We start from the raw sequence: 72,089 nt of genomic DNA on the forward strand, positions 1-72,089 counted from the left end.
GCCTCGCGAAGACATGGCTCGACGATCACTTAGGATATAATTACGCTTTAGTTAAAAGCTGTAAGCAGGTGCACGATCAGATTACTATGAGTGGGCATGCATTCAACGAGGGCGGCGCGTCATTTGACTCGTCTTAAGACCTAACTCCGCTGGTGGTCAAGAACGACGAACTGGTGCACTCGAGGCGACATGCTTCATTGCAAGCAACGAAGCACATCACTCGCTAGCTCCTCGGAACCGCGGACGAGCATTTTACACATCGGCAGCGGACCCCACGGTCAAGCTCGCCAACCTCTTCCCCCCCTCCCCCCTCCTCCACTACCAAAGATTGCTCGAAACAGCGGCTAGCAGTTTCACTTGTCGTCACTCAAAAATGCGATACCAAGTGCGGGCGCGCGCCGATTTTTGTCATCGTAGCTACACATTTCGCGCGTCACCAAACGCCGCCGCTTAGTGCATCACGTGCCGGCTGCATTTTCCATGGGCCGCGCACTTCACAGTCATATGGAGTGCTGTGAACAAACTTTTGTGATGCGATTTAGACTGGCTTGGAGCCATGCTTGGTATTGCCACGTGCGTCTATTAATGTTTTGAGACAATGAAAGACTTGTAGATTGGCGTTTCCATGACTGGCGACTGGCCATATGATGATGCGTTTCACGGCTAGAGTGGCAAAATAGCATGTATGAAGCAGGCGCACGATTTTTTATATGCCCGTTTCGCATCATTAAATAAACTGCAAAAAAAATTTCTGCGCCACCAGTCTTCTGGACACAACTTTGTTATTTGGAAAGAAGGCGTAGGCTGTCATGGTGTGAGCCTTTTTTTTATGCAATAAACCTCTCTTTACAGAAATATTGTTCAGTGATTAATTGTAATCAAGTACTTAATTATGCAAATCACAACTTGAGCACTAAAAAGATGTGTAATCAATTCAGTATATGGTCCTATTCAATTAGAAGCTTTTCTGTCATGCCTATCACACCACTCGTCACTAAAAAGATGTGTAATCAATTCAGTATATAGTCTTATTCAATTAGAAGCTTTTCTGTCATGCCTATCACACCACTCGTTCATACAAAGAACTTAGTCTGAAATCCATAATTGTTTTTGCAAATCAAGAAAAGGAGGTTATTAGAAAAAGGCAACAAAGGCACATTGGGCAGAGGCCACTTGCCTGAGAAGTAGTCAAATATCACAAGATAAACCTTAGATCGTAATTTTTAGGCGTTTTCGAGACGTAAAGAGAACTTGAAACTTTAAACGCAGTTTTCTCAATACTGTTTTTTTGGCATTATGCTCAGCTCGAGCAGCAGATATCACATTACAGATTTCGATTCCGTTTGTTTTGTAACGGTCCTTCAACCGTGCTTCAGGGGGCTGCGATCTTAGTTTTTCGTTTTACTCCCTAAAGAATTTTTCGTAGGGCTTCTTGTTTGTAGTGCAAGTGTGCTCATTGCAGTGTCGCTAACGGAAACGTTAACTACAAGTTTTAGTGTTGCAAAAAAAAAATTATTTTGAGAACACTGCCCCCTTTAGCATATATTTGGCTGTGCATACAGTAATTACCAAATATTTTTGTCATTTTATAAATCATCCAGCCCCTCCATGAGGTTCAATGAAGAAAGAACTTGTCTCTCAATAAGTATTTGTGATATCGCAATTTTCGTGGAACCACTGCGAGGCCATTCTTAGTGTCTATGCCAATTTTCATTAATATCCAATCGGAAACAAGAAAGTTTGTCGAAGAAAGCCTGTCGAAAACTTTGACAGGCTTTTTCTCACAATTGTGTTTTGGACAATGTGCATTGCTCGTGGAAAGTGTAGTACAAGAATGACTGGACTGATTTTGATGCAGTTTTTTTTCCTGAACCTTAAAACATTTCTTGAGGGTCTGACAATCTTTGAATTCTTGTTTTTTTTTCTTTTCTATAAGATGACTTATACATGACACCATTTCTGACTATGTGTGTAGGCAGCCATGATAATCTTTATAAAAAAAAGAGAAGTGATAAAAAAGATTCTGAGATTCTCATACCCAATAGTCTTTTTTCTGAGTAAAGATCAACACTATTGGCAGCTTCCTGCATGTTTTGTTACAATGCTAGTCTTTCCACGAGCAGACCATATAAATCGAACCATGTAGCATGATGTAACTTGAGAACTACTCAAGGATTCATCATGAAACTGCATATTTCCCTATTCAAGACACTGATGAGCATGCATGCCAAATTTCATTGTTTTAGGTCAACAAACAAAACAGCTTTTTTTTTTTTCAATGCCAACTCCCCCCTTAACTTCCACTACCATGCTAGTTGTAAACAATAACTGTATGCTAGTAAGGCTGCCCCGCCAGACGATTCCGCAACTTACGCGAGCTAATTCTGCTATGCTGCTGCTCCCAGCTGCGTTGTCATGGAAAAAGTGGTGTGTCTTGATGAACAACTGAACATAATTCTAGCTCAGTTTGACAAACGCATACCTATTCAATACATCTAACTCCGTTGCAGCGTCACTAGCAGCAAAGATACAAAATTCCTTGTCAGGCGACTGAGCGCAATTCAGTTGTGTGCTGGCAAGTTACACTGCATCGCTGTAATAAAATGCATCTCTTGATCACTGTAACGAAATGTGCCGTTTTTGAGTTCATCCTCGTCATTGTCACACAGGTCCCGTTAATTAGGGAGGTTATCGCCGGGCTAATCCCAAGGGCCGAAGTATCGGCCCCCCGAACCGCACCACGAAAGCATGGACAATTTAGAAGTGGTCCTTTCTGGCGCGCCAGCGGACGCCGGCTGTGGCCCAAAGAACAAGTCAGAGCCGAGAGTTGATAAACAAATTTATATTCTCAATATTGGCAGATCGAAAACAATACACAAGAATGCACACTCCACAATAGTTGCATACAATAGGTCACCAATCAAACAACGTACTACACAGTACAATCAGCCACACTCGAAACAACGGACACAGACAACAATACGCTCTACAATGCAGTCGCATGCATTGAACATCCAAGACACTTAAAGACTAAAGAGATAGAAAACCTATCCAGTCCAAAGTTCTTGGAACAAAAGTCTGAATGATACTCTTCCGAGAATCACTCACTCAAAGTCCAGCGTTGTCGTTCCGCTGCCCCCTGAAGTTTCTCTTCCAGGAAACCTCGCGTCTTCAAATGGCCTCTCTCCAAGCTTCAAACTTCTTCGCCGGAAACACGTCGGCTTCACACACGCAGCTGTTGCCACGCGTCTTTGCTCGATAGCGGTAGACACACGCTCTTGCCTGTAGCTCGAGCCTTCACCCCTCAGGTGGAAATCATCTTCTCCTGCTTTTTCTCTACGGACAAAACCTTCGCCGACTACACGGCGGAATCCCTACGCGCTCTGGCGCTAACTTTCGTCTTCTCCTGACCTCTCATCTCCGCTGCTCGGTCAAAAACTTTCCGCGCGACATTCCAGAAAGTTCTCGTCATTTCGTCGGCGCGATAGGCAGCGAGGCTGGGGAGAAGCGCGAGACTGTACGGGGGCCGTCCTTGACAGATGACTCAACCCGGCATACACGCCCCTTTCCTTCTGGAAATTTCTAGGGCTTGCTCGGCCGCCGATGGGGGGTGAGGAGGTTCGTCGGCGAAGCCACGCTTCCGAGGGGAGAGCGCGCGCCCAGGGAGCCTTGGATGTTTGTTTTTTTTTTTTTTTATTTTGACCTCGCGACGTCTCTCCCGCGCGTTATCGCAAGAATTTGGCAGCGCGCCCATTTTTAGCGCTCGTTCTGTGACAGTCATGAGTTGGTAATCTTCTATGAACCATCCCTGCCTGCGTGTGCCGTCTTCTCCCCGAGAGAGAGCTACGCTTGTTAATGGGAATATTGAGGGTTTTATGACATGGAATGATGATATTGCTACGTGCCAGTGCATGGAGTTGAAGAAGACAAAGCAGATAGACTGGCGCGAGCTAATCTGTGTGGCTGGCGCAGCTCGCCTACCCAGCTGTAAATACATCGGTGACTACCCCTCTGAGTCAGTCTCCTTCTCGTAACATATTTGGTGGTGTTGTGCGATCCCCGTCCTCGCCACGGAACTCCGAAGCAGACGCTCCCTCGCGGCTTACAACATGACTACTCAAGACTCGGCTACATCCTCTCCGGTCGCCCGCCCTTCTGCCCGACCTGTCAACCCAGAGCCCGCAACACCTTTCGTGACGCTTCCCGCGCTCAAAGACCCCGGCGTGTTCTCGGGCAGCGAGGGTTCCGACGTCGACCAGTGGCTATGTCTCTATGAACGCGTCAGCGCTACTTACAGGTGGGATCCCATTCTTATGCTCGCAAACGTCATCTTTTATCTCGACGGAACCCCTCGTGTTTAATTTGATAACCACGAGCATGACATAACAAGCTGGGACAGCTTCAAGGCAAAGATCCGTGAGCTTTTTGGCAACATCTCTGGTCGTCGTGAAGCTGCGAAAAATGAGTTGTCGACTCGCGCACAATCTTCCACGGAGCCCTACATCGGTTACATTCAGGCTGTCCTTTCACTATGCCGCCAAGCTGACGAAAATATGTCCGAACCTGAAAAAGTTGCGCATATCCTAAAGGGTATCGCTGACGATGCGTTCAACTTGTTGGTATTCAACAATGTGTCATCTGTTGATGCGATCATTCAAGAATGCCGCCGGTTCCAACAAGCTAAAAGCAGACTCATCTCCAGCGCCTCCCGAACACCACTGCGACGTCCTCGTGTCTCGACACATATCATCCACCAGACACCTGTGACAACTTGACGCGAATCGTCAGGGGAGAGCTTGAAGCGGCTGCTCCAGCTAAGGTGGGACCAACGTCCCCTGACCCCTCTCCGCAAATTACGTTGCCTCTCATTCAAGCAGTCGTCCGGCAGGAAATCGCCAGCTTGGGAATTCACTCTATCTCACTGCCTCCCCGCACCGACTACCAGCCCCGATACACGCCTGCACGTCCCTTCCCGACCGGCTCTCCCTCAACGTTCCGTAATCCGTCCGCATGGCGAACACACGATGACAAGCCGATCTGCTTCTCTTGTCACAGAATCGGGCACATTTCTCGCCATTGCAGAAGTCGCTGGGGTCCTCCTGCACAACCGTCCTCTCGTCCATTCTATGCACGTCCTGCCTATCGCCATGAGACCAGCCGTGACACTTTTGCCCAGGAACCTGCTTCTGAACACCGCTACTCCCGCTCCATCCCCCCAACATCGCCAATCTCGTTCTCCACAGCCCCGCCGACCATCTTCCCCCGCCTTCCCACGAGGTTTCTTGACGGAAAACTAAGCACTGCATCGCCCGGACTGACCGAAAATCCTTTTTTGACGATACCGACAAAACGGAACCTCATAGACGTACAAGTAGACGGCGTACATGTCACTGCTCTTGTCGACACCAGCGCCCAACTTTCCGTGATGACGAGTGATTTTCGTCGCAAGCTCAAGAAGGTTCTCACACCTGCGACCACTCAGTTCATCTGTGTTGCGGATGGTGGAATAGCATCTATCGTTGGAATGTGCTCCGCTCGTGTGAGCATTGCGGATCGACACACAGTTGTTCTCTTCACCGTCCTTGATAAATGTCCCCACGACGTAATCTTAGGCCTCGACTTTCTGTCCACGCATTCACATTGTTCTCTTCACCGTCCTTGATAAATGTCCCCACGACGTAATCTTAGGCCTCGACTTTCTGTCCACGCATTCTGCCCTCATAGACTGTTCGACCAGTACGCTCCGTCTACACTTGCCCGCAACAGAACCTCTTGCACAACGGCCGAGTCGCCTCTGCACAACGGGACACGCGCGCCTCCCTCCACAGACACTGACCTACATAGAGCTCGTCCCAATACCACCATGTAGCAAGAGAGGAAGACGGGATGGTGGCCAACGTGGTCGAGTCGTTCTCTCGCTATTTTATTATCCAGGGCGATTTGCTGAAGCGGAGCGGCGGCGGCTGCCACGTCTGTACCCCAGGCCAGAAGCTCGTTCTCCACAGCTCGTGCCTTGAGCTGTCGCATCAGCTGCACGAGAGGCGCAGCGCGGTGGCTAGAAAAAATGGCGATGATGATGATGCTACAGATTACTCCCTCCCCCCCCCCCCCGCAGAGGTGAAGCCGGAATGAAAATAATGAGAGCGTATATACAAGCGAGTTAGGTTCTCAAAACGAAACGGGGTCCGTGGGCAGTCCAGGTCGTCAACTGCAAGGGACAATCGGCAACCAGTGGGTCTCTGGCGGGCGACACTCGGAATGGCGCAGCAGACGAGGGTGGCTACACAGACACGCTGTTCGAAGGAGCGGGCGAGGGTCGTGATGAAGGGACACTTTTGTCGATAGCGAGTACCAACGACAAGGTGAAAAATGGTCAAGTGCCGAGAACACACACGAGCCGTTTCGGTGCGGTCGATTGTCGCGCGCACTCGGACACTGATGCTTAAAAGATGGACTGTAGCATAAGCGTAGTACGACCAGTCCAGAGGGTCTAGTGTTACTTCCTTGTTAGAGCTGGTGGGAACGTCGACAGGAAGTGCGGTCAACCCTGGTAGTGTGTTCACCGTGCTGGTACCGTCGCTTGCGGTGGCACATTACCGGCTGCAGCGGCCGCCTGGTCGGCCGAGTAGGGTGCAGATAAGTTGGAAACGGTGCGCTTTGTACCGATGAAGTGCGACATGGTTTACCGTGATAACGAGCCGGCTCAGAGGGCACTGATTGATTGCTTTTTCCGACCTTTGACGACGTGTAACGCGTAGGCGTACGCCGATGAGTCGTCGCGTTGTTCCAGCTAGAACCGACGTTTCGTGATGCGAGATCGAGCTGCGGGTATGTGGCGTCACAGTTGTCATGGGCCGTCGACGGCGTTGAAATGCTCAAGCACGCGTATGTAGTGGCAGGCGGATGATTTAACTGCACATTTGTTGGGGCATGCACGCTGTGCTCCACCTGTGGTCAGCCAGGCGTGCGGCCCTCGGGATTTCCTGACATCGTCACAGCATCATGCACGTTCAGCCCTGCATGCTCAGGGGCTTGAACTTCTGTAGGATACATCGAGGATGGTGTTAGTAGGTGCTGGCAGTCCACGAGGTTTTGAGCAGCAGGCACCGGTGTGCAGGGGAAACTGATGGCGTGCAGTGTCACAGCGGGCTCTGGGTCCGCGGGACAGACAGTTCAGCCAACCAAGTATCTGCAGCGAATGCGACGGTGCACGGGGCAGCGGCCGGTGTCGAATCTATGTGGCCAGTTGCCGGCAGGGGAATGGTCTGGACTGGCTGTGGGGCGAGAGGCGTCCTGGAAGGTGATGAGCCAGGTGCAGTTGTGTCATGTTTGGGAGGAGGAGCATGTTTAAGGCCGTAAAACTTGAGCACCGCATCTCGCAAGTGATCGTACGGGCGAGGGCTCCAGGAGAAGTATGTGAGGTGGTGTTTGAGGTCATGTGGAAGATGGTATTCCAATACCTCGTACATGAGCTCTTGGATCCAGATGCCGTTGTGATACAAGGCCGCCGCAAACTCTTCGAACCACGACTCTAGGCGAGAGGTCCGGAACGGGGGCAGTGGCGGTTCGAATTGAGGCTGCCAGACTTGTGCTGACTGGAGCATGGCCGCGTAGCTCGGTGGCAGTAGTGCAGCGCCGGTCGCTTGTTCGTGTGTCTGTGGTCACCAATGTAGCGAGAGAGGAAGATGGGACGGCGTCCAATGTGGTCGAGTCGTTCTCTCGCTACTTTATTATCCAGGGCGATTTGTGGAAGCGGAGCGGCGGCGGCTGCCGCGTCTGTACCCCAGGCCAGAAGCTCGTTCTCCACAGCTCGCGTCTCGAGCTGTCGCATCAGCTGCACGAGAGGCGCAGCGAGGTGGCTAGAAAAAATGACGATGATGATGACGCTACAACCAATTTCTTATGGTGACTATGTTCTGACCCCTATCACCGAGGTCCTCATAAGCCGTGGCATTACATTACCGCACACCATTCTGTCCATTGCAGGAAATTGTACGTGCCTCCCAGTTGTCAACTTTAGCTTGACACCTCAAGTTCTGCCACTAGGGATCTCTTTGGCGTTGCTCTGCACCTTAGAAAACAATGCGGTAAATGTTTTTGCGATGGCCGCTCCTTTTGACCACCATGCTCAACATCAATCTGCCACTTGCTCCGACAGCACTATTTTTTTTTTTCAATCAATCTGATTTTTATTACAAACCAAAGAAAAGATTACAAGATATCTGGACCGTTAGCCTACATTGGCTAGTGATCGGTTCATATCGGAGTACATAAAAGCAGCTTAGTAGAGCATATTGAGCAATAAACACATATATACACAATTATTTATACATATAACTATTCACATATGCACATACATACTACATACATAAGCGCGTGAACATAAATGCATTTTCACAACATACCCAAATAAAGTTTGTTTCATCAACGTCGTGATATATAATAAGTGACCGGGTAAAAGCACTAATTAGCGAAGAAGAAAGTGAAAAAAAACCTATTTATATGTCTTGATGCTGCAAGCAAAATAATTTCACACTGTGCTTAAAATTTCTTGCCACTTTAACTTCTAAGGGTAGTCGGTTCCTAATTTTAGTCCCATGAAATTCCAATAAGCGTTTTCCATATAAGTTATAGCTTGTAGGTAAGTTAAAATTGCCATTCGATGCGTGTCTAGTGTTTCGCGATGGTACTAAATATAGAGTGGAGGAGAGGGGAAAGCTAGTGCCTATAATTTTCTGAACAAAAAGGGCAACCTTATAATCGCGAAATGCCCAAACTGATAAGATTTGTTGTTCCTGAAATGTAGTTTTATATGAATTTCTATGGTTTCCACCTATTATGCTTAGGGCTCTCTTTTGTAGTCGTAGTAATGGCTCTAGGTATGTCGTATACGTTACACCCCACGATTCAATACAGTAACTAATATGTGAATGACAGAAGGAAAATACAATGTTCGAAGCACGCTGGGGGGAAAGCATTCGCGTGTTTTGATTAAGGTATAACAACCATAAGCCACCTTTCTACAAACACTATGAATTTGTTCTTCCCAGTGAAGGTGCTGGTCAAAAAACACTCCTAAATATTTAAAAGAAACCACTTGTTCGATAGGACTGTTGTTCAGGTAAAGTTGCATAGACGCCGTGTCAATATCCTTTCGCCTTGATCGAAAAACAACATACTTCGTTTTCCCCGAATGTAGTGTCAATTTATTCTGTATAAACCAGTTGCTTACGTGTGTCAATTCAGACATTATATTGGCTTGCAGTGTTGAAAGACTATCTCCTGTGAATACTATGGCGGTATCGTCCGCGTACATTAATGCTTTAGAGTACACTAGTGTTTTGGGGAAATCATTTATGTACAGAGAAAAAAGTACCGGGCCTAATACGGATCCCTGGGGCACTCCACACTTTATTGTGCTGTATGCCGATTCGTTATTGTTAATCACCTCTTTTTGTTTGCGCGAGGACAAGTAGCTTGAGAAGAACTGGAGTGAACTGTCACTGAAGCCATAACTTTTAAGTTTTTGTAATAGTATGTCATGGGGAACTGTATCGAATGCCTTTTTAATATCCAGGAAGACTGCTACTGCGATTTCACCGTTGTGGAGCGCGGTGATTATATTGTGCGAGAGGGTTAGAATGGCTGAAGCAGTAGACCTAGCGGGAACGAATCCGTGCTGTTGTGGGCATATGATGTCGTTGTCAACCAGAAAGCGTTTTAATTGAAGGACAATTATCTTCTCGAAAAGTGTATTAAGACAGCTTAGAACCGAGATCGGTCTGTAGTTTTCAGGGTTGTTTGATTCCTCAGATTTGTATACAGGAACTACTTTGGCGTTTTTTAAGCTAGATGGATATATACGACAGGTAAATGCATGGTTGAAAATATGACATATCGGAATGCAAAGAAGGTTAATGTTATCTTTAATAACCTTAACTGGTATTCTATCATCACCAGTGGCTTTATTGACCGGCATCTTAGCCACGACAGATTTGATTTCATCCGTTGTGACAGCTGCAAGGTTGAAATCATTATCAATTAATTTGGGGAGGAGAAGAAGCTTCGATGATCGCTTCCAACTTAACGCCGCAGCAGACTGATGAGCTCCACCAAGTTCTGCTGTCCTACATCGACGTTTTTGACATCAGCGGCCGTCCGTTGGGGAAAGCTACCGGTATGAGCCACCGCATAAACACTGGTAATGAGCATCCTATTCATAGGCGTCCATATCGGGTGTCGTCGGCCGAGCGTCACATCATCCAAAGCGAGGTCGACAAAATGCTCGCCAAGGACATGATTGAGCCATCCTGCAGTCCTTGGGCTTCTCCTGTAGTGCTAGTCCGCAAGAAAGACGATGTATGGCGTTTCTGCGTGTATTGACACCTAAACGAAATTACCAAAAAAGACGTCTACCCTCTGCCACGAATAGATGATGCGCTTGATTGCCTCTATGGGTCCCACAATTTTTTCTCGATAGACCTTTGTTCCGGCTACTGGCAGATAGAGGTAGATGAAATGGACCGTGAAAAGACGGCATTCATCACCCCCGATGGCCTATATCAGTTCAAGGTCATGCCTTTCGGCCTTTGTAACGCTCTAGCCATCTTCGTACGAATGATGGACTCCCTGCTCAGAGGATTCAAATGGTCCACCTGTTTGTGCGACTTGGACGACGTCATCGTCTTTTCACCAACATTTGAAGCTCATATAGAGCGCCTCTCAGCCATTCTGGGAATCTTCCGTCGCACTGGCCTGCAGCTCAACTCATCCAAATGTCACTTTGGATGCCATCAAATCACAGTGCTTGGCCATTTAGTAGACGCCAACGGTGTACAACCAGACCCGGCAAAAATCAGCGCCGTTAAAAACTTTCCTGTACCACGATCTGCGAAGGATGTATGCAGCTTTATCGGACTATGCTCCTACTTCCGACGCTTCGTGAAAAATTTTGCGCACATAGCGAGGCCGCTTACGCAGCTCCTCAAGAAAGAAGTCTAATTTCATGGGGCTCCAAAGAGGCTTCTGCGTTCTCGACTCTCATCGCTCTTCTCACTACCCCTCCGATTCTGGCACACTTCAACCCTGCTGCCCCTAGGTAAATCCGTACAGATGCAAGTGGGCATGGCATTGGTGCAGTGCTGGCTCAGAAACAACCTGGCCATGATTGCGTTATTGCATATTACAGCCGCCTCCTATCCGCCCCTGAACGTAAATATTCGATAACGGAGCGTGAGTGCTTTGCTCTTGTATGGGCGGTGGCGAAATTTCGAGCTTATCTATACGGACGCCCATTTTCGGTAGTTACCGACCATCATGCACTCTGCAGGCTCAACTCCCTGAAAGATCCATCAGGCCGCCTTGGTCGCTGGGCTTTGAGCCTGCAAGAGTTTTTCTATTCGGTGGTCTACAAATCTGGCCACCTACACCGTGATGCCGATTGCCTCTCCCGGTACCCTGTTGATGATCCTGAGGACACTGACGAGCCCACGGAGAACTCTATCTTGTCAGTGTCCGACTTCCTTAATATTGGGGAAGAACAGAAGCGTGATCCAGAGCTGCTTGACATCATCAGTCGTATGGAATCCTCCACAAATGATGCTTCCTTCCGCTACTTTGTCATTAAAAAGGGTGTGCTATACCGTCGCAATTTCCGACCAGGCGGGCTCGACCTTCTCCTTGTTGTGTCTAAGCATTTGCGCCGCTGTGTTCTCACCAAACTTCACGACCCTCCCATGGCTGGACACCTTGGCGTATCCCGCACGTACGAGCTCGTCCGGTGCCGTTTTTTCTGGCCAGGCCTTGCTCGTTCGGTACGTCGATACGTCGCCACGTGTGACCTGTGCCAACGTCGTAAAACACCGTCGCTGCTACCCGCTGGCCATCTTCAACCAATTGACATACCTGCGAAACCATTTTACTGTGTTGGGTTAGACCTGCTTGGTCCTTTTTCCACATCAACATTGGGAAACAAATGGATAGCCGTTATTACATACTACGCTATACGCTACGCTATTACGCGAGCTCTACCGACCAGCTGTGCAACCGACGTCGCTGACTTCTTGTTACGGGACGTTATATTGATTCACGGTGCTCCGAGACAGCTTCTCACAGACCGTGGCTGTACATTTCTATCCCAAGTCATCGCCGACATTCTGCGTTCTTGTTCCACGCAACACACACTGACAACCGCTTACCACCCTCAAACAAACGGCCTCACAGAACGATTTAACCGTACTCTAACAAATATGCTCGATATGTACGTGTCGACCACCGAGACTGGGACCTTGCCTTACCCTACGTAACTTTTGCGTATAATTCATCCCGTTGCGACACAGCGGGCTTTTCGCCGTTCTACTTATTGTACGGAAGAGAGCCGACTTTACCACTGGACACAGTCATCTCAGCTTACACCTCGTCCACCAGCGAGTATGCCCGCGACGCGATTTCGCAAGCCGATCATGCCCGTCAGCTCGCTCGCGCTCGGCTGATGGTGTCGCAAACCAACCAATGCCGTCGGTACGATGCGGAACGTAAAGACGTACATTTCGCTCCCGGTACCCTCGTTTTACTCTGGTCCCCTCATCGTCGGCTGGGCCTATCCGAAAAACTTCTGTCTCATTCCACGGGGCCCTACCATATCTTGCGTCAAGTAACACCTGTCACCTACGAGATCAGCCCCATCTGTCCATCATCATCTACTATGTGGCCCAGTGATATCGTACACGTCTCGCGGATCAAGCCCTACAAGAATGCGTCAGATAACGACCTTTCAAGCACCAGGACGGTGCCTTCGCCGCCGGGGGTCATGCTACGTGCCAGTGCATGGAGTTGAAGACAAAGCAGATAGACTGGCGCAAGCTAATCTGTGTGGCTGGCGCTGCTCGCCTAACCAGCTGTAAATACAACGGTGACTACCCCTCTGAGTCAGTCTTTTTCTCGTAACAATATGATGAGTGTTTTAAGAGGGCACTATAAATCTTGCCATTGTGATGTTCTTTAAAGGGCCACTCACCAGGTCCCATACCAAATTTTAGTTAGACAGTGGAAGTTGTTGGGTGTCCGATTAGGAAAAATTTGCCGCAAAAATTTTTTGAATAGGTTCATCATGAGCGGAGAAAACAGGTTTTTTGAAGCGGCGCGAAACGAGGATGAAAGGAGGTGAGCTCGAAACCCTTTCCGCTCCTCCACGTAGCCTTCGCAAGCCAAATTTCTTCCCCGCCCTCTCAGGCATCTGACCAAGAGGTCACGTGCGCATGATGTGCCCAAATGAGTTCAACCCCCGAGCAGGCGAGTGGCATTGCTTTGTTGACCAGCGTTATTTTGTGGTCTTCTGCCTGTTCCTGCAGAATAGTTTGAAAGTGCTGGCGCGGTAGAATATTGCGCGAACGCGTAGGAGCGTTCCACGGCGGTCGTCTGCTCGATGCACTGACCGGGTGTACACAAACGCATGCTAAACGCCGACTCATTAGCACCGCATCTCGTTGCAATTCACGAAAAAAAAAAACATGGAAAAAAGACGCTCAAATTCTCTTATTGCATCTCATTATTTATCTAGGGCTTTATTAATCTGTTCAAGCAACAAATTATGACAAAAATTACTTCAACAAACCGAACGATCTTTTCTCACATTTCAACGTGACTTGAAGGCCGTATGTTTAAATGCATGATTTCACGTGCCCGAATACACAAGCATCTGTTGTATCGCGGGCCATCGAGGCGGTGAATTGAACATTTTTTGCCAATATCTGGGGCTGTATTTTTAAAGTATCACATTTGTTCACCACTTTTGTTTAATTATTTATTTTCTCACTAGTTATAAGGCAGACAGTGTTTTTCATTCTATTTATCCATTTCGAACGGGGTCCGCGGCCCCAAAATGACCATGTATATAGCTCGTCTTAGCCACGGTTACTGTGGCGCTATCTGAGGCCCTCTCCACAAAACGAAGACAGAATTTTTTTGTTTCCAGAGGTGCCGTTGGTCCACCTAAATATTTCTAACACTGCGGCCTCGACTACCGATTGGCAGCATTTTCTGACCATGCTTAATAAGTGTGGAGGGGCCCCTTAAAACTTGAAAGGAGGCTTTGCAACTGAGCGAATTTTTCTCGAATGGGTGCTTTCACGGCTTAGCGTCTCTGCACTGCTGTGAAACCACCTGTACAGGTGGTTACATGCGGATTAATAAAACACATCTATTCATTCACTGCGAATGCTTTAAAATTTTCAATAAATAAAATTCGAATCAAAGCGAATTCGAATAGTCTACTTTTTGTTTGAATATTCGCAGCACTCGCTGTATCAGCACTTCTTCATCGTGCTTTGTCGACAGCATTGCTACATGATGGGACACATGGGCAACGCTGACGAAACTCCGATCCTGTTCGATATGCCTTCGAACCGGACCGTGACCACTAAAGGATCGAAGCAAGTGAAGCTCTTGACAACGGGCAATGAGCATCCGTTATTTACAGTAACGCTCGCATGCACAGCCGATGAAAAGAAGCTGCCCTTTTATAGCATATTCAAGATGAAAGGGCCACAAAAAGAACACCTTTCCTGGGAAGTTATTGAGTAGGTCTGGCCCATGCAGAATCAGCAAATCATGTTGGTGCTCGACTCATTTGGAGGCCACCTCACAGCCGATGTAGAAGGAACTATGTTCGATGGCAAGATGGATCTTGTTGTGATCCCTGGGGAACTAACATCAATATTCAAGCTACTGGAGGTAGTGCTCAATGAACCCTTCAAAGACCGTGTGCATGAGTTCTACAATGAGTGGATGCTGGGCGACAATCCCAAGACCCCCGCTGGCCGCTTACGACGTCCATCACTCGCAACTGTTTGTGGGTGGGTGTCGTTAGCTTGAAATTCTCTCTTGGAAGAGATGGTGCGCAGGTCTTTGTGCGAATTCTGCATCAGCAATGCATTGGATGGAACGAAGGATGATGTAGTCTGGGACGTAAATAGAAAGAAATATTGTCGGACTCAAGTTTGAACGAGTCTGAGTGACAGAACTTTGTGACCTTCTGGCCTTGAGCTACATAAGATTAGTGTCGAAACAAAAAGAAATTTCACCACAGTTCATCTGGATGTGTTGCGTACTTATCAAGGTAAGGGTGTGCCGCGATATTTAGCAATTTATGAAATTTTCTTTAACGAAGATTCAAAGTTACGGGGTCGACCTATATTCTGGTTTTTACGGTAGTTAACTGTCGTATATGTAACATCACGTCTATTTTAAAATAAATAATCACAGCATAACTGAGTGAATGATGATGATAGGAGCGCAGCATTCGTCCGTCCGTTCTTTCTTGGTTCCGTTCTTCTGCACGACCATCTGTGCATCCATCCATGCGTCCGTCTGCCTTTCCGTTTGTCTTCTATCCGTCTGCCTGTCCGTTTGTCTTCTAGTCTGTCCATCTTTTTGTGCATCCATCTAGTCAAAACTTCAAGTACCGCCATCACGCATCCCCTGTGGTACATCCCCGCTCCATGTGGCCGTCCATTCGTCTGCTAGTCTGTTCGTCAGTCCGTCCATGCATCGCTCCGTGCATCTATCTAGTGAACACTCCAAGAACCACCATCTCTTATCTCTCATCTCAGTGGCTACGTAGGACAAAGAGGGAGGATGGACAGACCCACACCTTAAGCAGCTTTGCCTTAGAAGAATTTTATTGGATTTCTGGTTTTGGATATTGTCCCCTCCTCACCTAGTCGAGCTTCAATCGTCAGCGGGCGTTGGTACCTGTGGCAGTGGGTTTTCGACACTTTTCGTTTCAAGTTTCGCGACGTGTATATGGCGACCATTATTCCAGCGGAAGGGCTGGCTGTCGCAACGAGGCCCATCGAACCTCCACCGAGGTGGCGTTCTTCGGACTCACGGGCCTGTCATCAAGATCGACGAGATGAAGGTGAGCCCTTTCCTCGCATCAGGGCCTCAACCAAAACTTTTGCCTTGCACTCTCGCATCCACGCAGTCACCCAATTCAAACATTACGTGACGCTTCCCCTCCGAGCCGTGGACGCGCTCTTGCGTGAGCATCATGAACTCCCGTTACCCATCTTTCGCGGCGCCATTGTATTTCCCAAGCGTACTGTTGTGTTGTTCTTTTATTTTTTCTTCAGCAGCAGTTGCAGAGCGAGGCTGAGGCTAGCTGTTGCCCATTGCATGACACCTTTGCATGAATGGGTGACGACCGGCTGCCTTTGCAGACCTATATATAGGGTGAATTAAGGAGAGAAGGATGTGGGGATCTGAGGCGTGCCCGCAACTATTTCACGGGCATTCCGCCACACGGCCACACCCTTTTGCTTTTCTGCTCTGCTAACACCAAGTGGCGATAGATGGCGCCACGTGCGAGCGCCACGGGTTACGTGCGCGCTGAGGGAGCTGACCGTCTCTCCTCCGTGGTCGGCGCCGGGTAAGCACGCGTTTTCCTTCGTCCGCGTCCCCTTTGGGAATCACCGGACTGTAACCTGCCTGGGGTGGCCTTGGGCACCTCGGCAGGCGTGTTTACTTGAGTGCTAGCTTCGGTAGCGTACGCTAAGCCCACAGTGGTGCCTAGTGCTTGAAGTGGTCGTACCACACCGAGCCACACTTGCCGTAGGCCTACGTGTACGAGGTTTGCCCTAACACTCGCGACCAGGCCCATTGGCCATCGTGAGAGTGCGCAGCATAGCCGCGAGGGACCTTTTCCCGACCGGCGTGTCAAAGCTCGCCAATGCCAGCTGCGACGTGCTCGCGGTTTTCCCTTTATTGTGAACGTCCGCGTGTGGGTGCCTTTGCTACCCGCGTCCCGGGAGTGGACGTTGTACTGTTGTTCGGGGTGCCGCTAGAGGCAATAAAGTGTTGTGTATTTTGCATTATAACACTGTCTGTATGCTGCGCCGCGTTAAACGCCTTATTAGTTGAGCGCGCACGGAGCGGTGCGCTACACGCGAGTAAACAGAGTCGCGGCCCTGTGGCTCGCTAAGCGTGAACCCGCGGGGATCATTAGCTGCAATTAGTAGCGGGGTCACCACACCATGGAAAAAAAAAAAACGGGAGAGTCCAGATAGTATTTATAGCGATAGTAAGGCCATTGCACAATTTAGCTAAGTGTTTGAAAAAGTGCAGCATTGCCGCACCACGGTGGTCTAGTGGCTAAGGTACTCGGCTGCTGACCCGCAGGTCGCGGGATCAAATCCCTGCTGTGGTGGCTGCATTTCCGATAGGGGCGGAAATGTTGTAGGCCCGTGTACTCAGATTTGGGTGCACGTTAAAGAACCCCAGGTTGTCAAAATTTCCAGAGTCCTCCACTACGGCGCCTCTCGTAATCAAATGGTGGTTTTGGGACGTTAAACCCCACAAATCAACCAAAAAGTGCAGCATTGAACAAATGTTACTTGACAAGTGCTTTGTACAAGGCTACATCTGCTCTGAATGTTCTTACTGCTCTAATCTTGCTCAAAAGACCCTTCTGGATGCTCCACGCCTGCTCCAAAACCCATCTACCCTGTTCTACTCCTGCAAACGCTTTCTGTGGACTTCTTTCTTGCAGCTGTGTTTGGATGCCCTGCCTTTTTAGAAAGAGTATGTGCCAACTAGCTGAACTCTCTGTTATGAACTCTCTGTTATTTTAAGGTGAAATCTAGTTGTTTACTGCAAGCGGCCCTTGATGGTGGCTGGTGCTGCAGAGTATGGTGTAGTTCACACACAGCTGGAATGCACGAGGCACATGCAATGAAGTTTCAGGGGACGTGTACTGGGGCTCCTGTCTCAACCAACTTTTCTTAGATATTTGCGAAGTGTTCTAGCCACAGAGGCTCCAGGTATACTTGGAGTAGCTAAAAGATTAGTCGAAGAAGGCCATGAGTTGATTAACTCCCCAGCCTTTGCACTTGCCCTCTGCTTCTTTTCTGTTTTTGGTTAAGGGAAAGCGTACCTAGTAGGGCTGGCAGTTGTTGCCTTGAAGCAGACTGGATTAGTTGTCATAGTCATAATGTTGGCTCCAGTGACACACATTGTTGACGCATATTCATTGCTTCAAGCTTTCATCTTCTTCTGAACTTTCGTGATGTAGGTATCACATACTTTTTATTCTTTCAGCAAGGCAGTTATAAGTACGATATAGTGCGAAATAGAGGTAGAGATTTTTTGTCACTAAAAAGTCACCCCTCTATCTTATAACGGCCCTTAGCATAAACCGAGTGATTGTCTGTCAACAGGGAGTGTCGCATGCTTCTTGGGCAACAGCATTGATATCGCCTTCTCGGGCTGACACCCGACACGTGCTTTGCTGACGCCATTTTTCTCTTCTTGCTTATTCAGTGTTCCTAACGAGTGGCGACCTTGCTCTGTAGCCAGCTATGAGTATAACAATGTGAACGTAGCGCGAAAAGACACAGACAAGAAAGGGTACACCACAAGTACTGAGACGCGGAGCCAGTTCACCGCCACATTTGATAGAAAAGTTATTGAAGTCGCGTTAGCCAATGGCAACATGGTGGCGCAACGGTATGGCGCAGTTTGGAATGTACGCGAAAAGCGTGAGGTACTGACGCAATAAAAAAATCTATACTGTCTGTGTTTAAGGTGTGGAAGACGTTTCGCAGTCGCCCAGCTGCTCACCCAGAACTCGAACACAAAGTGGCAGATTTAGTCTGCCAGTACCGTGCCAGGTCCCTGCCAATGAATGCGAAGCTCATTCGCACAAAAGCGATCCAGCTCGCACGTGAAGCCGGTCTGTTGAGGAAAGATTTCAAGGCGTCCATTTATCGGGTCCGCCGGTTCATGCAGTGCAAAGGATTTGCCCTTCGACCGCGCAGGTCAATCTGCTTGAAGCTGCCCAAGATGTACAAGGACAAGTTGATAGAGTTTCAACTCTAAGTGAACAGTCTCCAGCGGCAGCATGGCTAGATGTTAGGGTATATTGGCAACGCTGACAAAACACCAATGTGGTTTGGCATGCCGTCGTCCACGACAGTTTGTGAACGTGGGACAAAAGATATAAAGCTTTTGTACACCGGAAGCGAGCATTCGTGCTTCACTGTTATGCTTTCCTGCACTGCCGATAGCAAATATGGCCCTTGTTCATCATGTTTGAGCGGAAAACACTGCTGAAGGACGCCTTCCCACGGGATGTCATCGTCCGTGAAAACGAGAAGGGCTACATGGGCGAGGCCCTAATGCGCGAGTGGATCCCCACAGTGTGGAAACAGCGGCCCGGAGCCCTCCTGCAGCACCGGAACATGCTCGTATTAGATGCATTTTGCGAGCATTTGATGCAATCAGTGAAGAAGATACTTTGAGAGGAGAAGACGGATCTTGTCATAATTCTGGGAAGAATGACGTCAACACTGCAACCGCTGGACGTCGTCCTTAACAGGCCTTTAAAGACTGTGTAAATGCGTTGTACACTGAATAGATGGCTGGCGACAACCCGCGGACCCCGGCAGGCTGCTTGCGCAGGCCATGTTCGCCACAGTTTGTGATTGGGTCTCCGAGGCATGGAGGTATCTGCTGGAAGAAATGGTGGTGGGCGCATTTAAGAAGTGCTGCATCAGCAATGCTCTCAACGGCACTGAGGATGACATGTTATGGCAGGCGGCTAGTGAAAAGCAGTCGTCCTTGGAGTAGCGCTCCAAAAGCTCGTAGGGCTCAATAAAGTGAATCAGTGAACAATACCATGTTTCTCTTTGTTTGCTGGGCAAGTTAAGGGGGTCAACCTATATTCCGCATTATACGGTAATTTTGGACTGATGGTGAAGCAATGTGATTTTTTAATATGTGCAGTAAACTTGGATGCTTTTCTAAGCCACATCTTTTTTTTTTTCTTTTTCAGTTGCTGACATTGAAATGGAAGCGGCATAAAAGTCGAGCACAAGTCACAAAGTTCCTCCTGCCATTATCGAGCTTTTTTCTTTTTTCCCTGTTGTTCTTGAAAAATACTATTCTGCAATTTTTCTTCGCTGGTGTGCTTGTGGTTTGCAATCTTTGTGCATTGTTTAAACTGACCATGACACTAGAGCTCATGCCATTTTAAAGGCACAAGCTAGGCCTTATATCTCTCGTCTATTTTTAAACTTCTTTAAAAAGCCATTAAACAATCCCGAGGACCGAAAATTGTAATGAATGGAAATATGCCCACTTTTGTAATGTGAACTAGCTGTAGCAAGAATTTTGCAAATGCTTGTTATAACAAGGAAGTTATAATAGTTGGAACAAGCGTTTCAGCTGTTTTCAAATTTTTGCATACTCTTGCCACCCTTCTCGGCCATAGGGGTCGGAAGGCGTTGCTCGCTGTCGGTACACCGCCTGCTTCGGCAACTTGACACAACGTCAACAATTGACATCGTCGGCAAGCTCGATCAATCACAGTGCACTTTCGCTTGCTGAGGCTCCTGGTTGTGTACTTTTTACATTGTCACAAGTGCTTCAGTTATGGATCTCACGCACCTTGAAAGGTTCGTGTGGGAGAGAGTAGTTGGGGAAAAGATGGGGAAAAGATCACTACGATTTCAAACCTTGTTGACACAGCCGAGGGTGACGATGACTCATTGACCCGCAGGTCACGGGTTCGATTCCCGGCTGCGGCGGCTGCATTTCCGATGGAGGCGGAAATGTTGTAGGCCCGTGTGCTCAGATTTGGGCGCACGTTAAAGAACCCTAGGTGGTCGAAATTTCCGGACCCCTCCACTACGGCGTCTCTCATAATCATATGGTGGTTTTGGGATGTTAAACCCCACAAATCAATCAAATCAATCAACGATGACTCATTGCGCAAGGGCAGTGCATGCAGGCGCTACGCTAGGCAAAGAATCTAATGAACAACTGCATATTTGAAACCGCATCATTGCAGCGCCAAGAAACAAAGTGCAGTTCCATAGTGGTGTGTGGGAACAGGAACTCGCGGTAACTTGACAACTGTTTGTAGAGACGTGGTAAAAACCAATTGGCAAACTAAATGGTACATCAAGTTGCCCATGGGCAAGATTGCGCCATTGCACATAGACGTCAGACTCTGCGTTTTGCAGACGCGCAGCACCATCTGTAAGGTTTAGGTAGTGCAAAGCCCGGCTACCTTGCACAGTTTGCTGTGCAACTAGGTGCAACAGGCGCGGGTGAAACAACAATTGAGCTAAATATTAGGTTTGTTTGCGCAATCAACACTCAGAAAAAGAGGTAAGAGTTTCTCTCCATTAGTCAGACTTGTCACCTAACCGCCATGACGTGCTTACTGGTTCACTCGCCAGAACGATGTCGGAAACACCAGCTGGTGGTACAGCTCCACGCTCTATGAATAAAGACCTCAGTCGACGCTACTGTTTCGTTTAGAATTGCCAGGGACGTAAAGGACTTCTGTTTTACCGATTTTCGTAGCTGTGGCGAAGTAAAACGGCGAGAACTCTGGATACGGACTGTTGTGAACGTGTTGGTGAGTGAATTACGTGTGCTCCACAGCTGTTTGCTTTAAGGAAGTGTGATAATGTAGCTCTCCTGTTATTGTTTTTAGAAGCGTTTACGGAGAACCGTTGCAACTTTGATTATGAAGCTCAACAAAGCCTGTGACCACGCTGTGTGTCGTGCAAAATTAGGCTGATGGCCTTGACGCAGTGGTCTAGTGGCTAAGGTACTCTCCTGCTTACCCGCTAATCGCAGGATTGAATACCGGCCGGGGCGGCTGCATTTCTGATGGAGGCAGAAATGATGTAGGCCCGTGTGCTCACATTTGGGTGCACGTTAGAGAACCCCAGGTGGTCGAAATTTTCGGAGCTCTCCACTACGGCGTCTCTCATAATCAGATCGTGGTTTTGGGACGTTAAACCCCACAAATCAATCAAAGAACCTATCTGTTCTGTACGTATAGCAACGGCCCCGAATCACCTACATAGCCAAAGCATAGCTCTCCACTACAACGTCTCTCATAATCCTACGGTGTTTTGAGGACGTTAAACCACACATATAAAAATTAGGCTGGTGACACGCGCGATAAACATTGCACATGCCGCGACCACCGATTATTTGAGATGGTTGCCACCAAGCAGTATCGCGCACATCGGCCTTGAAGGTTCAGAGTTCAGTCTTTAACCCTTTGTGAGTTTGCCTATATTTTCCAAGACAAACGTAATTTATTTTTGCTTTTTTGAGCTTTTGAACACGCTAGAAATGATATGCAAAAGATTTGAGGTTGATAGCATGGTTAGTTTATTAGAAAAAAGTGGGACGTATATGTCCCATTGGCGTATTCGGGGGCTGTTGAAAAGTGGGACAACACTGTCCCATTTAGGTAACTTGCCGATTTCACTTGCGTGCCTACTTAGAGTGAAAGGCACCAAAACAAGTGGGACAGAGGGGCACCTTGCAAGTGCCACATATGAACTTCGTGCAGACCTCATTTCCAGTTTTTCAGCACCACCTGCACCTTCTCCGTGAGGCTCCTTTTTTCGGATTGTGGTCATTTCCGGTAAATCTGATTTCATCCGAGATTCCAACCTTCTTCTGTCCATTCTTCTGTCCTTGCTTGTTTTTTCGGAATGGCGCAGTTCTGGCGTAGTGCCTTAAAGTACGTCCATTCGTCAGTTGTCGTCCCAGCACAAGACGAAACCACAAGTAGCTTATGTCACTATTGGCGCTGTGCTGTATGAACGAGTTGACAACAGAGGCATCAAAGAGGAAATAAAAGATGCGGTACCAAGACTTCTTGGAACGTCTGTCAGCAGTGTAGGAGTTTCGCTTTTGGGCCCCGCCGCGGTGGTCTAGTGGCTAAGGTACTCGGCTGCTGACCCGCAGGGCGCGGGTTCGAATCCCGGCTGCGGCGGCTGCATTTCCAATGGAGGCGGAAATGTTGTAGGCCCGTGTGCTCAGATTTGGGTGCACGTTAAAGAACCCCAGGTGGTCTAAATTTCCGGAGCCCTCCACTACGGCGTCTCTCATAATCATATAGTGGTTTTGGGACGTTAAACCCCACATATCAATCAGTTTCGCTTTTGGTCAAACCTGTCAACCGCACCCATCCACAGGTTGTAGTCTGCCACGGCTTTGGGGCAAACCACAGCCACTGAAGAGCCATTGGCAAGCTTTCGTGACACTTCCACAGTTTCTGTCGGATCATGAAAGTTCGACAAAAGGTGAACATCTTTGGTGTCGTGCCATTGATAAGCTGTAACCTGTCCTTTGGCGCGCCACAGGTACTCTCCTTTCTTTAGCTCATTGCTTCGTTTGAGTTCCTCAGGCAAATCCTTCCTGTTTGTACGGACAGTACCTGCAGCATGGACGCCCCTCTTGGCGAGAGTTTTCATCAGCCTAGTGCACGTAAAAAAATTATCAAAGAACAGCTGCGTTCCAGGATTTACATTCTCTGAGAGGAAAAGCACAACATGCTCCCCAAGGCTTTGGTTGGCTGGTCGTGATGCATTCTTACCTTCATATACCTGAAATTGTAGTAAATAGCCTGTCCTTGAGTCTGCCCTACACCAAACTTTATATCCACGCTTTATGGGCTTCATTGGAAGGTACTGCTTCATGGAATATCTTCCTTTGAAAGGAATCATGCTCTCATCAATGGCCTGATGAGATGATGGCAAATACTTCTGAAAGCTCCTGTTCAGCTTATTGATGAGGGGACGCAGTTTGCCAAGCCTATCGTAACCATCTTCCCCTTTTTTTTTCTTTTCTTTGCTGTGGTCGTTCACACGAAGGGAGTTCATGATGTACTGGAACCGCTTGAACGACATCACTTTGGCGATTTCTTCGGAGTTGAAAAGTGTATCGTGGCTCCAGTAATGGTAAAAGTGATGTCGTGGTGGCACGCTCATCAGCAGAAGCAGTCCAAAATAGGCTCTTAGCTCATCTGCTGTGAGCACAGCCCACTTCGTCGTGTACCTTTGTGCACCAGCACGGTTAGTGTGCACTAATATCATCTCGATCACTTCTTCGTCAAAATACTACGCGAAACAATCTACTGCGCGTGGCACTGCTTCTTTGGTGAACTCGGGGTCCCATAATTTTGGACTGCCGACCAAAATGCTTGGTTCACTTTCACCCCACTCTTCGTTAATTTCTTCTTCAGCAGCATCTGCTTCGACATCGGGCTCCATTGACTCCTGGCTGGCTCTTTTCCTGTTTATTGAAGTTCTTTGTCGGCGTCTCTTTCGTTTGCCTGTTGATGGCCCAGGTTCGTCTTCGACGCCACTCGAGTCTCGTGGCGCGAGCTCCGGCACGAACTCATCATGACTGCTTTGAGCTTCATCCTCACTTGTGTCTGATTCGTCGGGCAGGCTGAAGAATAGCTCCAGTGCCTCCTCACGTGAAAGTGAGTCCGCTGAAATTGATAAACAGAGACATATCTCAACAACAGGAGTTTGCGTGAGTTAGGCCTAGAAAAACATTCCTGAACTTTTGGAGTATGCTGACATCGACTGCCGTAGCTTGCCTCCAAATACTTCGATTACAAAAATATTGGCACCAAAGCATGCGGCAAACGCATATCTAGAAGGGCAAAAAAGGAAAATCTTACCATTCATCCTGAACTCTCATAAATACAGTCCTACGGGAGCGAAAACTCGGAACACCGCAATCAAAACAAAACAGATTTCAAATGATTGTGTACCTGGCGCCATCTATGAAACCACTTCAAAACTGCCACAGAAAGTATTACTCAGGTCTGATAATAGATGGCAGCACAATCCTTTGGCGCCAAGTTTGACCACTTTTATTTGAGACGGCGTTTTTTTTTTTTTTTTCAGAGAAAAAAGTGGGACGTTTCTGTCCCATTATCCCTCAAAGGGTTAACTAGCGAATGCAAACATGTACATCATACAGGTAATCACAAAATATTAGTTGTGACCCTAACCAGGTTTTTCTTGCCATTGGTATCCGCGATCGCCAGAGCTAACTTGGAGGCTTCCATTTTTGCCTTTTGTTGTACACCAAGAAAGTGGAGGCGCTTGTATTCCTATTTGCAGTATATACAAACGGAATAGAACCGTCAACAGAACATGCTAGAAGTTAAGTTTGGTATGATGTAGGTAATCTTGATAGTTCAGAGGATCACGACGACACTTTGAAGGACTGGACTGGCCCAGTTGCTCAGTTCCTGGCAAACTTCAGTTTATTTACATACTGACATTTATAATCAAAGGCCAGGGTGGTCACTAAACCGACTGCACAGTAAGCGCTTCGCTGTATTCAGTTTATTTACATACTGACACCTATTTATAATCAAAGGCCAGGGTGGTCACTAAACCGACTGCACAGTAAGCGCTTCGCTGTATTAACGTCGTCGTTACTTGCCAAGCCCTTAGTATACTGCACACATCGACACCGACTTCTCGAAGTAGTATCAGAGTCTGCGCCAAGCACAACCTCTGCCCACGCTTCCCGATCTCGTCCTCGAGCACTACGCTCCCCACCTATTCGTTTCTCTCTATTAAATACCTCCTTTCTCATCTGAGACCGCTTCATAGGACAAACCCCTTTTTGATGCTCCACCAATGAAGCAAACAACTCTCCTTTCCTTAAAGACGTCTCCGCTTCTGCGTTCCCACACTTTGCTGTCCTCGTCCTCCAAGACATCAGGTAAAGAAGAACTCTGTCATTTCGTCAACGTACAGCTTAAGAACACTTTCGTGCAACAAGTCTGGCTAGACAGCCGGTCGGCTGTCTAGAGTTATGGCAAATTCCACTGGGAGAGCCGGAGCATTCAAAAGCACGCTGAAAGTACTCGCCTCGGAGCCAGTAGGTTTTAATGGTCGAACAGGTACAGGAGCACTGTCATCCATTGGTAGAGCGAGAGCCCTTTTGCTGCACCATGAACAGCCACGAGAGTTGCCAGTGCTCTCGCCTGAAAAGCGTAATAGGCGCAGTACGACGAGTCATGTGACCTTCGAACATCAGTCTATGAATTTTTCTTCATCCAGCGAGTGCAGGGGCGATGGTAGCAACTATGTAGTTCGAAACCACTGTTTCGCTGATTTGTACAGGTGGTGACGAGACAGCTGGACGTCTACCGAATGCATCGCTGCAGAAACGTATATGTATTGGAATAATGAAGAACAAGTGGCTGACCGTTTTCACGTCTATTGTGCTGCTGCCCCACATAAAATACGCTGAAGCTTGGAATGTTTCGATCGCATGGTCTTCCCACTTGTCACCCTTTCACCTGCTCTCCGGAAGCGTGCCGCATTCCAGTGGCAGATCGAGTAGCCCCTTACTCAGTGCTTTGCCTCCCACTCCTCACTGCCCTGTCCCTCTACTCTTGTTCTCTCAATGGAGTTCGCCATTAGTACACAAGATGCTGCCGTCTGTCCACACTAACTGTGACAGCATGCCGCCACATTAGCCTGTTAGTAGCGATGTGGTGACTGGGACCACTTGTTTTAAGACTGGCTCAACGTGAGAACGCTTCTATCGTGCAGGTGATTCACCAGCGCGAGGTGCGATGAACAAAAGCTTACGGGCTTTGGCAACAAATGCGTGTGCAGAGGCGAACAGCTTAGTACTCTGTCTGCGCAGCCACTTTTCATTATCTTGCCTTTTCGTCAGGCGCCGTCTACCAACTGGCCATCCTTCACTTGCCCCAAACTATAGTGCCTAGAATACACTGTATATTCTAGGCACTATACCCAAACATAACTCCTTCCATCCCAAGAATGTTGTATCTATGCTTGTACATACAACTTCAAGAACCGAATTCGCCTACGAACCTGTGGGCGAATTTTTGTTTTTTGTGAAGACTATAATCAATGAAATAGTCAGCTGTCAGAGCAAGTGTGCAGTGACAAAGATGTATTTGTTTTGTAAACCTCCTGCTTTAATTCATCTGGACAAAGCGGGTACATATGAATAGAGGGAAAAGTTTACAAAATCACAAAATAAATAAAGCAGGTAAGGTGTGTCGATACTTTCAGAAAAAGAGAATGGTTTGCACTAAACGGGCTGTGGAGATAGGTTTTGCACAAGGCTTACCTACTAAGCGCAACCGTGTAGGGATGCAACGTCCTCCACTGACGCTGCAACCGGGTTCGTCGATTTCTCTGGCACGGCGCAGAAACCACGCACGAGGCAGGATAACAACAACAACGGGTTTATTAACCCAAGATGCAGCACAGTGCGATACTCGCAGGCTTGCAGGCCGTATAGGGTACTCCGCAAGACCAAGCAAGTACGCTTGCCTAGGGCGCGACGACTCCCGCATGAACGAAAAGCCGCGTGCTGAGCGTAGCGTCAACCCCTCGTGGAGGCCTGAGCGCATATGCCGCGACAAGCGAATCGTCGGGCGGAACACAGCTCGTAGGAGAGGAGGATGTCACGCACACCCAAAGGGAAATGGCGCTGCGTTGTAACGGAGGCCTGCGCAGCGCGCCAGCGTAGCGTGCCAACACCACCTAGAACTAGTTCTAGGTGGTGTTGAGCGTGCCCAGACATGCCAGTGCGGGAAAGAGCCGACGGTCGACTCGCCCAGACCAATAGGCGCCCTGGCAGACATCTTGGCGGATGCCGGTGCTTATGCGCGCCCGGGCTAGGCGTCGGTGCGCGCGCGGCAGCTGGGGAACGAGGCGCCAGGTAGGAGGGCGCTCTCAATTCCCACATCCCCCCTCCTAAGACCGAGGCCGCCCTAAAGATGCCGTAATAACAGCATCCACTGACACAGAAAAAACGGGGGTCCAGCTCAGTGCCGTCCACGTGATCGACGAGGGCACCGGTGTCTTCGTTCGGCAGCGTCTCAGCAGGAACCTGGGGCCGCAGGATGGTGGCGGACACCGCAGCAGCGATGGCTGACTTGAATGAAGAGGCTGCCATGACCGCCTGATCGAAGTCGGTCGACAAGGCGGGTCGAAGGCCCGGGCCAGGCGGCACCGCCGGAGTGGACAGGACCGCCGGACTTCGCTCGGTGAGCCCGCGAACGGAGGTGGGTAGCCTCGTGCACCAGCAGGACACCACAAGCGTCGCAGTATGGAGGCCTCAGGAACAGGCGGCATCGAGGCACCTCCGGAAGCGTCGAGCAGGTCCGAAAGGGTGCGTCTGCAGAAAGGACGCGGGACGGACTCTGGGTCTAACCCCACCCAGACTTTGCGCTGCTTGGACCAGCGACGAGTCGACACGAAGGCGACCGAAGCCTCAGTGCCTTGTTGGAACGCCCAAGGAGTGACTTCACAACGAGGCGGTGTCTTGTTGGCCGGGGCCTGGTAGAGCATTCAACAGAGGCGGCATGGACACGGCCGGTGCCCGCAGAACAACAGAGCGCTCGGCTGGTCTCCCGGGGTTTTTCTTGTAAGAACGGGCCATCGAGGAGGACATCACGAATGCTGGGGTGTGGGTGAAAAGCAGAAACGCAGCTGAAGGTGCGGCCCCTGAGGCGCGACAAGCTAGCCTAATAAAGAGAGCCTACTCCGTCGGATTGAAGGTTGCGTGAGTCAAACGGGCGCACGCTTCCCTTCTCCCGCCGACTACGCGGAAGATACCCAATGAGAGAGTGAGACACCGTAGAAAGGGCTTTTCTCTCTCGAGCAGCCGGGAGTGCTGGGAACCGGGTAGATATTCTGTGCGCAGCGCGTGTAATGGTGTTACCAGGGAGAAAGCTCGCCAGGAAGCCGTTACTGTTGCTGCTGGATGGGCTCTCGCACAGCAGCTATAATCTCCGCTCCCTTATATGGGGGGGGAGGATAACGTCCCACTACATGCCGGGGGCGAAAATCAGTCTAAGTGCGTTCAGTTCAGTTCAGTTTTATTTCCTTAAAGGCCCCCATTCAGGGGGTGTTACATAAGGGGTGGGATTACAATTCAAAACAGCGGAGATTCAATTAACATTGCAAACAAACAGTTAAAATTGAATTAACATGGCAGATGATCGGTGAGGCGTTCCAGGAAGGTAGATGATGAGGCAATTGTGACAATGTCGTAGGGCAGGCCGTTCCAGTCTGAAGCTGCTCTGAGGAAAAACGAAGCAGCAAACGTAGTGGTGCGTGATGGCGGGCGGGCAACTTGAAGTGAATGACTGGTGCGGTGGGAAATGCGTGAGGCGGCTGTTATATAAGGGGCTTGATTGAGTGAAGAATAAAAAAACTTATGATAAAGGGTTAGGCTAGCAATGCGGCGACGATAAGAAAGGAGTGATAGGCCAGATTCATGTTTCAATGGTGAAATGCTGATGTCATATGAATATGAGGAATGGATGAAACGGGTGGCCCGATTTTGAACACCTTCCAAGGCAGTGATTAGGTATGCTTGATGGGGGCTCCAGATGGCAGATGCGTATTCTAATTTTGGTCTTATAAGCGATTTATACGCGAGTAATTTAACATGTGGTGGGGAAAGGCGAAGGTGGCGTTTAAGAAAACCCAGTGTTTTGTTCGATGCTGAAATGATGTTTGTAATATGGGCGCGCCATGATAAATTAGAACAAAGGGTGACTCCTAGATATTTATACGATTCTACTAATTCGATACATGATTTAGAAATAGAATACTGAAAGCGAGAGGGATTGTGACGACGAGAGAAGGACAAGAGTTTGCATTTAGTGGGGTTGAGAGTCATTAGCCAAATATTACACCAGTTTATTATATTGTTAAGGTTGCTCTGAAGGATGTGATGGTCATGACAATTAGTAATAGTATGATAGATTACGCAATCGTCAGCGAACATGCGAATGTTACAGGAAACATGCAATGGTAAGTCATTAATATATATTAGGAATAGGAGAGGACCGAGAACAGACCCTTGTGGGACGCCTGAGGTGACTGGGAGTGGTTTAGACAGGTGGCCGTTAAGATAGACAGATTGCGAGCGGTTAGTTAGAAACTCCTCAAGCCACCTGAAAATGTTAGGATGCAAGTTTAGTTTTGAAAGTTTCAGTAACAGACGCTGGTGAGGAACCTTGTCGAAAGCTTTTGCAAAATCAAGGAATATTGAGTCGGTTTGGATATTACAGTCGAGATTAGTCTGTAGGTCATGAACGAATTGTGCTAATTGGGTTTCGCAAGAAAGGCCCTTTCGAAATCCGTGCTGTGAAGGATGAAAAAATTCGTTGGAGTCCAAAAAATTGAAGATTTGTGAGTAGATGACGTGTTCCATGATCTTACAAGGCACGCTGGTTAATGAAATGGGGCGGTAGTTCAAGGGTGAGTTTCTGTTACCCGATTTGTAGACTGGAACGACCTTGCCCGTTTTCCAATCATCCGGCATGATTCCTGAGGTGAGTGACTGTGAGAAGATAAGACATAAGTATGCTGCGCAAGTCGATTTCACATTCTTGAGGAGTTTCGAGTTGATGGAATCCATACCAGCTGATGAAGAAAGTTTTAATTTGTGGATTATAGATGAAATGCCTTCTTCGAAGAAGGTGACAGCAGGCATGAAAGTTTCTACGTTAAATGATGGCGACTGTGAGGGCATGTCAAGTTCAGTAGTGAAGACAGATGCAAATGCTTCGTTGAATATTTCTGCGCAATCATGGTCAGTCACTGTCTCGTGTGAATCATTCGTTAGTTTAATATCGGAAGGATGTGTGGGGTTTAGAACTTGCCAGAATTGCTTGGGGTTCCTGATTAAGAGATTAGGTAAGTCTATATGGTAAAACGAGTATTTGGCTTTACGAACGGATAGCAAATATGATTTTTCAGCTTCGATGTATTTTTGCCATGCAGTAGGCTTGCCGTTGCGTTTGGCGGTACGAAAAAGTCGTTTCTTTTTGTTTTCAAGTTTTTTTAAATGCCGAGAAAACCATGGTTTATTGCGGTTAGTTTGAAAAGTAATCTTCGGGATAAACATATCAGAGAGGTGATTTACTTTGTCCTTAAAGATCAACCAGTTGTCATGAACTGAGCGCGTGTGAAATGTAGATTCATACTGATTAAAAGAGTTACTGAGATCTTCAGATATTGCACTATAGTTACCCTTATCATAAAGAACAATTGTTTTATTAGTCGTCTGTTTTTTGGTCGAGGTAAATGAAAATAAAGCATGTATGACCTTGTGGTCGCTGATCTCAGGAAGGTAAGTAATAGATAATAGGTTCTCGGGGCTATTGGTTAATATCAGGTCGAGAATATTTGCTGATCCTCGTGTGACACGGGTTGGTTGGGCGACTAATTGTGTAAGGTTAAAGTTGAGACATACATCGAGGAAGTTTTTCGCCTCTGCGTGACATGATAATGTAGAAGTAACTATGTTTTGCCAGTCAATATTAGGGTAGTTAAAATCACCGAACAGAAGAATGCGAGCCTTTGGGTAAGCGGAAGTAAGTTTTTGAATGGAATTGTTCAGATGACATGGAAAATTTGGATCCGTTTGCGGGGGCCTGTAGTAGACGCCAAGTAGGACAGTTACGGTGTTAGTACGACAAATTAGCCACAAGGATTCGGTATCGGAATCGACGTTAACAACGGAGCAAGATATGCCCCGATGAACTGCGATAAGTACTCCGCCCCCCCGTGAGCCATTTCGGTCATTTCGGTACACGTGGAAGTCCTGTAAGTCAGTTAATATTTCCGCATCCGTTATATCGCTGGTAAGCCACGTTTCTGTTAATACGAGTATGTTGCTTTTTGATGACGAGATAATGTTGGATATGAGTTCACGTTTTGGAAGAAGGCTACGTATGTTAGTGAATATTACGGAAAACGAGAGAACATGACATGGGGAAGCCGTTTGGCGTTTTATTGCTCTTTGTTGGCGGGGTAACCGCTATGCAATTTCCTTAACCATGTGTGATGATGCGTCAAATATATAGCGCTTCGACCCGACGTGCAGCGTTTTGAACCGCAAGGAGAACTTGTCCGAACGTGCTTTTGCAAATGCAAGTAATTGCTTGCGCGCATATTGAACGGGGCGGGAAAAGTCCTCCCCGATGCTGTAGTTAGTGTTCTTCAGTTTCCTGCCGTTTGATAAAAGTGCATCTCTGGTTTTGTATGATAAAAATTTCACAATTATGGGACGATTTCGGTTTAGTGAATGAATACCGAGACGATGTGCGCGTTCTATGTCGTTAGGCTGCACTGTTAGTCCAAGGTTATTGTTGCAGATATCGATTATCATTTTTTCAGATTCAGCCCACGTTTCATTCCTAGTGGGGTCAGGGATGCCGTAGAATAGAAGGTTATTCCGGCGCGACCTGTTTTCAGCGTCATCCAGGGAAGTTTCTAGCTCTTGAATTTTTTTAGTCATGTTGATTACGTTAGTCTGTGTTTTTTCGATATCATTTCTGAGGGGAAGAAGAGTTTGGTAATGTGTTTCGAGATCGCCCATTCGTTTGTTTAAGTCTGTTATTCTTTTATCCGTTGTGCTTAGTTGAGATTTCAAACTCTGAACTTCGGCAATCAGCTGGGCCTGGCCGGCACTTAGCTTTTGTAGCTCAGTAAGAATAGCAGCGTTTCCGTTAGGGCCAGGATTAGTTTCGACGTCACCCGATAAGATCAGCAACGAGTGAATTATATGAGCACACTCAACAGCAATAGTAATACGGTACAACCTGTACACCAGTACAACCTGCGTTTTCGCAGGTTGTACCGGTGGCGTGGTTCGGAACCAGCCTTATCCCGGTTTCCCTGCGGTTCGGTGACCGCCTCCCCCTCCCCGAAGTTGTTGCTGCGGGCAACAAAAGGTTTGAGGTCGGAGAAGTTAACTGGACCGCCGACAGGTCTCCCTTGGGAGTCAGCCAGCTTGTATACAAGGGGCGACACTTTGGTCTGCACTCGGTATGGGCCCAACCACTTGGCCGAGATGCCTTTGGCGGCGTCACACAAGACGTGATTGCGCCTGAGGACGAGATCGCCGACATCATAACGGACACCCCGATGCGACCGGTCGTATTGAGCCTTTTGACCAGCTCGCGCTTTTGCCAAGTTGGAACGCGCCAGGTCGAGCGCCGCATCCATCCGTGAGCGCAGTGCCGCCGCGTAGCCAGACGGGCTGATTTTCGCGGCGCTTGCCTCGCCACCGCCCGGTAGGACGCGGTCCATGGGGTTAGGCAGCTCTCTCCCAAAGTTGAGGAAGGCGGGCATGTACCCTGTCGAGCGATTGACCGTAGACCGCAAGGAGAAGTCTATCTCGTTGAGACAGGCATCGCAATCCCTGTGTTGTTGCGCAAAGGCTGTCAGCAAGGGCTTGAGGTTCCGGTTGATCCGCTCGGTCGGGTTGGCCTGTGGGTGATACGTGGTTGTTTTATGGTGCTTAATGCCAAGGGCAGCAAACGCATCCACAAACACCTTGGCCATGAAATGGAATGCATTGTCCGTGATACACTCCGCCGTAAAGCCAAAGCGGGTAAAGACCTCGGTCAACTTGTCCCAGATTGCGTGTGCCGTTAACTTCCGAAGGGGAAACGGTTCGACCCACTTCGTGAACTGATCTGTGACAGCCAAGAGAAAAACATGGCCTCTCCGGCTTCTTGGGAAAGGTCCCATAATGTAACAGGCCGCGACCTGCCAAGGTTGTTGGCTGTCGATCAATTGCATGAGCCCGGGAAGCTTGCCCCCGCGAGGCTTCACGCATTGGCACACGCGGCATGAGCAGGCGTAGTGAAGGGCGTCGCGCTTCATGCCAGGCCAGGTAACGGAGTGGCACAACTTTTGAAAAGTCTTAAGGCCACTCGCGTGTCCGGCCAACGGCGAGTCGTGGAAATAACCTAGGGTGGCTTTCCTTGGACTGCGTGGTATCACCACCTTGAAAGACTCCTGGGGAGATTTCAAGGTACGCCGTGGTGTGTACGCTGGGTACGCCGTGGTGTGTTGCCATTTTGCGTCCCCTAGAATGCGCTCTGTCAATCTGTGGAACGTAGCTGCAGCTCCAGAACAGCCAAACAGCATGCGGGTAAACTCGTACAAACCTCTGTGAGAGGTGAACGCAGTTTTCTTCGCGGCTAGCACCCAAGGTGCTGAAGTAGCAAGCATCGCCTGGAGCAGCCACGATCGAGTCCACGTTAGGCATGGGATAAGCATCCTTCCTCGTGACCTCGTTCACCCGGCGATAGTCCACACAGAGCCGGTGAGAACCGTTTCTTTTGGGGACCATTACCACCGGTGAACCCCAAGGACTGTTTGAGCGTTGGACCACTCCGGTCTCAATCAACTCACCAGTGCCTGGTCAATTGCTTTCCTCTTTGCCGCACTAACCATGCGAGGATTGCAGTTCCACAGTCGTGCGTCACCTGTGCCAATCCGGTGTCTCACCAGAGAGGTGCAACTCGGGCATTCCGTGAACATATCGCTGAAACGTGTCAACAGCGACGACAGGCGTGCTTTCTCGCGTTTTGACAAGCTGTCCGGCAAAGGAGGCAGCGAGCCATTCGAGTTGCTGCTTAGCGGGGGGGGGTCACTGGCATAGCCGAGACATCGTTCACCGCGGCATCATTATGCTCGAGGGAAAGCTGTACACACGGACCGTTTTCCGTCGCGTTGGCCAAAGGACCAGTCCTGGCGTCGGAGGGGGAGATGCGGGCCGTGGGTTCAACGCTTGGTCTCCTTTCCTCCTTCCTCCACGTGGCGTCCGGCGACTTACTGGCAGCCGAGACCACGGGAGATGCAGCGAAAGGCCGTAGGGCGCCGGAAGGGCCGTCCCTGTAGCCTCCGCTTTGCGACGTCAATCACGATACCTGTGTGCGCGAGAAAGTCGCGACCGAGAATTACAGGCACGGAAAGACCAGGGAGATGCACAAAGCGCTGTCGGCGTGCGCGATTCTCCCAACGCAAAACCAACCGCGCAGCGCCGCAGGAGGTGGTGGTACCGCTGGCGAGGTGTAAGGCAGTGTCGCAAGCTTGAATGCGGACAGAGCGGTCGCGCAAATGAGCCCTAAGCTCTTCGCCGAACAGCGAGATATAAGCCCCGCTATCCAGCAACGCCGCAAACTCTCGACCAGCGATCGTAAGGGCGATGAATGGCGCCGGCGTGGCTGGAATGTCATGTCCAGCATGACACGCCATCGGTGCCAGAGGTTGTGTTACACTCCCGTGTTCTCTTACTGCTGCAGCCGCCGGCAAGGGGGAGCTCACCGACAGCTCACCCCGTTTCCCGACGGGCGAGCAGGCCTTTGTGTCGATTGGGGCGCGTTGCACACTCGCGCGGTGTGACCACGCTCACGGCAACGAAACCAGACCACGCCTTTTCCTCCTACAGGGGGGGGGGGGGATTTTGGTGATCCTTTAGAGCTACGAGGTGTCCATTCGTTAGCCACAGTGGGGGCTCCGCCATCGGATATCCCCTCGTGCACTAGGCTTACCTACTAAGCGCAACCGTGTAAGGATGCGACGTCCTCCATTGCCGCTGCGTGCGACGATGCTGCGGCCGGGTTCGTCGTTTTCTCCGACACGGCGCAGAAACCACGCACGAGGCAGGAAAACAAGAACAACGGGTTTATTAACCCAAGATGCAGCACAGTGCGACACTCACGGGCTTGCAGGTCGTACAGGGAACTCCGCAAGACCGAGCAAGTAAAGTACGCTTGCCTAGAGCGCGACGACTCCCGCACAAAAGCCGAAGTCGAACTCACGAACGAGAAGCCGCCTGATAAGCAGCGCGTCAACCTCTCGTGGAGGCCTGAGAACATCTGCCGTGACGAGCGAATCGTCGGGCGGAACACAGCTCGTAGAAGAGGAGGATTTCACGCGCCGAAAGGGAAATGGCGCTGCGTTGTGACGTAGGCCCGCGCAGCGCCAGGGTAGCGTGCCCAGACATGCCAGTGAGGGAAGGAGCCGACGGTCGACTCGCCCAGACCAACGCCTCCTCTAGAAAGATGCCTGCCGCATGAGAAGAAAAACAACTGCCACACCCTTTTCCTCCTTCATTTTAAAATGTTCTCGGTCGCTAGCGTCACCTGTGGCGGACGGTGCAACAACGCAACACTTTGCATAGCCTCCGAAACAGTGATGCACAGTTGCAGGTCTCCAACAACTTTCTACTGATGCGCCCCTATGGGCCGCAGATGGAAAACGCTTAGCTGGTACCGGCCGCCGCCGTGATGATGGATGGATGGATGGATGAATGGATGGATGGACGGACGGACGGACGGACGGACGGATGGATGGATGAATGGATGGATGGATGGATGGATGGATGGATGGATGGATGGATGGATGGATGGATGGATGGATGGATGCGCCACCAAGCCGTAATACTTAATGAACCAAAAACTAGATTTTTTTTCCTTTTAAGAAGTGAGGTTGAGGATTCGTACTTTGCAGGGAAGCGTTTATTTTCACTCGTGCCTTGACTTTAGCCAGCAATCATATAACTTCCTTCTAATCAATTCTTCCCGCTTAAAGTCTATTTTGCCCTCTCTGTCCCTAAACCCAACTGCTTTGAAAAACTATGCGCCATCATCCGGAACTAGAGGGTGAATCCCTTTAGAGAACATTATCAAGTGTTCGGCACTTTCGTCTTCCTCTCCACACGCACTGCATACTGTGTCTACCCCTTCGTATTTGGCCCGATATGTCTTGGTTCGCAGTACTCCCGTCCTGGCCTCAAACGGTAAAGAACTACCCCGAGTATTATCATAGATCCTTTCCTTGGCAATTTCCTACTTAAAAGTTCGATAGATCTCTAGTGCGGACTTCTTAATCATGCCCATTCTCTACATGTCAGTCTCCGTTTCCTTCACTTTCTTCTTAACCGATAGTTCTTTTTGGTTTGGCCACCTGCTGTTTCAAGTATTTACCAGTCAATTTCCTGGTTCGCTTCCTCCATTTTGTATCGACATTCTTCATGTACAAGTAACTGAAAACCTTCCAAGCCCAACGCTCCTCCCCCATTTCTCTCAATCGCTTCTCAAATTTTATCTTGCTGCTAGCTTCCCTGCCCTCAAATGATGTCCATCCCATATCACCTTGTACTCCCTGATTTGGTGTATTCCCGTGAGCTCCTAAGGCAAGCCTACCTATTCCACCTTGCTTAATTTCTAATCTTGCTTGAACTTCTGATCTCATGCACAAAACCGCATTGCCGAACGTCAGACCAGGAAGCATGACCCCTTTCCATATTCCTCTGACATCATACCTATTGTAATTCCACAGTGCGCTGTTTTTCATTACCGCTGCATTCCTTTTACCTTTAGTTGTCACGTATATTTCGTGTTCCCTTAGGTACTCTGCCCCATTGCTTATTCATACGCCCAGATATTTGTATTTATCTGTTATCTCTAGTGTGACCCCCTGTATTCTAAGCACACTACCTTCATTGTCATTAAAAAGCATGACTGCTGATTTTTCCTTACTGAATCTAAAATGTAGCCTATCTCCCTCATTACCGCAGATGTCCACCAATCTCTGCAAATGTTCCTTGTTGTCGGCAATTAGCACTATATCATCTGCGTACATCATTGCTGGTAGTGCCTGTTCAATGAGTTTTCCTTGTTTGACGAAATAAAGATTGAAGCCCAGTCCACTTTCCTCTAACTTGGCCTCTAATCCTTGTAGGTACATCATGAATAATAAGGGTGCCAGAGGACACCCCTGCCTAAGCCCCCGTTTGACCTCTGCAGGCTTGGATACCTGTTTTTCCCACTTTATAACTACCTTGTTACCTTTATAAATATCTTTTAAAAGATTAGTGACTACATGTTCCACGCCGCGTGTGTCCTGTATTCCCCACAATTCCTCTCGAACCATGCTATCGTACGCTCCCTTGATATCCACAAATGCTAGCCACAGGGGCCTGTGTTCCTTTTCTGATATTTCGATGCGCTGCGTCAGTGAGAACAGATTGTGTTCCAACCTCCTGTGTTTTCGAAACCCATTCTGCAGTTCCCCCAGCTCCCCCTCACCCTCTATCTATGCCGGCAGTTGTAGTAGCCAACGTATGACGCGCTGTACTGACGTCACAGGCTACGTCATGTGCATGTACTTATAAATGCATGCGAGCCGCTTGCTTAACACATTAAACCTTCGCCACCAACTGAGTCCAGGGTCGCCTTGCTCGCCGGCTACAACAGATGGCGACAAAGATGGGATAGGCTGCACAGAACGACGGGTGCGGATCCTGTGAGCAATGACAGCTGGAAGGCGAAAGGTAAGGTATGGTGAAGATGTGGGAATTTGATGCCTTCATAGAAGAAGGAGACGAAGATTTCGCATCGTATGTAGAATGGTTTGGGCACTATTGCAAAGTAGCCGGCGTACAAGACGAAGAACTTAAAAAGTCAGCCTTCATCTCTGCCATAGGAAAGAAAACGTACAAGACGCTCAAGGACATTCTTCTACCTGCAAAACCTGAAGAGAAGACGTTCGAGGACTTGGTGAAAGTGCTGAGTGGCCACTACGAGCCTTCAAGTCAAATCATAGCGGAGCGTTTCAAATTCAACAGGAGGTACCAAGGAGAAGGGGAGTCCGTCGCGGCATTTGCAGTCACTCTGAAGCACATGACAGCCAAGTGCAACTACGGTACGTTTCTCGACGACGCTTTACGGGACCGGTTCGTCGCTGGGTTACGGAATTCCACCATTCAGACGGGTTTACTGAAGAGGAAAGAACTGACGTTCGAATCGGCCTGCGTTTTTGCTAAGAGCGTTGAGCTAGCGGAGCGGGAGTCGAGGGGATTCCGACCAACTGCGAATATGGATGCCGACATTCACGCTCTAAAGAAGACGGGGAAGGAACCGGAGTTTGCCTGCAAGCCGAAGAACAGTTCAATGCAAAGCTGCTATCGATGCGGTCAAGAGCATGACGCCCGTTGCTGCCATTATCGTAAGTTCGAATGCCATCTTTGCAAGCGCGTGGGACATTTGGCGCGCATGTGCAGATGCAAGCAACCGGCGCCTGGCACCGTCCACAACGTGAGTGACGAAGCGAGCGGAGGCACAGAGCTGCTGCTGCACGGTGTGTATCTGGTGGGCACGGAACAACCATATGAAGTTGAAGTACAGATAGCCGGCCAGCTTGTGAAGATGCAAGTAGATACGGGCGCAGCCGTATCACTCGTTCCGGAATGCGTTTACCGGCAGCTAAAGCAGCCGCCGCAGCTTGTGAAGTGCGAGATGAAGCTCAAGACTTACGGCGGAGCGACGCTACAAGTGAAAGGCCAAGCGGAGGTCTTGGTCGATTATAAGGGACAGCGGAAAGTCCTGCCAATCATCGTGGTACCAGGAGAGAAGCCAGCACTCCTAGGCCGCGACTGAATTGCAAACCTTGGAATGAACCTAAACAGCATTCACGAGGTGCACGCACAACCGTCTGTCGACAGCATCCTGTCAAGTTATGCCAGCGTTTTTTCACCTGGTTTAGGGTTGATAAAGGGTTACCAAGCAAAACTGGTGCTTAAGGAAGGAAGCATGCCAGTCTTTTGCAAGGCGCGGTCTGTGCCGTATGCCATTCGTGAACCTGTCGAGCATGAGCTAGGCAACTTGCAAAAAGAGGGCGTACTGGTGCCCGTAACCTGCAGCGACTGGGCCACGCCGCTGGTAGCTGTTCACAAGCCAGACGGCACAGTACTATTGTGTGGAGACTATAAATTGACGGTGAATCCATGTGTGAAGACCGACCATTACCCACTGCCCGCGGTGGAGGATTTGTTCACGACACTGGCTGGGGGCAAGGTTTTCACCGTTCTGGACCTTTCGACGGCATATCAGCAAACCGAGGTGCACCCTGACTCGCGACCCTTGCTGACTATAAACTCTCACATGGGGTTGTTCCAGTATGTTCGAATGCCGTACGGAATCTCAAGTGCACCTGCAGTTTTCCAAGCAATCATGACTGAGCTGTTGAAAGGACTACCGGGAGTGGTATGCTACCTCGACGACGTCCTCATCACGGGAGCATCGCATACCGAATGCCTGGCGCGGGTGGAAGCAGTCCTGCAGGTTTTCAGGGACCACGGCGTAAAAGTGAGAAAGGAAAAATGCAAGTTTTTTTGAATGCTGTCAAATATCTTGGGCATATCATTGACGAAAATGGTGTGCACCCATGCGTCGAGAAGGTTGAAGCCATAAGGGAAGCACCCACACCCAAGAACATCAGTGCGCTTAAAGCGTACCTCGGCATGATAACTTTTTACTCCAAGTTCATGCCAAACATGTCTTCGAGGCTAAAGCCTTTGTATGCACTGCTTCAGAAGGATAAGAAGTGGGTCTGGTCCGCAAAAGAAGAAAAAGCCTTCGCGAAGAGTAAGAGCCTCCTTACGCAAGCGAGCGTGCTAACATTCTATGACCCAAAGAAGCCTCTTGGATTAGTCTGCGACGCCTCTCCTTACGGGTTTGGCGCAGTGTTGTTTCATGTCGTGAACGGGGAAGAAAGGCCGATAGCTTATGCGTCACGCACTTTGAGCAAGGCAGAAAGTGGCTACGCACACATAGAAAAGGAAGCGTTGGCTGTGATTTTCGGAATCAAACGGTTTCACAAGTATCTTTACGGCCGTGAATTCACCATTTATTCCGATCAACTTCCCCTGGAGGGACTTCTGGGGCAACCAAAGCCAATTCAGCAAATGGCAGCAGCACGCATGCAGCGCTGGATGCTAGTGCTAGCTGCATATCGCTAAAATGGGTGTACAGAAAGGGAGCCCAAGTAGCAAACGCGGACGCGTTATCGCAATTACCGCTTCCGAACGACACCGACGAAAGCGACTACGTTCACTTCTTTTCAGCAGTAGAAGTCGTACCACTATCTGCGAAAAGGATCAGTGACGAAGCCCAAAAAGACCCAGTTTTGTCTGAGGTGCTAATGTATGTTTTGAATGGATGGCCATCGTACGTGTCAGAAGACAACGTAGCCCCATTCTTCTCGCGGAAAGACGAACTGTCGGTAGACTGGTTGCATAACATGGGGGACTCGGGTTGTTATACCTGAAGCGGTACAATCTGAAGTCTTACCGCTTTTGCATGAAGGGCATCCAGGCATCACTCGCATGAAAATGCAATCAAGAAGCCATGTGTGGTGGCCAAAGTTGTGCGACCGCATTGAAGAAACTGTAAGAGGTTGTTCAACTTGCCAACTAACGCAGAACTCTGCGCCCCACGTGCCGATGTTATCGTGGGGATGGCCAACCCGCAGGTGGCAGAGAGTTAACCTGGATTTTGCCTACTACAAGAACGACTGGTTTTTAGTGCTTGTCGATGCGCACTCCAAGTGGGTGGATGTTCTGCACATGAAGTCCACTACAGCACAGGCGACAGTTGAAAAACTCCGCACTGTTTTTGCTGCATTTGGGATTCCCGAGAGAATTGTGACTGACAATGGGCCGCAATTTGTGTCTGCTGAATTCACAAATTTTCTCAACTCCAATGCAGTGCAGCACACGAAGACACCACCTTACCACCCAGCTTCAAATGGCACGGCGGAGAGGCTTGTCCAGACCGTCAAGCGAAGCTTCATCAAACAGCTACGGGACGAGCAGAACACGGGAGTGACTCGGACGATGCAACATCGGGTAGACCAGTTCCTGTTCACCTACCGAAACACACCGTGTTCGATGACCGGTAAGACGCCAGCCGAACTGTTTCTCTCATGGAGGCCACGCACGAGGCTGAGCATCTTGCATCCGGAGCTAGCGAAACGTGCCGAAGCAAATATAGCTCGAAGACAGGGTCAGGAAACCCATACTTCATGGAGGGAGTTCGAGGTTGGCGACAACGTTCGTGTGCGAGGAAACCGACCGAGTGATCCACGTTGGTTGGAAGGAACAGTTGTGCGACGAGTTAGCAAAGGAACATACATAGTCCGAATCGAAGACCACGAGCGCTTTCTGCATGCGGACGATATTGTTCCTAACACATACCTTGCTCCTCTTCCCAGAAGCGTGTGGATTCCTGAGCAAACCCGCATGGCACAGCCGGGTTCCATCCGTCACAAAGCGACAGCGACACCGCATCGCCGCCGGACGGGCCTGCACCAGAGCAACGACTTCCGCCACCTGACCGAGCCAGCGTGACGGAACTGCCATCACAGCAGGCGCCTGACACCAGCTCCCAAGAAAACGTCGCGCCACCTGAATTGCGACGAAGCACAAGAATTCGAAAGCCTCCCGAACGTTTTGGCTATGCTGCTAAATAAAAAGAGGGAAGAGATGTAGTAGCCAACGTATGACGCGCCGTACTGACGTCACAGGCTACGTCATGTGCCTGTACTTATATTGGCATGCGAGCCGCTTGCTTAACACATTAAACCTTCGCCACGCCCCGCCGCGGTGGTCTAGTGGCTAAGGTACTCGGCTGCTGACCCGCAGGGCGCGGGCTCGAATCCCGGCTGCGGCGGCTGCATTTCCGATGGAGGCGGAAATGTTGTAGGCCCGTGTGCTCAGATTTGGGTGCACGTTAAAGAACCCCAGGTGGTCTAAATTTCCGGAGCCCTCCACTACGGCGTCTCTCATAATCATATAGTGGTTTTGGGACGTTAAGCCCCACATATCAATCAAAACCTTCGCCACCAACTGAGTCCAGCGTCGCCTTGCTCTCCGGCTACAACAGTCTTTCCTTTATAATCTGCATCGCGAGCCTGTAGACCACTGATGTCACTGTTATAGGACAGTAGTTGTTTATGTCAGCTTTGTCCCCCTTTCCTTCATAGATCATGCTCATCCTGCTAAGTTTCCATTCATCGGGGACCTCACCATTGATTATTATTTTTCTCGCTGCCTCTTTCAAAGCCTGCTTAGACTTTGGACCTAATGTCTTTATCAGCATAATTGGAATGCCTTCTGGGCCTGTTGATGTACTACTAGGAACCCTTTTCTCAGCCCTTTCCCACTCTCGTTGTGAAAATAGAGCCATTGCACCACTTGATTCATACTTGTCTATTGGGGTGCATAAGGCACTTCTTTGTTGAAATTTTTCTGTAACCCTTGTTTTTATATATTCACTAGCTTCGGCCCCTTCTAGCCTAGCACCTTGACTTGTAGTTATAAACCTCTGCTTTAGGCTCGTCTCATTTCTTAGAGAGTTTAAATGGTTCCAGAATTTTGCAGTTGCCTTTCTATCTTTTTTATGTACTTCTGCCAGCCACTGAGCTCCCTTTCTTCTAATCTTTTCACTGATCAGAAGGAATGCATCCCTTCTACAGCTTCTAAAGATTTTCTATTTTTTTTCAACATCATCTGTCGGTTCACCCCGCTGCTTAGCATGTCTGTGTTCCCTAGACGCTTCCTGACGTTTTGCTATGGCTCGCTTAACTTCCTCATCCCACCAACTTTTGGGTTTGTGTCTTCTTTTCCGGGGTGACTTGTCTTAGCAAGCTCTAGCTCAAAGAGTCTAATTAGATTCGTGTATGCCCACACTGTCTTATTATCCTCCGTGATTACTTTCTCAATTTGTTTAGTGGCTATTTCAATTTGCCTTTCTGGATAAAAATTTTCCTGTAGTTGCTCATCTTGTCTCCTTCCCACTTCAACTGCTCTTCCAAAACTTAGCTTGATACGTTTGTGATCACTACCCAGACTTCTGGAGCCACCTTCATCTATGCGCATTCCCCTGAGCTTATCATACATTCTATGTGACATCAGTGCATAATCTATCGTCGACTACAGCCTTCCTACCTCCCATGTTATTTGCCCTTCACACTTTTCGGTACTGTTGAAAATGATCAAAGCAAGCCTTTCACACATTTTCATGATCATTTTGCCTGTCGAGTCGGTATACCCATCTATATCTTCCATGTGCACATTCATACCTCCTAGTATAATTATCTCAAACTCCCCCCCTAGCTCCTCAATGTCTTTTGATATACACTCTACCATCCTGGCTTTCCTCTCTGGCCTTTGCTCCCATCCACAAGTACACCAAACCAAGGAGTGTCATTTGCCCTGCCACTTTCCCTTTTAACCATAAATGTTCCTTGCACTCCTGCTTGACCCTTTGCCAGACTGTACTTTTATGAATGAATGCCCCAATACCACCCCCCTTTTTGCTGCCTTCTGTTCTATTACAATATTCCCACGCGTAGTCCGGATTTTTCGGAGGTTGTTCCATGTCCCTGAGATGTGTTTCTACAAAACCGTATACCATCGGCATCGCCTCCTTTTGCTGTTCTTCTATCTCTTCCCACTTCAGCCTGTTCCTGCCACCCTGCATGTTAATATACCCCATGTCTGAATTGGCTCGGCGCTTGTGGCTACGTCCATTTCTGCCCTGGACTCTACCTATCTTAGATACTGGTGCCACTTTGGAATCGTATCTGTCCATACCACCTGTCAAAGAGTCTCCCTGATTGTTTTCCTCGTTACTAGCTATCCTGCACCCCGAAGGGCCCGCTTGTCCCCCAAAAAGCTACTGCGCATCCTGCAAGTCGCCAACCCACCTCATGACATAGAGGCCCATTGAAGTGAATTCTGTCTCGTTGAAAACAACCCCACTTATGCACCTCTCTGTTTATTTCCACCACCTCAAAGCCTTTCTCTCGACTAATCCGCCATATCTCTCGGTTTGCGTTGACAACCGCTCTTTGGAGGTTGCTATCACGCACCGGTACCTCCGGTATAGTGCATATCACTACCTGTACCTGAGGAGAAGTGGCGCGCATGTCATCGACGCCTTTCGCCAGTGTGGTTGCTAGTCCTGCTGTATCTTCATTTAAGACATCGTTTAAACAACCTGAAGTTATCACGAAATTTCGTCTATCAGCTGTAGTCTTGAGTTTTGCGCTCGCTTGCCTCATGAGTGCTTCCAGCTTGCGACCTGGGAGCGCCCCTACTGCAACCCTCTTGTCACGTCTTACCCTCTCTTTGATGGCTTCTGTGCATCGATTTATATTCGAGTCCCCGGCGATTATCACATGCTGTGACTTTTCAGCTGGAGCGTCCTGCACCCTGGGGCTACTTGCACCTGTGACGCCGGCTGCTTTGTCCCCTCCCAGCCCCACCACTACTTCGCTGAAACTGGGCCTTGCGACAATTGTACCAGCTGAACCTGTTTTTTCCAAACTTGCTTGCTCTTTCTTCTCCGCCGTGCTGGTTGCCGGTTTCCTACTGTTCTCTGTAGGCCGCTCCTCTGTTCACCTTGGCTAGTGCTTCCTCGGCGGACTTCAGCCTTTCTCCCATTGCCCTCGTTTTCTCTTGCTCTGTCGCCAACGCAGCCTCGAGCTCGGCGATTCTCATCAGCAGTTCACTCTGGGCAACCATGATTTTCTCATTTTTTTCTCAACCTGACATTTCCTACACTTCGCGTCAGCCTCTTCTCCATCCGCTTCTACACTTGGGTCCACGGGTCCACTTTCAAACCCACTCCACATCCTGAACACTTTACAGTCTTTTTAACCATGTCTTTCTGACACCAATTGTCCCTATACTCGATAATTACTAAACTCGAGCTCTGCCCAACGAAAAAAAGAAAGTCTAAGCTCTACTACAAAAATTTGCGTGTTCAATGTACGCGCACTTCCCCCACGGGGTGGGAAAAGAAAAAAAAAACAACATAAAATTCAAACACACACACGCACTAATAAATACCTGGTGACTGGCCTTCGAAAAAGCCGTACCATAAAATAAGTGCTACGAAGATTTCAACTGCTGACTTATAATTATAAAGACAAGCTCAAAACATGCAAAAACACTTATCTGTGCAGTCGATCGGGAGCGCTCAAAAAACACGTCCATCCACCGTGACAGTCTGAACCGAACTAGTTTCGGTCGCGAGCGTCACCGCGCGGAGCTTGTTTAAAACTGAAGGGAGGCCAACTCCGCTGGGAGCGCGAGCCATTCCTCAGGCATCTTTCTAGAGGAGGCGTTGCCCAGACTATGGTGAACTAGAACATTTTTTAGTGGTGCAATTGGTGGCGGCTAGAGGTGCGCGCGGGCTGGCCGGCGCGCCGCCGCCAAAAGTTTTCGCCACGCCGCCGCCGCCGACGCGAACTGATCGGCGCGCCGCCGCCGCCGCCGCCGACGTTTTTCATCGGCGCAATCGGCGCGCCATTTATGCGCCAGTACTGACTTTTCACAGATTTGTCTTCTTTTTTCATCTTGATTCACAGCTTCGTTTCACATTTTATGTGTCCAGTAAAAATCAGGCTTCTTAGTTATCTTCATCCAGCTTCAGAGACCGAGAGTACCACTATGAACAGCGGCACAAGTTCGGCGGCCGCTGCATGAAATGACATATTGGACAAATTGACAAAAAATAAATGTAACAGTTACAGTAAAGCAGACACTGCCAACTTAGGCTTAAAAGCAATTTTTGCTGTTTTTTGTGTCGTAATTAGCTATGATTATGGTCATACGACGTTGAATGTATTGGCCCAGCGTTTTGATACGTGCGAATTCACCATAGCACTATTCGAATATTCATGCGGATGCAAAACGGCATCATCATCAGTCCAAGATGGCAGCCTATAATTGTGCCCGAAAAAGTTCGTATATACAGAAGAAATGAAGTGGTAGCAGTGCAGTACGAATGCAGCGCGTTAGATGAAGAACTACATAAAGCCCCGAAGGATGAAATCGAAAGGAAGAAGTTCAATGAAGATTAAAAGCGTCGAGGCATAATACATGCTCGAACCTACTCAGGGTACATCAGCACCTGTCCGCGGTGTTAAAGTTGATAATTTTCGAGGATGACCACTTTTATGCAGCGGCTGAAAATGCTGCAGAAAATATTCACCATCTGTTTTATTCTTTAACTTATCTATTTGTACCGGCCTTTTGAGACATTGGATATCCGGGATGAAAATGTCAAGGCAGTAAGATGGCAAGAGAGAGAAAAGAAGGCTGGGGGATTAACCATATCTTGGCATCCGGTTTGCTGCCCAGCACTGGGGGTGGAGAAATAGGGGCAAGAAAGGGCGTGTAGAGAGACAGAAAGGAAAACGCATGTGCACTCAGGAGTAAGATGGCAAACTTAACAGAGGATTTATTACATTCTGTACAGACAGGGCGAGAGATCTCTTGCGAATGAGCTGGGTGGCTCACTATAAAGTGTGCGTTTTGACTAAATTAGGGAATGAGTCCAGAATGCGCTGTTGAATCACGAAACACACACACCATTTCTGACGGTGCCGCTCACACTCGCTCAAGTCAAGATCTTTGATTGGGGCGTGGCCACCACACTGCACCTGTGACACCAAGAAACCATTGTTATCATCTAGTCGAACGTATTATGTTGTCGGAATGCCACCTCACTTCCCGGCTAAGATGGACGATACACGGCGGACAGCAGGCTGGCAGCCCTTCGGTGACTTGTTTGATGAACAAAGAACACGGCCTTCCCCCGTCGGCCCTGGCGCCGCGCGTAACAACGGCTATCCAGTGGTGAGAAGCGGCGTAATAAGCTTGTCTGAGGCCACCAGTTTTAAAAATAACAAAACAAAATTAAAAAAAAAACACTTGCCAATAGAGACTTTACAAAAGACGGCTGGATTCATCAAAAATGCAGAGACCGAAATTTGAGTGGCATGTAATATATGACATAGTCCAGCAAACTGGTTTTCATCACGTAACTTGAACAGACCTACTGGCACTGGGAGAGGTTAAGAATGATTGTCGCTGACAGATTTACTTCTGTTGCGAAGGTAATGCTCAAAATCAACCAAATAAAACTTAACATTATAGATAAGTCTTGATAAAAAAGTAAGTCAAGTGTGAAACCTCCTTAGGAGGCCAAATGATAAATTACTTAACCATACTTTATGAATAAGTAATTTGTAAATAAATAATGCAACCGCTGTTTAATTGACATTCAATGACGTGACCGCAATCAACGGTGTGTCGTCGCTATAAAAACTGGAAAGTTATATGTGGACACAATCGGGCGAATGCGGCGGAGAACGAATATGTCACGTAATAAAAGCGATGTGATGTTGCACATTTTCATCTTAACAACTCTGCGCCCTTTTTTGCTTGCTCGTGATGTATTCGAAGGAGCTAGCCAAGTGTCAGGTAGAAGTCAAGCAGAGTAGCCGGTTTTGATAAGAGCAACGTTTATATACACTATTTACACACTAAAGGTAGCATAATACTATATGTTGATGGTAGCATCATGGAAGCTTGATGAAAACTTCTGAGAGCTGGTTCAGAGCGTCTCGGTGCTCGCGTTTTAAGCCGTGGTCTTCCTAAAATTCTCTGCAGGAGAAAACAATGGACAATTTGCAATAATCTGCAAGGCAGCTTTTCTGTAAGGTTAGTTTTCAAAACCAGGAACTCTCGTTGACAAACTGCTTTTCTCGCTCATTTTGTTTTTGCCAATCACCTTTTTGAGATCTTGTGCTCGCGTGCCTTCGCTGGAATTTGGAGAGGTGACATTTTGTTGTACTCGCGTGCTCGTGTGCATTCGCTGGAATTCGAAAAGATAAAGGCACAATGAGGGAGAAAAGCAGTCTGTGAAGGAGAGTTTTTGGTTGGAAAATAAACCTTACAGGAAAGCCGCTTTGCATATCACTGTAAACGGACAGACTGCATGTCCATTCCGTCCAGGGCAGTCCAAAGAAATTGCCGTCTTCATCTTCGTCCCCCACATGGGGGGGGGGGGGTAGTGGTTAGAAAAAGGCGCCTAATTTCTGCAGCCCAGCAGGGAGCACGGCGCAGCGAATGAGGATAAAAAAAAGAGAGGGAGAAAGAGAGAGAAAGCCAAAGACTGCCTTCTTTTCTACCCAGGAAATAGAAAGGATGCACGTTCAGTTCGTCCCACGGCGAGAGAGAAACACAACGTAGGTCATAATGCAATAATACGCACAACACAGCACAGTGCAATAACGTTGCATCGCACGTGCAGAATAGGGTCTGCAGCGCTATGAAGGCTGGGGCCTGGGGGAGTGGAAGACTTGAAAGCACCACAGAGTGTGGGAAACATACCTGACGACGGATCCCAAGCTTTCGGCTAATTGTTCAGCGCGTCTCGTGGCACGTCGAACAAATCAAGCAGCCTCGATTTCCAACAGCTCTTCTTAGGCCGTCAGTCAGTCAGGCGTGTCCAAATAGTTTTTGACGAGGGGAGCCAAGAGCCCTAAAGAATTCGAAGTATGAGTTGCGTGTTGTCGCCTCTTTTGGCGCACCTCGAAAACGTTGACCCGGAACAAATCAGGGTAGGCTTAGCTGCAATCGTCCCTCGCGTCCAAGCGGTGCCCAGCCAAAGAGGCCGATCTTAACATCTTCTACAGACACACGCACACAAGCACGCACAGTTTCACTCCGAGAGGGAATTGGTAGTGGTCACAATGACGTACGTAACGTGCATCTGCTATAAAAAGGCGTGCAGTGTATACCATAGCTTCTTTTCTTAGAAAGTCTTGGAATTCTAGTATATTTTCATTAGTATGAGGCGGTTGTTAGTCGCATATATTTGGGTTAAAGTACTACAAATATTTATTCGCCGCACATGATTTCTGGAAATGATACTCCTGAATGATGCGCCAAGAAAAAGGAAATCGCTCCAACATTTTTTTAAACTAAGCTCGCACGTGGGAGTACTTGTTCTCTGTCTGTGCTTTTCCATTGTTCTTGAATGTTAAGCCCCGCTGCCGCTTTTATAGAATGGTGTACAATTAGCCGTATCAACGCTGTGACAGGATTTTCTACAGACTACCAAGCATTCGATCACCAGACATTTTCCCTCCGGCATATTTTTATTAAAAGAAGCGACATATTTTTGCTGAAAACCTGGTTTATGCACTGGGGCCCGGTGCACAGATGTTGCACACTACAACTCTTGACTATCGCGAACACGAAGATGGCAAGTAAAAGCCTTTATGCTATTGTCTGTACGGCCGGTGTAACGAAACCCTCTAGTCTTGAGGTTGGTGGGTTAAACAATGCACTTTGCTCATTGGTATTTTTCATCATGGCGTTTGTATATTCACTGAGCGGTGATATGTGAAGTACGCGGCAGTAGTGCCGATGTGCTTTTTGGTGCTGGTACAAAAAGAAAACTAGCTAGCTTGTATTTCTTGTTCAACGAGTCCTTCAATTAAACCTATTCTAGGGGGCTGCATAGAAGACTATACGCATGACGCAGTTGGAAAAGTAAAGCACGTTGTAAGAGACCACTTCTGCTAATTGAAGGACTTGTAGACCATCAGCATCTAGACTGTGGAGTTCTGCAGAAAGATGTTGAGCCAATGACGCGCCGCATTAGATTCTAAATTTCACATTGATGTGTCCAGAGCGCATTTGCTAGCAGCCTGCCCTGTGTACCGACTGTAAGTTTTTTTTTCAAAAAAGTTTTTTTTGTTTTTAATCACCTAGATAATTTTAAATTGGCGTTCTACTGATCTCAGTCCTCGCACGTGTTTATATTAAGGTGGTTGGTTGTGGTGGTTCCTAGCATTAAGTGCAATCCTAGCATTAAGTACAAGCTGAGTGGACGCGAGAAACATCTAGACAGTATATACAGCTCTCTAAGTACTTATTCAAATTATTTCCGTGCAAGTATTAGCTTTGGTCATCGAGGAACTTGAATACATTTAGAGTGCACCATGTGGATCTCTTGTGACACTGTGAAGGAATACTGACGTGTAAAGCACCTGGTTAATTACATCCGAAGAATATTAAATTGATAGAGAACAATGAGCGAAGAATCGGCGAAAATAAAAAAAGGTATGTTTCGCGGCGGATGAGTTGCAATTATAAGCCAACGCATGATTACTGGTTAATTAAACATGGTCCATCAAATACTATTCAGTTAGTTCATAACTGTGACTTTGCTATGCAATATTTTTTTTCATGGATTATTTGCTTTTGTCGCACAGGTTGGTATCACTTCCCGGTAAGCGGAGCGCTGCACGTGGTTTAAATGCACCTGGGTAGGGTTCGCATTTTTTGTTGACTAAAGCTATAATATTGTGGCACTCGAAACGCCGAAAATCAAAATGACGAACTATTGGAATGCCGAAAGTTAGTACACCGAAAAATCAAAAAGCCGATTAAACAAGATACCGAAAGTGTAAAATGTCAATAACGCTGCTCTTTCTTCTCTTCTGCTCTTCCTGCTTCACGATGTTTCTTGCGCCTCAGTCTTCTGCAATAAGTCAAAAAATCAAAACACCTATCTACCGAAACGCCGAAATATCAAAATGTCTGCGCCACCTAGCTACACTGGAAGATGAGGTACCTACCTAAATTAGAGGTTACGCCAGCACACTCTTTCACCCTCATTTCCAGTTGTCCCTTTACATTTATCTCAAGCCTTCATACAAATAGCAAACTATATTTTCCATCTCCAATCGCACATCAGATTGATTTCTTGCTTATCGCAAACAGCTTGTGTGCAATTCGTTGTCGAAAAATTGAAACGTCGTCATTGTCCGGATTGCCCAGAGCAGCATCAAGCGATTTTGCAAACAGAACGCAAACAAAGCATTTCGGCAAGATTTCTGGATGCTTGTATGAAAGAAAAATAGCAGCAATATTGTTCAGCTTTTAACACCCGGAACAAACGATTTTGCTTAACATTAAAACCAAATTCGCCATTCCAACGAGCAAGGTTATAGTAAATTTCGCAAACAACAATCAGACTACACCCTGCGGATTACGGAAAGATCCCACGTACGGCATAGGTTGGCAAAATAAATGGAACTCACTCAGACTAACTCAATAACCATATATAAAAATATTTTCCTTTGGACTCACTTGGACTAAAAATCAGCGATATTCGACGTGGTCCGGCTCATACAATAAACGTCGAAGGAGCACCAATAAAAACATGTAAAAGAATTCCAATTGCCAAGCAACCTATATATATATATATATATATATATATATATATATATATATATATATATATATAGCTTTAAACATACAGAAACAAGTTATTTCCCGTGCCTCTACATATTAATATTAAAGAGAAACCTAACGTAACATGCAATTTCCGCGACAGGCACGTGCGCGCTGATAGCACTATATACAATGAGTACCACATGACTTGGTTGTTGTAAATACCTGTGCTATTTTGAAATTTGGTGATACTATGCTGGTCAATACATTCGCCTACGCTTGTAATTTGGTCATCGTGCGGAATGGTGTAATATAAAATTTTTGAAGCATAAAATCTGAGAACCATGACTTGACAGGGTCGCGTTCTTTAAAAAGTCTGTTACCTGTCCCGAGTTTCGAATCAGGTAAGGTGCATTCATGGTTCATCATTCATCAAGTCTTCCGGCAAAACACTGCAAGAAAAACTTGTCTTCATTGTATGCTCTGGTGTTAGTGCACATGTACGTGTTATCCTACATAAGCTGAGTCTTTCGACAATACCTCATCAGTTGCAATACAGCGCCTGTGTTTGCGTCTTTTTAAGTGGGCATGATTGTGTTGTATTGTATGCTGCTTCCTCAAAAATAAATAATGACTAAGTCGTTAGCTACCTGGTGCAAAAAAAAAAAAACAAGATGCAACATTTTTTTCGTCAGTACTCCTCTCCCTACCCCCCCCCCCCCCGCACACACACGTACACGAGAGCTATAAGCGTCCAAGAAGGAAGAGGGGCTGCTTACGGTTGCGCACCTGTCACTTCTCTAAATGTCTCGGTGTGAGGGGGTTTGTCGGAGCAGCGAGGATATAATGTATGAGACTGGAATCAAAGGTGAACATTCGATATAAGTCTGCCTGTTTTGGATAGAAACTGAAGGAATGAGAACTCGAACCAATATATATTTAAGGTAAAAAACCCCGATGTTTCGAAGCTGGTCCGGCTTCTTCCTCAGGGGTGAGAGATTGGCTTAATAACGTCGCTTCTTTTAAATATGTTTTGGTTGGCGTTTTCTCGTTACTTCAATGTACGACTAGAAGTGGGGATGGTCTTAAAGAAAAGGGTTGCCCCACTGGCTTTCCCAATAATCCATTAGGCAAAGTATCTTCTCTTTTCATCTTGCTGTGTAATCTCCTTGCCTTCTCATGACTCTCGGCTAAGCTTTGTTTTGTGCTCGGCAGCTCAGGGTGAGGTGACTTTCCCCGAACCTTACTTACTTTCCAAACCAGTTACTGCATGCAAGATTCCCCTGAATGGATGAATGTGTGGTTGAAGAAAAGGAAAAAAAGACACTATCTTTCCTTGCGAGACCACGGCTCAGTCGCTTGAAGAGAAAGGGGAGAGTGGAAAAAAGAGTTTAGAAGTAGGTAGAATGAAAAGGTTTGGAAGAACGTGAGGGCCATGGCTGCTAGAGCAGAAAGAGAATAGGGGCTGTCGGCAGGGTAGTCTGAGTCGTACGACTTGGAAATGTGGAGCAGCAACCACATACGCACATACCTATGGTCATTCCCTCGAGAAAAAAATGCTCTGAATCACCTTTCTTGGCCAAGAATACAGAAAACTAGCTAAACAAGAAAACTAAAATAAATAAAGAAATAACCGATAATCTAACCACCAGTCGTCACCACAGCTGCGGAAAGAAAGAAGGAAAAACGTAATCCGTGACCTTGGCACCAGCGGCTAAACAGAGGCATTTATTCGCAGAACACCGTGTATAAAAAAAAAGACACCGGAAACATGACACCAATGGCGCCGCAATGACTCCACGTGTCGACCCAACTTGAGCTCTGGGAACAGCGAACGGAGTGCAATGGCAGAACACTGCGAGACCACTCGCAACATGTTTGCGCCATGCATACCAGTCCCGACGGCACGGTGTACAGCTCGTTGGGTTGTATTGCAGTCTTTCTGAATTCCTTGAAGTGCACAAAGAGCGCGAAAAGATGGGTACGAGGAACTTAAACATGGAAAACGACTTTGCCATCAAGCCTTTTGCAGTGTGTACTGGACGAACGCAACGACGGGTAACGAACGACAGGAAGTTCTTACGCGCTTCAAAAATGACTATGCATGGAATCGTTTTTGAATGGGAATGAAAAAAAAATCTTCAAAAACTTGGGCGTTGCTATGTCGGTGCAACAAAACTGCAGGCCTGTTGGAAAAAGATGGCAGCAATATCTCATAAAGAGACTCGAGAATTAAAAGCCTCTCTGATTGCCGAGAGGTAACAGAATTCTTCAACCATGTTACAGCTTGAATAAATTTATTTCCGTGTGTGATGAAGGATTACGTATGGCATGAACGGTGCGTTTCTGCCTCCTTCCTTCTTGAAATATGACCGCGACAATTTTCATGGTACCCTAAATTACGCCGCCGCTGTTTAAATGGTAGTAAATGACATGACAAAAGCCCATGATCTGTGCCATCGCCACATTTTAACAAAACTTGAAACCCAGCCAGATGGCGCATTGCAATCGGGAAAGTTTGAGCGCGAACTAATGGTTCCACACGACGTTCACAAGCGTCCGTCCTGTCTCTCTCGTTCTTCTTAACGTCTTGTTTGGCGCTCGCAACTTTCCCAATCGCCACAATTATTCAAGAAAAAACTGAAGTGGCATCTGAGGGCACAAGCAGTTCAACGCAATAGAAAAACAGAACGGGTGCTCGATTGCTCGCGAATCGTGCTGCTTTCTCGTCTTTGAAGCCACATTAATAATGAAACAGGAGCTTAGCACTCATTCTCCGTTGATTAGGTACATAATCATCAATCAAGCTCAGTGTGGATTCCAATGTCACGTAATAAAGGTGACCTGAAGTGGCACATGCGTCACAACATGCTGCAGAACCCAATTCCATGCCTTCGTACCGTTTTGCTCGTTTAATACGAACGTTTGTAGATTGGACTACAGAAACAACATTATAGACCGAGAATGATCTAATTCTTCCGCTCGTGAGTAACGCCCTTCGTTATGCATTCTTCTGTTCTCTGGGAGCAGGTCACGTGAGTTTTGTAGCATGAATTAACATAAATTGCTGTTTCTATTTTACCACAGTCACCGAACGGTGTACTCTATAAACACATCACCTGCATTAAAGTTCGTGCCAGCACAATGTATACATGCCTCAATTACGTCGCAAAAAATACTGGTTTCACGCAAAAAAATTCCCAATGCTTCGTTAGATATTCAACCGTTAATTTTAAAAGTAGCACCACCGTGAACGGGGTTAACTCCGTGACCAAATTTCACTGCAAAAAGTGCTCGAATAACTGCACCTTGCAGGTATGCAATATACATTGCATGAGGTTTTAGATGTGTGGTGACATCATTAGTTCAGGTCACATTGTTTTTGTAGAATGAGCTTTATAGTCACGTTTACTATGCTTTTTAATGTTAATATTTCACCTCATCAGTCATTTAGTGATGGCTATTTCATTTCCACATCTTTAATGAGAGTTATGAATAGTTAATGTCCTAGCGTTTTTTTTAAGATATAAGACTGGTTATTATCAAAGGACTAACCCTAGAACGAGTTCCGGGGAGGGGGGAAATATGAACAGTTTTATAATTTGAAAAATAAAATTTTCGGCTTTACAAGCCGGAACGTCAATACGACACCAAGGCACGCCATCGTGGGAGGTTTTAAATATTGGGGACCATAGGTCGGCAAAATAAATGGAGCCCACATAGACTCACTCAGTAAATGTTCTTTTATCTTAGGACTCGATATAAGGCCCTGCCTATTGCCGGAATTTCGGTCACATATAGGTGACCAAAACCATTTTTCTCTCAAAAACATTTTTGCAAGAGACTGCTTTCAATAGAGTAAATCAGCCCGACATTTTTCGAATACACCTGAGATAGTCGCCAAAACGCCTTCGACGTTTGGTGTGGAATGACCGATCAAACTTTACGTCAATACTTATCACTTTTCGTCTCCACTGTCTCTTTCCAAGTTCGTGTTCTTCCTTTCTTGACATTCAACTTCATAGTAATTTAACAAATCCGCATCATATTGGTTCTATAGAAGAAAATAGCTTGTGGTATACGCATCTCAAATCAAACTTGGGCGTGCACTTACGCCCCATTTCACTGTTTTGTATCGATCATTTCAGCGTTCTCATTTCACTTACGGTATTGCCACGTGGTTGCGACGTCGAAGAAGATGGTACGTGGGTTGCTCAAGACGACACTTTTTATTGAGTGAACATATGCATAGGAAAGTGCGAAATACTAGAAATTCGCGCTTTACACAGATAGCGGTAATCAGAGCATTGGTCGTTGGTAATATGATCTGCGCGAAGGTACGTCGCCATTTATACACATAGCATCCATATCGTAGGTGTCTCAAGCTTATCAGAAGATTCTAAAATAATTTAGAGTTTTCGCAGACAGCCAAGCGTCCTTTGCGCAAGGCAATTGATTAATGTCTGGTGTTTAACGTTTCAAAACCACCACATGATTATGAGAGATGCCGTATAGTGAAGGACTCCAGAAATTTTGACAACCTGGGGTTCTTTAACATGCACCCAAATCGCAGCACATGGACCTACAGCATTTTCGCCTCTATCGAAAATAAAGCAGCCGCAGGTGGGACTTGATCCCGCGACCTGCGGGTCAGCAGCCGAGTACCTTAGCTACTGAACCACTACGGCGGTGCATTTGCGCAAAACATTGACATAAAAATACAAGCGAGCGTGGCAGTATAATAATGTTGCGATAAAATTTCAGCAGATGCAACATCTTTCACTGTTGATGCCATTTTCATACAGAACCGTCAGCGGGTGGCCACGCGTTGCAAGGTGGATCGACGTCTTTGGGTATTTTGAGTAGGCTAAATTTCTACCTAAAACATACGGCGTGACGACAGCACTCACGTTGACTGTAAACTTTAACGAAACGAAGTGCACGCTTCAGTGGGATGATATGCATATCATTAAGAAGCTGTTGTGTATTTCTCAAAGGTCGAGATCCTCAATGGTCAAGCAACCCTTCCCTATCCCTATCACGTGCTGGGTGAAAGGAATATATCCATGTAATGTTTACAGCCAGCCTATAGACCACAACAACAACTGACGGTGTGGGCCGACATCACTCCTGTAAGTCTATTTAGTGATGTATCCGTTACAGTAAAAAGTAACTAAATACCTCACTCGTTACTCTAATAAAAAAAGGGGGGAACGTTTCATGGCTCCACGTTATATAAATACATAAAAAGGTAACGCATTACTGTTACCGCAACCGAAAAAAAACATAACGAATGTTACCTCTGCCGTAGCTCCGAAGTCATCAGTTTTAATCAATGTGTCTTTGCTGCAGAAGGAGCAGCAAAAATAATCAAGGTAAGGTTGACTACAACAGCTTTTTGGCAACAGCTTTTCGAGCGCTTTGCTTTTACTCAAAATGTTCAAAATGTAATGTTCAAAATGTAATACTCAAAATGTAATGTGTATTATACTCAAAATGTTCAATTAACGAGAATTATTCGTACAAATGTACTGAATCTTAGCAATCTTATATAGAAGCTTAATGATGCCTGCACATGTGATGGCTTCTGACTCTGCAGTGACATAGGATGAAACCATTTTTTTTCATTGGAAGATTACACTCAAAGTGAGGTTCAATAATCCACGGTATTCACAAAGAAACTATCACTGAACTCTCAAGAAATTTACAAGTATCGGCCTTTTCTTGATCCTTCAGCACCTCCAATAAAGCAAGTCGAAATCGGCACTGTTGGTCCTAGCCACCGGAATGGCCCGCCACGCACCAGTAGGCACTCACGGAGGCCTACGGAGACCTACATTGGTGCCTTTTTATTAGAGGGGGGGGGGATCGGGAAATGCCGTGGGGAAAAGAGGGGACACTTGCAAGTTTGTGACACCAGATGTGCCTTGCAGAGATGTAAGTCTAGAAAAATCACGTCTTGCAACACACATCTTGCAATAGCAGCCTTTTTTTTAATATGTTGCAGGTTTTATTTTTGTTTATATAAGAATTTAAATAATGCCTAGAAATCAAATATACAAACGAACATAGGTTCCCAGCACTCGTAATTGCATTCTTCTATTGAGTGTTTTTCCGAATAAGTCGAGAGTGGCAGTTGATATTTCGATTGTATCACACATCTGATGGCTATCGAGCACGTGTACACGCTACAAAAAAAAAGCATTGAAAAGTTGAATATTTTATACATACTTATCAAGCATTCTTATTTGTGACGTTTTTAAGCGAAAGTTTAATGGGGCCCACTTGCAAGGGGTGTCCCCCTACCCTGACCAAACACCAAGGGGTCGGGGAGTCAATGTTCTCTGCAGGCGTGGTCAACGGACGCCCAGCTCATGACCAGTATGGGCTGTGTATCTGAGCAAATATTGCATTTGCTCTCATCTGCACATATGACCATCGACAGGTTTTTGTCTTGGGGGGATGCAAACCCTTCTTTCAACTTGCATCACGACTGAGGGAGCGGGTCGTGTTGGTGTCGCTAGAGTGGGTAGCAAGTGCTAGTGGAGCTTGAAGGGGTCAAGTGTCCTTTTTGCACCACCCGCCTCGCCCACGCCCATGTCTACACTTCATTCATTGAACCTCTCGCTGAGGACTAGTTGAATAAATGTGCAGATTTGTTGCCTTCGGCATCTTATACCGCTGCACAAAAGATTCTCACATTGTGAAAAATAGGTACTTTGATTCGTTTGAAGGAAAGTTACATTCAAAGCATGACAGATACTCAAAAAAGCGGTTTCATGCAATCGCAATAAGAAAACTCGAAGCAGAGGTGCTTCTTTTTTGTGCAGCGTACAGTGTAAAAGTAAGATTGAATTCGGAAACAGCGAAATGAGTGACGTGCGTCAGTGCTTGCTCATTGTTCAATGAAAGAAGGTTTATTAAAGTATGACGTAGCCAACAACAGCAACAAACTGCTGCATCTTAAATTAAAAAAAAGCAAAGTGCTGCACATTTACGGTAGAACATGGACATAGATTGAAATACGCGTTATTTTTTATGAATGCAAAATAAAAACTATTTTACAAAACGTTTTGCATTCATCGGGATGTCGACACATCTGTGTAGTGTCACTTATGCTATTTGGATGAAAATCCCTGAATTTCAACGAACTCAGTAACCTGCGGCAGAAGAGCCTTTTGAATTTTCAGTTTCGGTTTCTGCGCCGCCGACGCCGCCGCCGCCGACGAAAATTGTCCGCACGCCGCCGCCGATGAAAACACCGGCGTGCGCCGACAACGCCGCCGCCGCCGACTCCGGACGACCTTCACGCCGCCGCCGGTCTAAATCGCCTCGGCGCACACCTCTAGTGGCGGCTGCGGCCGGCTCGGGTGAAGCAAGATGACACTGACGGCCGGAGAAGGCGCCACTGCACCTTTTCCTAGCCTCCGGCTGCTCCGGCGCGCTCGTTGGCAGTTGGTGGCTCATGGCTGGGAGGGTTGTGGTTTTGCTCGTTTTGTGCGCGCAGTGTTACTCGGATAACTTGACATTATCTTGCGTATCTTGGCGTTAAGTAGTCAATGCAATGAGCGGGATCTATATTGTACCAGGGACTGGGAATTTTGTTATGACATGGCAAAAAGAACAGATTCCCACTGTTTTGCACGAGGCTGCCGCACCGGCTATCCGGGCGCGCCGAAAGCATCGCTGTTCGCCGCACCAAGAGACGACTCGCTTCGAAGTAAATGGGAGCGAAACCTAAGAAGAGCAGACAAGAGCCTGACGGAATCATCAGCTGTGTGTGAACATCATTTCGAAGCGCATTGCATATTGCGCGATTACGTTCATGTGGTCGATGGCGTGGAAGTGCGCATTCCGAGAGGCAAGCCGTCTTTAGCTCCCGATGGCATTCCTACGCTGTTGCCTCAGTGCCCAGCCTACCTCTCCGTTAAAACCCCGCAACAGAGAACAGAAAGGAAGAGACCTGCACGTTCAGTTCCACTTCGAGGAAAGAAGCCGCGCCAGGACGTCAGAAGCGCTGACTACACTAACAACGAACATGAGGTGCTTAAGAACCTGAATATGCAGAATCCTCGACTTTCAAGTTTCAGACCCTACGTTCACTAGCACCATTGCCGAGGTGGTGCCGCATTGAAGATGGTAGTGTCGGCTTGCTTTTCGCGACGTCTTCGTTGAAGAAGCAAGGAAGTCTTGTTGTTTGTCATGAGCGAGCTGTCATTTTCAAGAAGTCCTCAGGAGACGAAGTTTGTGCTGCCATTTATTGTGAAGGCGTTCTGTGCTGAGAAAAAACAATCGCCTCCGTTGGCGACGCTGCAGCTGTACTGGATGATGCCATGGCAATGTGTGTTTGCAAGGGAGCAATGTTGGACAACGAATTCAGGCAAATATTGCCGGTTTTGACGGTGAAGCAGCAAGCAGCAACATACACCAACGGACTCTACGTCTTCAGTGCCAAGTGCTCCGGGGAGGTCTTGTCCGATAGTAAGTGCGTTCAAGTGCTTTGATCTACGAGCGCCGCATGTATTTATTGTTCGGGTAGTTAAACAATTGTTTTTCTTTCGTGTACAGGACTTATTTGCCCAGAGTGCAAGTCGCATCGAAAGCTATTGTTGACCAGAGAGTCGTGCCAAAAAGCTCATGTGCCTAAAAGCTCATGTGCCTTGCCCAGCGCCTGAAGCTTCAGAGACAAAGAACCAGGCGTTTGAAGAATAGCGCCACTGCATTGAAAAATCAACTGAAAGCAATGTCAGCTAAAAACAAAGCCATCACTGAGGAGGAATTTACTTCTTGGATAGAAGCCCTTCCTCCGAAACAGCGTGAAGCAACACTTCACATGTTTAAATCGGCATCACGAAAAAGCGCAAAAGGCATGAGATATTCCAATGAATGGGTTTTGGAATGGCTTATAATGAAAATGAAGAGCGCCAAGCTTTATGAGCACCCGAGGAAAGAAAATATTCCAAGTAAAACAACATTGCGCAAATATTTGAAGTCGTACAGAACAGGGTTTGGCTTCTGCCCAAAGATTTTCAATGTGGTGAGTGAAAAGACAGCCACAATGGAGGAATACGCATGCCACAGTGGAATTATTGTAGACGAAATGCACCTTTCTGAGCATCTTTCTGTAACAACAACCCGCCACATAGATGGTTTTGTGGATCTAGGTAGCTTTACGTCTCCTAAAGATAAGCACACACCGTGTGACCATGGAATGGTTTTAATTTTCATACTGTTCATTGGGAAATGGACTCCAATTCTGGCAGCGTTTGCAACAAGAGGAAACGTCAATGAAGGTACCCTGACCAAGATCATGCTTGAAGCCATAATTTTGGCCGAAAAGGCAAGCCTGAAGGTTGACTTCATCACAACCATCCATCCGGTTGGATTCGCCAGCTGCCGCAGTTCGAGAAGAAAACGACGCATTCACTGTTTCGACAATCTGCGATTTCATCGAGCCGATACAGTATGAACGTGTGGAAGCTACTGACTACAGCGTTTCCTTCGGAGTGACGTCACGACTTGACAGCTACTTATACCGGCCGACGTCCCTGTGGCACTTCAATGGGCAATGTGGCAGCACGTTGACAGCAATGCTGAACGAGCACGTCTTCTTTCTTGTGCAGGTTAGTTATCTGCCCAATGCCAAGTGTGTTCGTAGTAATAATGTTTGCTTAGTGCTGCTACCTTGCCCCCATGTGCTAAATGATGTTTGTTCCATTTTGTGCGTTTTTGTTGACTTGATTGTACAATGTGGGGATGTCGAGCAAAATCCGGGGCCTGTTTCTGATAGCGATGAAGGGGTAACTGAGTTTAAAGCGCGCTCTCCGCTTTAAGTGATCGCGACCTGATACTCAATGTTCTAACAGGGCAGAAAGCAATTATCAAGCGCATGAATGACTTCAGTGCTGCGCAGAATACATTATCTGACACACTAACCGAATGTAAGGGTAGGCTTGATTCGTTGGAATCGGTTCTTGCCAATTTGTCCTTGACGCAAGGCAAACTGGAAGCCGTTGAATCCGAAGTTAGCAATCTGCAAAAAATGGTTGTTGCTATGGTGGATAAAATTGATGATCTAGAAAATCGCGGTCGTCGTAACAACATTATTATTCATGGTCTTGAAGAACCCGCTAGCGAAACTCCTGCATCATTACGGGAGAGCGTAACTCAAACTTTTTTGCTCGACCAGCTCGGCCTTACTATATCAGGAATAGAAAGATGTCACAGACTTGGTAGTAAACGGCCTGATAAAACGCGGCCTGTCATCGTGAAATTACTTGACTTCCGTGAAAAACTTACAATTCTAAAAAACTGCGCTAAGCTCAAGGGATCAAACTACTATGTCACAGAAGACTTTTCTCAGAAAGTGAGAGATATTAGATCAAAATTGTGGGACTGCACCGCAGAATATAGAAAAAATAAACAGCGAGTGAGGCTTATCTTCGACAAAGTGTCCATTAATGATGTTCTTTACATGTGGGACGAAACCAGTGGTTCTATTGTTCGTGTTCCTAAACGCCATCATACATGACAAACAACCGGTTGCAATTTCTTAAAGCTGCTTAATGTGAACTGTCGAAGCATAGTGAATAAGGGTCTTGATCTTGAACACTTGGTGGCAATTCATGAGCCTGATGTTATCGCGCTTACTGAAACCTGGCTGCACAGTGGTGTTTATGATAACGAATTCACTCCCCCAATTTTTATGTTTATCGTCGTGATCACAACTCTCGTGGTGGGGGAGTTGCCCTTCTCTTCAAGAAAAATTTGAACGTGGCCAGAATGTCTGATGCTGTAGACGTTGAAGACTCTTCTGTAAGCTGTTTCATGAGGACCAAAATGTGATTGTTGGTGTTGTATACCGACCACCAGCGAGTGATTTAGAAGTACTAGAGAATCTTAGAAAGTACATTGATTGCAATACAACTGATAACAATAAATTTATTTTGTGTGGTGATTTTAACCTCCCCGGCATTAACTGGAACACTCTTTCGACTGACAGAAGCGACGCAAATAATAATGAAGCATTAATTGATATTGCATTTCAATTTGGTTTAACCCAACTAGTTAAAGACTTCACACGTGTTCACGGAACTAGTAAATCTGTGCTTGACCTTGTTTTTGTTAGTTCAAGTATTCGTGGTGATTCTAAATGTGAAATAGTTGAGGGAATTTCCGACCATAAATGTGTTTTAATAGAGTTCTCTTCATTATTGCAGAAACCCATCGTTAACGTATCTCATTTTCCTGACTTCTCAGCTGCTGATGATACGTCGATATTAGACAGACTGGAAATAGCCTACGATGAACTTTGCAATAGTATGATCACTGAAGTATATGACGTCAATTCATTATGGCTGAAATTCAAAAATACAATTCACGCCTGCATTCAGCTCTTTGTACCAGTCAAGTATCGAAAAATCAATTCTGCGAATCCTTGGATAATGCGTGATAACATTCACATTAAAAGAAAACTAAACCATGCCAGGAAACGAATTAAGAAGAACAGTAGTCAAAAACGTATTGCTGAAGTGGCAATGCTCTCTCGTGAACTTAAGAAAAAGATGAAGCAGGAACGTTTCAACTTCTATAACATCCGTTTAGGCACGCTGGTAAAGGAGGCACCAGCTAAGTTTTGGAGGACCATCACACCGATGACCTCAAGTACTAATACATTTAACATAGGCAATGATTTCACATCCGATGCTGCTAAGATTTCTGATGCGTTCAACACCCACTTTGAATCCGTTTTTTCCAAAGATAATGGTAGCATACCCTTATTTGACAATTTCCAGACATTGCCTCCGATTGAAGATTTGGAAATAACAGAAAGTGGAATATTTAACCTCTTGCTTAATTTAGATGTGAAAAAGTCATATGGACTCGATAATATACCTAATGCATTCCTTAAACGACACGCTGAGTGGTCATCTAAATTTTTGTTAATTATTTACCGTACATCCCTTTTGACGGGTACTTTGCCTGATGACTGGAGAATTTCCAAGATAAAACCACTGTTTAAATATGGCGATAAGCAGCTTATTTCTAACTATCGACCTATAGCTTTAACATGCACGTGTTGTAAAACTCTCGAGCATCTTATTCATAAGCATATTACGCTGTTCTTGGAAAATTACTCAATATTAACACCAATGCAACATGGGTTCCGTCACGGCTTTTCTACTGTAACTCAACTGGTTGAAATGACACATGACTTCGCCGCAGCTATTAATGAGAGAAAACAGATAGACGTAATTTTTTTAGATTTTGCTAAAGCATTTGACAAGATTTCCCATTCTAAATTGCTCATTAAACTGAACACATTATTAAAAAACAGGAAACTGTGTAGCTGGATTAAATTGTATCTAACATCCCGGCAGCAATACGTTGTTTTTAAAGACACTCCCTCAAACATGTTACCTGTTGGCTCAGGGGTTCCCCAGGGCTCTGTGATTGGCCCGTTGTTGTTTTTAGTGTTCATTAATGATATTGTTGATAATTGCAGGGTTAAAATACGATTATATGCAGATGATTGTGCGTTGTATTCACTTATTCACACAGTTGAAGACCAAGTTAAGCTTAACACAGAAATTGAGAAACTCATGAAGTGGTGTAATTTTTGGCAAATGTGTGTAAACTATCAAAAAAGTGTGGCCATGTCGATAACAAATAAGAAGTGTCCTCTTGTTTACAATTACACAGCTGATGGAAATATCCTAAATCGAGTAACAGAGTACAAGTATCTAGGCTTGCATATATGTAGCAACCTCCACTGGGATCGACATATCAACTACATATCTAATAATGCAATGATGAAATTACATTTTTTGAGACGTTCTCTTCGCTATTCATCATACGACACTAAAATTCTGGCGTACAAATCTCTTATCCAACCCATTTTGGATTATGGAACCATTATCTGGGATCCTTACACCAATGTCAATATCCATAAACTAGATAGAATCCAAAACAAGGCTGTCCGATTTATTTTCAAGAAATACGGCCCAACGTCAGTCTCTGAATTAGTTGCCAAAGCAGGATTCAAACGGACTTCAGAAAGAAATAGAATTTCCCGTTTGTTGTTCTTCTTTAAGATAGTTAATGGTCGAATAAATAGTACCACAGGTGAATACTTAAAGTTCTCTTCCGGTTACTCTACCAGACAACGTCACAAACACACTGTCGTTCCTTTCCAGCCCAATAATAATACTTTCAAGTTTTCCTTTTTTCCGCGCACTGCCAAACAATGGAATGAGCTTGACAGCAAAATTATTGAAACAGCCAGTATCGAGGCATTTGAAAAATTTATATCTGACTAGTTTTTTTTCACGTAAAACATTTTTTATGTTGTTTGAAGTGCTTTGTTCTGTGTTGACTGTAGTATTGTACTGTTGATTTTGTTGTACTATGTACACCCACTCTGCTATGGCCCCATGTTGGGGCTAGCAGTATTGCTAAATGAATAAAAAATAAAATAAATAAAATCAGACGGTGCAAGTTGGAACAGACGCATGTGGACGCTAATGGGTGTCAAGGCCTCCTTGAATGAGATCAAGTGCAGTGCACCACATCCAGTAGACGAGCACCGTCAGCTCTACTTCGTATCAGATTTCCCTCATCTCCTCAAGTGCCTTCGAAACCGGCTGGTTGTGCTTGGATTTTCAAACACCGAAGGGTCAAATAAGTACCTTAATCAATCCAAATAACGTGCTATTTAACCTACCACAATTTTTTTTCCAGTCGCTCTAACTTTTAGTGGATTATCACTGCTTTGGTTATATGCAGGTGGCTATGCGAGCTATTCGCAAGGCTTTGGAACTGGATGGCAGCAAAGTTACCCTGCAGACTATGCATGGCATCACATCCAGCCATACAAACCCTAACAACTTCGAAAAAATGCGAGTTGGCTTGGCAGTCCAGCTGTTCAGTGAAAAAGTAACACATGGGGCTTCAGCTGCACAAACCCTGGCTGGAACATCTGTGTGCTAGCATAGCAGCAACAATTCACTTTTTTGAGTAAGCATTGCAAAATTTTATATTTACCTAATTTTGTGCTACTGTAACTCTTTGCAGCTTTCTTAGCTGCGCATGAAGCTCACTGAAACATTCTTTTGCAGGACCATACATGGTGTTTTAGAAGTCGTGACATCGCGCTTTCCAGCTCAAGCACTCCGTCCCAACTCTCGATCAGCTGAGAAGCTAATCTCTTTTCTAACCTTTTTGTCAGAGTAGGAACGCCACACAAATGGGCAAAGGGGCTTTCTCAGTCAGTCCACAGCAACTGGACTGCGAGTAACACTATCGAGTACCATGTCGCTGTTGAAGTATTTGACTGAAAATGTAGGTTTCAAGTATTTGATGACGAGCAGGTTGAGCCAGGACCCTGTCGAACATATCTTTGGCATCGTTAGACAGTCGTCGGGGTGCAATACCCACCCGACACCTCAGCAGTTCATTGCTACAGTGAACTGCCTCAGCTTCAGCAATCTTGCACACTCTGTTTCAAGGGGGAACTGTGAGTCTGCTGTTCTCAGTTCACTCTTTAATGCAGATGCTGGTGAGCAGAACACTTGCACTGGAAGGCAGAAGCTGATTGACAGGTTTCTCGATGATGGAAAGCTAGATGCCGCAGATGCCTTACTCACTAAGGCTGCGCCAGATCATTCTCCTGTTGTTGTGGCATCAAGCGATCGCAGAATAATCTTTTACATTGCCGGTTATGTCGCAAGAAAGTGCATTCTCAAAACTGGTTGTGAAGAGTGCATTAACCTTCTTTTGCTCACCAAGGAGGCAGCTGATGATTTGAATATGGCTGTGCTTGTCCGTTTGAAGGACAATGGCGGGTTACTTTATGCTGCAGACAAGCTGTACAAATTTGTGGCCGACCTCGAGGAGTCATTCACAACCTGCTTTAGCCTTTTAGAGCTGCACTCTGAAAGCGTGCTTGATGTGTTAGACATTGTCAGAAAAAAGCAGCAAACTACGCTTGGATGCCCAGAACATGCTGAAGCCATAGCTGCTGACGTAACTGCATTTTACTTAACGACACGCCTGAATTTCTTTACGAAAAGTATCAATTGAGCTAACGACAAAAGGCGGCAGACATCAAAGCATTTGAAGTTGAGCAGGTGCTAAATGAGTGTGTACATGAAAGCTGTTGATCATCACGGTCAAGATGTTTCCTGTTACTATTTTTGTAGTGAAGTTGTCAATAAATTCTTGAAGTGTGGTTTCATATGAACATGGCTGTGGTGTCATTTTTCAAAATTACGCCTAAATAAAACCGCCATAATCGTCAAAAACTTTCGTGGCCATAACCGTGTCGTTTAAACAATGATGGAAAAGGTTCGACTGAGTAAAAGTATGGGGAAAACTTTGCGCCCATTAGGTCATTAGCGGCGGCAGGGGGGACTCGTGCGCACGCCTATGGTCATGCGAACAGTTAGCTTTGCACGTCATCACAATGGTATGTCCTTGTTTGGTGGCATTTATAGCAAAAAAAATGCTCTCGAAGTCAAAGTTTCGCTGACAGCACGAAAATCGGAATGCGGTATTCTTCGCGCTTTAATAGTGACGTGGCCTTCGTACACGTCTTTTAAATGTTTAACAACGCTAGCCATCGAAACGTGTGGGCTTTCACCAGTGAGAAGGATGTATTCTTCGAATGGAGTCGATAAATGAGCTGAAAAACGCGAAATAACAAGCAAAATTCTAAGAAATGCCGCGAGATCTTGTCCTATGAATGGATGGATGGATATGGCTGTACCCTTTAGATCGGGCGGTGGCTAGCGCCACCAAGCCGTAATACCTAATGAACCAAAAACTATATTTTTTTCCTTAAAAAGTGAGTTTGAGGATTCGTACTTTGCAGTGAAGAGTTTAATTTTCACTCGTGCCTTGACTTTATCCACCAATCAGATAACCTCCTTCTAGTTAAGTCTACCCGCGTAAAGTTAATTTTACCCTCCCGCTCCCTAAACCCCAGTGCTTTGAAAAACTCTGCGCCATCATCCTGAACTATAGGGTGAAGCCCTTTACAGAACATTATCAAGTGTTCGGGAGTTTCTTCTTCCTCTCCACACGCACTGCATACTGTGTCTACCCCTTCGTATTTGGCCCGATATGTCTTGGTTCGCAGTACTCTCGTCCTGGCCTCAAACAGTAGAGAACTACCCCGAGTATTATCATAGATCCTTTCCTTGGCAATTTCCTGCTTAAAAGTTCGATAGATCTCTAGTGTGGACTTCTTAATCATGCCCATTCTCCACATGTCAGTCTCTGTTTCCTTCACTTTCTTCTTAACCGATAGTTCTTTTTGGTTTGTCCACCTGCTGTTTTCTAAGTATTTACCAGTCAACTTCCTGGTTCGCTTCCTCCATTTTGTATCGACATTCTTCATGTACAAGTAGCTGAAAACCTTCCTAGCCCAACGCTCTTCCCCCATTTCTCTCAATCGCTTCTCAAATTTTATCTTGCTGCTAGCTTCCCTGCCTTCAAATGATGTCCATCCCATATCACCTTGTACTCCCTGATTTGGTGTATTCCCGTGAGCTCCTAAAGCAAGCCTACCTATTCCACGTTGCTTAATTTCTAATCTTGCTTGAACTTCTGATCTCATGCACAAGACCGCATTGCCGAACGTCAGCCCAGGAACCATGACCCCTTTCCATATTCCTCTAACAACATCATACCTATTTTAATTCCACAGTGCCCTATTTTTCATGACTGCTGCATTCCTGTTAGCTTTAGTCGTCACGTATATTTCGTGTTCCCTCAGATACTCGGTCCCATTGCTTATCCATACGCCCAGATATTTGTATTTATCTGTTATCTCTAGCGTGACCTCCTGTATTCTAAGCTCACTACCTTCGTTGTCATTGAAAATCATGACTGCTGATTTTTCCTTATTGAATCTAAAATCTAACCTATCTCCCTCATTAACGCAGATGTCCATCAGTCTCTGCAAATCTTCCTTGTTGTTAGCCATTAGCACTATATCATCTGCGTACATTAATGCTGGTAGTGCCTGATCAATAAGTTTTCCTTGTTTGACTAAAGAGAGGTTGAAGGCCAGTCCACTTCTCTCTAATTTTGCCTCTAATCCTTGTAGGTACATCATGAATAGTAAGGGTGACAGGGGGCACCCCTGCCTAAGCCCCCGTTTTACCTCTGCAGGCTTGGATACCTGTTTTTCCCACTTTATAACTACCTTGTTACTTTTATAGATACCCTTTAAAAGGTTAGTGACTACATGTTCCACGCCTAGTGTGTCCAGTATTCCCCACAATTCCTCTTGAACCACCCTATCGTACGCTCCCTTGATATCCAAAAATGCTAGCCACAGGGGCCTGTGTTCCTTTTCTGCTATTTCGATGCACTGCGTCAGTGAGAACAGATTGTCTTCCAACCTCCTGTGTTTCCGAAACCCATTCTGCAGTTCCCCCAGCACCCCCCCATCCTCTATCCACGCCTGCAGTCTTTCCTTTATAATCTGCATCGCCAGCCTGTAGACCACTGATGTCACTGTTATAGGACGATAGTTGTTTATGTCAGCTTTGTCCCCCTTTCCTTTATTGATCATGCTCATCCTGCTAAGTTTCCATCCATCGGGAACTTCACCATCGATTATTATTGATGGCGATGCCAGCGCCACCACGTGGGTGAAGAGAGATACACACAGGTGACGTTTGGGGAGCCACTCCACTGCATACTCCTCTGCCGGGGAGTAAGCCCACTGCCCTCTTCTAGTACACTGTACCCATATTCATTTTCATTCATTCATTTTATTATACTGTCAGCCCCATTTGGACTATAACAGGGGTGGAAAAAACCAATATACATACAAAAAATAGGTACTCCCTATACAACTTCTATTATACATAACAATGAATGACAAGAAATAGCCAAAGCACTCTGCTCTTGAGGACATATAATAAGCAAAGTATAAACTATACATCTTTATAATATCTTTTATATTCTAGTACACTCTACCATAATTCCCATTGGATGTGTTCCAATACTCATCGTAAACGGCTGAATAGACGGCGGCCATCTTACGTCCAATTCCAGTTTTCACGTAGTCGGCAAAGTAGTTCAGAGAAGACCGCATCGTAGACAAATACGATGCAGGCTACTTTGCTTCCTACAACTAATGGCGACTCAGCGAAACGCTCAGATACATGGAGAAAGGTAAAACTAAGGAGAGGCCCTATACTATTCCAATGCATTGCGAGAAGTGTGGCAGAAGTGACGTCAAACTTATGGAGCAAACAAACCGGTATGGGGCAAACAAAACAGCAGACGCTTCGCGGCGTGCTCTCAGCGCTGTTTCGCTTTTATAGTCCCGGCGTTAACTTAACGCGTATTGTATGGTTTGCATGCGGTAAAATGTCGCGAACACACCTTTCCGAGACTGTTCGTGCGTAGCAGGCCCGAGCGCGGCGTGCTGAAATACTTCGTCGAGTGTTTTTGTGCACTGGCACAGAAAGCACCGGTACGTGTCGGAATGAAAATCACTCAGCCGCTGCATCATCGTATTCGCACTCACTCGGCAGTGATACGTTCTGCTTGCCGGATGGGCTCTCTCGCTCGCTCTCTCTCTCTCTTAGCCATAATTCCTGATCTACGGGCCGATTAGCAGTTCTTTGCTCGTATATAGTGTCAGTGTGGCAATGCACAATTTTGAGAGCTTGCTTCGTAGCTATTCCGTGCAACGCCAGCCTAGTACTTCACGTACTTCACGTCGGTAAGAAGGTACAGCTGTATTGTATACGTGATCGTGCACGTAAAGTGTGTATTTCCAGTGCGCACACCACTAACACGCAGCGAGAGCACGCCATACAACGCGTACACACTTAATCCAGCAACAAGAAATTACTGTCCTTCCGTATGAACGACACAACTTCTAAAAACGCAACACAATTCCTACAGCTGTAAAAACGAAAGTTCTCAGTTGGCACAATGAGCAAGAACTGGAGCGTACAGCTGAGACCTCCGCATGCAAATGCCATCAACAGTGAAGCGAACATACATGAAAAGTGCCACCAGGTACATCTGGCAGTGCACGCGATTCATACCGAGTATGCACTACAGCTGGGCATCGCACATATTTTCTAAAAAAAACACAGGCAAAAAAAGCAGCACTCGTGTATTGACTCACTGCCGGCAGAGAAAACCGCTATAGTGTACTAGAAGTGTTGAGTGGCGAAACCGCGCCTCACAACCTGATCCCTTCCGCGTTGCCCGTAGCGGCGGCGCTGCAGTCGAATAGTACTAAGAAAGCCGCGCGCTGCGTGCGGGAACTGCTATGCGTTTCGACACCTCCGTCGTGTTTTCTTAATTCAGATTTCTTCGTATGTGCCCATCATTCACGTCTAGCACATATGTCACCGTCCTTGAAGTATGACAGGCCAATATACTGAACTTGAGCTCCATAAGAGCCCTAGTAGAGATCGAAAATAATTCAGAAAGAGGGTATCTCATAATGATTTATTCTGTCTTAACTCTGGTTAGGCATCTTAAGTTTCTGTCTTAAGTTGGTTAGGCGTCTACAATATACAGAATAAATTAGCCGATATATTGGAAGTTAGCTGCGCTCAGAAAGCTGTGAGATTAAAAAAAACACCGTTTCAAACGCACGAAGAACCACGAGGCAGTTAGTAGACAGGGGAGAGGGAGGGACCCTGAATTCCGTACACCATAAATTTTTTTCATCATTTAACTTTTTAGGTTGCACTAAAATATTTACACGCATTCAAAGCAACCACCAATTGCAAAAGTTGGTGGTTCTGCTGCACCACCCACCCCCTCAAAAAAAATTCTGGGTGCTAGCTTTGCGCCGAAGGTTTACAGTTGGTGAAGCTGAATATAGCGTGTCTGTGTACGAATGCGCCCTGTCAATTTTACCTTTTCGACAGTATGACGTTCTAAACTAGTTCAAGTCTAACGTAGTCGGACGCGAAATGCACCGCCTGAAAATATCAGCGGTTCGAAGGCGCATTGCATGGATATTGTTAATGGGGCGGTGATGTGTGACTTAAATGCGTGTACTTGTGGACACACACACACACACACACACACACACACACACACACACACACACACATATATATATATATATATATATATATATATATATATATATATATATATATATATATATATATATATATATATATATATATATATATTGTCACGACGCAGACACAGCAGGAGTTCAATATAGAAGAGCTCACTTTAATTAAAAATGAAAGGCGCTCGGAAAGAGGACCAGGCAAGAGCTTCGTCTTCTTCTCTGGCTGTGCGAGCTCTCCTCTGCAGGTTGAATGCGACATTTGCCTCCCTCCAGGAAGAGCATCGACCCGATGCTCGGCTACAGAATACGCGGTGTATCTATAGTTGACGTATTACGCAACTGGCTCACTGCAATATGGCTTCATCCGCACAACGTGTACGATTTCAGATTTTTGAGGTCGCGAGGAACTGTCAGGGATGACCTCATAATTCACGTCACTTAGGCGCCGTATAACATTGCAGGGACCAAAGTACTTCTTCAG

At 46.9% G+C, this 72,089-nt stretch overlaps 2 protein-coding genes across 3 annotated transcripts in view; both read left to right on the forward strand.

Moving 5' to 3' along the window:
• The window catches only part of rept (RuvB-like helicase 2 rept), a 193,883-nt gene extending 173,774 nt beyond the window's left edge, over positions 1-20,109 (forward strand). Inside the window, exon 10 of one of the 2 annotated variants that reach the window (XM_075882329.1) lies at positions 19,829-20,109. In XM_075882329.1, the coding sequence (XP_075738444.1) occupies positions 19,829-20,029 (201 nt within the window). In that variant the 3' untranslated portion in view covers positions 20,030-20,109. The remainder of the gene's footprint in view (positions 1-19,828) is intronic. The other variant, XM_037429838.2, reaches the window with a different exon arrangement.
• A 17,890-nt stretch (positions 20,110-37,999) lies between these two features.
• Positions 38,000-39,088, forward strand: LOC142795515 (uncharacterized). The gene has a single exon (XM_075886071.1). The coding sequence runs from the start codon at positions 38,000-38,002 to the stop codon at positions 39,086-39,088; it is 1,089 nt and encodes a 362-aa protein (XP_075742186.1).
• The last annotated feature ends 33,001 nt before the right edge of the window (positions 39,089-72,089 follow it).

The sequence above is a fragment of the Rhipicephalus microplus genome, chromosome 2 (assembly GCF_043290135.1).
Source record: "Rhipicephalus microplus isolate Deutch F79 chromosome 2, USDA_Rmic, whole genome shotgun sequence".
NCBI classification, from domain to species: domain Eukaryota; kingdom Metazoa; phylum Arthropoda; class Arachnida; order Ixodida; family Ixodidae; genus Rhipicephalus; species Rhipicephalus microplus.

What these genes read in the sequence shown, in the direction of transcription:
- LOC142795515 (XM_075886071.1), top strand. Translation starts at nt 38,000, where the DNA reads ATGTGGGAATTTGATGCCTTCATAGAAGAAGGAGACGAAGATTTCGCA.